At 30.2% G+C, this 60948-nt stretch overlaps 5 protein-coding genes across 6 annotated transcripts; 2 read left to right on the top strand and 3 right to left on the bottom strand.

The window, feature by feature from the left end:
- The first annotated feature begins 12121 nt into the window (after positions 1–12121).
- On the top strand, positions 12122–12896 carry LOC114184178 (non-specific lipid-transfer protein 1-like). The gene is made up of 2 exons (XM_028071447.1): positions 12122–12540; positions 12656–12896. Exons 1-2 carry the CDS (start codon positions 12203–12205, stop codon positions 12666–12668), a joined length of 351 nt encoding a protein of 116 aa, XP_027927248.1. The 5' UTR covers positions 12122–12202; the 3' UTR covers positions 12669–12896.
- Positions 12897–17289: 4393 nt separating this feature from the next.
- Positions 17290–18017, bottom strand: LOC114186062 (non-specific lipid-transfer protein 1-like). The gene is made up of 2 exons (XM_028074065.1): positions 17554–18017; positions 17290–17459 (listed from the first exon to the last, which is right to left on the bottom strand). The coding sequence occupies exons 1-2, from the start codon at positions 17889–17891 to the stop codon at positions 17447–17449; spliced, it is 351 nt and encodes a 116-aa protein (XP_027929866.1). The 5' UTR covers positions 17892–18017; the 3' UTR covers positions 17290–17446.
- A 1658-nt stretch (positions 18018–19675) lies between these two features.
- LOC114186087 (non-specific lipid-transfer protein 1-like) lies at positions 19676–20487 on the top strand. The gene is made up of 2 exons (XM_028074105.1): positions 19676–20138; positions 20233–20487. Exons 1-2 carry the CDS (start codon positions 19801–19803, stop codon positions 20243–20245), a joined length of 351 nt encoding a protein of 116 aa, XP_027929906.1. The 5' UTR covers positions 19676–19800; the 3' UTR covers positions 20246–20487.
- A 10719-nt stretch (positions 20488–31206) lies between these two features.
- LOC114186031 (transcription factor SCREAM2-like) lies at positions 31207–32833 on the bottom strand. The gene is made up of 4 exons (XM_028074029.1): positions 32626–32833; positions 32381–32512; positions 32036–32206; positions 31207–31458 (listed from the first exon to the last, which is right to left on the bottom strand). The coding sequence occupies exons 1-4, from the start codon at positions 32701–32703 to the stop codon at positions 31384–31386; spliced, it is 456 nt and encodes a 151-aa protein (XP_027929830.1). The 5' UTR covers positions 32704–32833; the 3' UTR covers positions 31207–31383.
- A 14332-nt stretch (positions 32834–47165) lies between these two features.
- Positions 47166–50085, bottom strand: LOC114184049 (PAN domain-containing protein At5g03700). Of its 2 annotated transcripts, none has more exons than XM_028071284.1 (2): positions 49280–50085; positions 47166–48449 (listed from the first exon to the last, which is right to left on the bottom strand). In XM_028071284.1, exons 1-2 carry the CDS (start codon positions 49688–49690, stop codon positions 47451–47453), a joined length of 1410 nt encoding a protein of 469 aa, XP_027927085.1. In that variant the 5' UTR covers positions 49691–50085; the 3' UTR covers positions 47166–47450. The 2 variants fall into 2 exon arrangements, with proteins under 2 accessions (XP_027927085.1, XP_027927084.1); XM_028071283.1 differs by having other exon boundaries at positions 47166–48458.
- Between the last annotated feature and the right edge of the window lie 10863 nt (positions 50086–60948).

Genomic DNA, 60948 nt, shown 5'->3' on the forward strand with positions numbered 1-60948 from the left:
TATTATTTTTAGTCAGATGTGAGACTTTCAACACACCCTCTCACGCCCCGAGATATATACATATCGTGCGTGAAACTATAAATTAATGGGTGGTCCATTAGCGGTCCCATAACTAGTGAAACAGAATGTCCAAGAAATCTTGCTATGATAGACTCTTTTTTTTAACAATGGCTCTGATATCATGTTAGAAGTGAAGTTTAAGTCTAACTCAACCTCACAAAATCGACTTGAAAGGTGAGGTTTGCACCTCACTTATTATCTCTAGTCGAGGTGGAACTTTCAACCAAGATCAGTAGTATTATATATAAATCATAGGAACACTGCCATTTGCTATTTCACTTTATATAGACGAATGCTTATGAATATAAAAAAAGAGAAAACTTGTCAATTTAAAAAATCTAAGGTTTTAAAATTGTTATTTCGTTTCATATCAATGACAAAATCTACCATGACCTTTTATAGTCAAACTCATTAAACACCCTATGAAAGCAGATTTTTTATACATATAGTTAAGGGTTAAATATATTTTTGGTTCCTTAATTTATAACAAAAATTGGAATTAGTCCTTCTTCGAAACTTTGATCCAATATAGTCGCATAACTTTAGAAATGCGTGAATTTAGTTATTCAAACCAAATTTTATTAAGTTTATTTGACGTTTCAAATGTGTTTTATAATAGTATTTGAGTTAAAATTGTAGCAAAAATGTTTAACATTGAAACATGTTTCAAACTGTGTAAATAACTCAAATACTATCATAAAATGCATTTGAAAATGTCAAATAAATTTAACAAAATTTGGTTAAAAAGATTAAATCCCCACATTTTTAAAGATGAGACACTAAATTAGTCTAAAGTTTCGAAGAAAAATTAATTTCAATTTTTACTAAAATTTGAGATATTAAATTCAATCATTCTATTATTAAATTTTGTATTTTTATTTTGAAAATATAGGTTCAATTTTCATTATTTCAACATGCTGCTTAAGTACGATCTCTTACATGACATCTTATCTCCAAAAATGATTCTTTGCAAATCAAGCGATGAGGCGATCCTTTTGGTCCCAATCATTTGAATATTGTTGGTTACTTTAAGAACCAACCAATTAAGTCAAAGTTTAGATTAATTTTTACAATTTAACTTTATCTTGTGTATAAATTAATTCATAAAAAATAATTTTTAAATGATATATAAATTATTTTAATTTTTTAAAAAGGATATTTTACATTATTTGAAAATGGAAAATTGATAAATACCTCAGATATGATGGGCGGATGATTACAGAGAGTCAATCAAGAGGATAATAATATTTATGAATATTATTCGTTCAAATGTTGAATGAAGAATATATGAATTAATTTAAACATCTATATCTTAAAATTAGTTATGAAATATATATATATATATATATATATATATATATTATATTTATTTTTGTTTCAAATCATTAAAATATCTGAGTTAATTTTGTTAGAAATGAGAAAGTTAACTTGAGTTATAAATAAGGGAACAAAAGCCCCACAATAAAAGGTGTTGTCTTTGGTAATTCTTCTTTTTAATTTATCTCGTAATAAAATTGTAATAGTAATATGACAATTTTTTTTTTTTTTAAGTTTGAAGGAGACAAAACTTGTTTTATTGTGATAAAAACCTAACAACATTTAAGATTGAAAAAATATGTTGATATAAATAGAGGGATCGGACAAGCATTTTTTTGTTGTGGTAAAAACATGAAGTAAAATTGAACTCAATACCCATGAAAGAGACGGTTACGAGTGAAAGTATAGTTGATCACATTAAATAAAATTGAAAAAGTAAAAGTTGAGTGACAGATAAAAAAAAAAAGTCACAAATATTTAGTCTTAGTATTTTACGGTGTTAATTTTATATGAATTGATTCATGTCTCATTATTATATGTTATATTTTGTGATTTATATAGTTATAATTTTTTTTACTATAATTTGACATTTAAAAACATATATCCTATTAATTATTTTTTACATTTATTTTTTGATAAAATAATTATTTAATAAATATTTGAGTATGTGTTAATACAGTTATTATCTAATAAAGATGATAATAAAATAAAAACTTCACATCCTGTAAGGATGATGATCGATTGATAACCCTAAAAAATTTTACTTCTTGTTGACAAAAGAGTTTATTACTTCTTTTATTAAACAATATAATCTATATTTTAATTCAATATCTTATTTTAATATTTTATTATTAAAGACGGCGTAGTGTAGGTGTTTTTTAAATGACGATATCAAAAATAATTTTTTTCAAGTACTGAAAATAAGACTAGGTCGAGATTTTTTGGAGTACGATGAAATATGTCCTTATTTTCAACCCTATTAACCAAAAACTTTTGGGTGTTGTATTATATCAATTATGGATTTAGTTTATGGTGGGAGTTTATTATTCCAAACTGGACTCCATTTTCATTTTGTATTTTTAGTTCTAATACGAGCCCATTCGTTATGATGAACCATGTTCTCCAACACAAAAAACTTTAAATGATGGGACTTTGTTGTCTTTATCCCAAATACATGCACCAACTATTATATGTTTCCTCATGCAGCTTCTTACTGCACCTCTATAATTTCCTCTGCACCCACATACATTTTAAAATGTTATAATTTTTTATAAATTAATTTATGGAGAAATTAATTTCAATTTTTTATCTTATTTTTCTTCTTAGAAGGAATTTCTTTTATCGACAAAAGAATATTATATGTTTATAAACTGAATATATAAGATGATGGTTTAATATAACCCTTTTACAAAACATGTAAACAAGAATACAAAAATGTTTATTTCTCGTCGTAACTCATGTTCTTGATCATGTGAGGTTTTTGTTTTTGATCAATCTTAGTGATTTTTTTTTTTTTGCAAAAAAATATATTAATAGTGGAGCACTTGGGATGCTTTAACTATTTTATGAAGAATATATACACTGCATATCAAAAAACAATCAAATAACATTATCTACCAAAATCTTACTAATCTCCCTATAAATTTCCAAAAAAAACTTTATTCAATGCTCTATCAATATGGAATGAATTCATAAAATTATTAATTCACTCGTTACAGTTGTATTTTACTTTCTAACACAATATATTAACCCCTCACAACTTTCGTTCGCACACTATATATACATATAAGGATAAAAATGTCCATGAATCCCTTAATAAACAACTCCTACACCAGCTCTCCATGCAGATATATCACCAAAACTCAATATGTACACGTGAACTCAATTGTAGAATGTGGTTACTAAAGCCGCACCTACAAGAAAAAAACCAATCACTTTATACTTTTAAAGTCTAGACCATATATCCAAGAGTCCTTTACAATTATCCTTGTATTGGACAGAGAATTAGGGAACGAAAAATTGAAATTTGTATTTTTATGTTTTAATCATGTCCTAACTCTCTCACTTAGATCATACTAAATATCTCTTCGAGTAATGGCTTGTATTGGACAGAAAATTAGAGAATGAAAAATTGAAATTTGTACTTTTATGTTTCACCCATGTCGTAACTCTCATTTGGATCATACTAAATATCTCTTTAGACAATGATGGATCTTGATTATAAATTTTGGAGAGACAAAAATAATGTATTCAAGATTTATGTGTTCCAAATAGTTAATATGAAACTTCTTACTTGCACATGTAATTGTTTGGATATTAGGAAATGATTCCTCTAATTCAACAATTGGATTTTTAGTATCATGCTTCAATAGGATCCTTTTCTCATTTCTAAAAATTGAATATATTCTTTTATTCTTCATCGATATATATATTTAAAAGAAAAGTTTAAAAATAAAAAATAATTTATCAAAATCTAATAAAAATTTGAGAGACATAGATACTAAAGAACAAATCTATGATAATCAAGTCACAATTAAAAATGCTTATGAGAAAATATAGTATGGATGACAAATAAATTCTTCCTCGTGGGTATTGCCCAAACCCATCCCGTTTTGATGGAAAATCCCTGCATTGATTAGGTATGAGAAATACCACACATTTTTAATTGGGGATGAGGATGTACATATGAGAAATGAGACCAGAAAAAATAAGTTTGTGTCTAACTTTTTGTTTTTTTTTTCGGTATTAAAATAAAACATGTGAGAAGAAAGATAATTATAATATCTATAAACTCAAATGACAATGAGAAAACATACAAAATATCTTAATAAATTCGTTTGTTCTATATTGTATTTAATTTTATGTTTTATTATTTATTAACATTAAATGTTATATTTTTTAAAGGAAATAAAAATCTACCTAACTTAATTTCCATCGATATAATATATACTATATAATGTAAAAAAATTAAAAAGTTGACTTAAATACACATTTGGTTCATATTTTCGTTGTCTTTGTTCAATTTAGTTTTCATTTTCGTTTTGCATTTAATTAGGTCCTCATTTCATCGAATTTTGGTCAATTTGGTCCTTTTTACTAACCATACTTAAATAATTAGTGTTTTTAAACAACACATGTCACGCTTTTGATTTTTTAAATTTTTATTAAATTTCAAAAAAATTGGTCATGTGTCACGTAACAATTGTGACACATGTCAATGTTAGTGCCACATGTCAGTTTGTGATTGTATTATTTCTTTTTGTTCAATTTATTCTCTATATTAGTTATTGTTGTTCAATTCAGTTTCTACATTAATTATTTTTTATTCACTTTAGTCGGAGTAGTCTTTTTTCAAGATGGAACAATTTTATCCCTTTTAAATTGGAACCAAATTAATTTTTTTATAAATATTATATATTTATTTTTAAAATTGACATCATTATTAATTATTTTTGAAATTTAATTATAAATTGAATATAATTCTTAGATTCAATTATTTAAAATATTAAAATATAATTATTAAATGTTTAGAAAAATATATTAACATTTGTAAAATTGACATTTAAATTTAAAATGTTTAATATTTTATTTTTGTCTTTTAGATATTAAAATCTAAAATGTTTTACATTTAAATGTTAATTTTATAAATATTAGTATACTTTCTAAAAATATTTGTAATATTTTTAAATGTCAATTTTGAAAGTATTAGTATTTTAGAATATAAATACTAGAAGAAAACGTTTAATAATTATATTCTAATAATATTTTAAATAATTGGATTCTATTTAACAATTAAATCGAAGAATTATATTTAATTTATAATTAAATTTCAAAAATAATTAATAGAAATGTCAATTTTAGAAAAAATATCAGTATAATATTTATAAAAGATATTAAATTTGGTATCAATTTGAAAGGGACAAAATTGATTCATTTGAACCAAAATTGGAACTAAAATGCAAAGAAAAATAATAAAAATAGAGACTGAATTGAATAAAAATAACGAATATAAGAACTAAATTAAACAAAAAGAAATATCACAGTCACAAACTGACATGTTACACGGGCATAGGCACACGACACAATTATGACTTGACACGAGGATAACTTTTTTAAAATTAAAAAAAATAATAAAAAAATAAAAAATCATTAAAACTTTAAGAGATTTTAAAAAGTTGAAAAAAAAAACAGGAGCTGATACATGACATGCACTCTTCAAAAACATTAATTATTTAAACACCGTTAGTAAAAAAGATCAAATTGACCAAAATTTGATGAAAATGAAGACCTAATTGAATATAAAACGAAAATAAGAACCAAATTGAAGAAACACAACGGAAATAGGGATCAAATTTGTATTTAAGCCTAAAAAATTTAGGGGGGCCATGACCCTCTTCATACACAACTAAGATCCGTCTTTGTCTTCATAGTCTGGTACTTCATTCCTAAAAACAATATGATTCATATGGTTCGATAGGATCCACAGTACCTTTGATAGCATATTCCATTAAAGTAAAATATGCTTTTTATACCGGTTAAAAAGGCTTTTTATACCGGTTCTAGCATCGGTATAGATGCAGGCGTTATAGAATGTTTGATCTTTCTATATCGGTTCCATAACAAGTATAAAAAAATTATTTTTGTACCATTTCTAAAACCGATATAGAAAGTCCTCTTGGAAAGGGAAAGTTATGTAAAAAAAAATGACTTACTATACCGATTATAGTTTCAACCAGTATAAAAAATTACACATTTTACACAAAGTATGGCCTCAACCGGTATAAAAAGTGATTTTTTATTTTTTTTTTTATGAAAAATCCGTTTATGCTTCCTACCACATACCAAACCTGTATATAATTACCCAAAACATCCAAAAAACAAATCTCATTCAATCTAATATTTACATGAAATAGAATCTAATGTTTATATGAAATATAATACTACTCCAAACCGAATTACTTTATAAGTCATAAAACACCTAACATCATCTTATATAAACACTTAAAAGAAACGAAACCCACTGCTCACGAACTTCCTTTAAGACTCCTTGATCCATTGGAGATGTGTCATTGAAAATCTACACTATGAATAGTTGAGTCAACAATCTTTTAGTGATAAATACTTAAGATGTGATTTATAAATTGTACATATTTCCATATCCCAAGAGTCAACAATGTTTGCGGTTGACGTGAGCACTACAAGTTAAATTCATATAATATCATATTGCCTTAGAATCATGAGTAGTATTCTCTTATTGATTTTTTTCACTACCTGCACTAACTTTTAATCAATATGCATTATGTATGTTTCATTTCAAGTTTTTACTAGACCTTGTTTTACTAATAAGATGTTGCTTGTGTTGAAATTCCTAAATGTTATTCTATGATTCCTTCTAATATAGACTTTCCTATATATTTTGCAGCTTGGGCATGGTTGAGAAATGAAAAGAATCCCATCCTTTAGATATCTCCATTTACAAGTTCATCAAGAATAACAGAACCATGACCACTCTTTGGAACATATATGGAATAACAACATGCATTTCTATAACCATGACTTTTGAAATATTTTGAGGAGACAAAAACCAAGTTATTTATTAAAGGAGTTGGCTTAGGTTTGTATAAATTATTGATTTCCATATGAATTATTGTATAAACCTGAAATAAATATTGTAGAGCACCAAATACTTATTGGTAATGAGTAACCTACCCTAAAATCTTTACAAAAACAACCTAACCTAGCAAAAATTGGAAAAATGGAAACATCAAACATAGCAAAAGCAGCATACCCAACAAATAATAGGAGAATAGTGATAGTGCTTGGATGTGACAACAATGGAGGTGCAAAACACGAACGTGAACATAGGAGATCAACTCCAATGGAGGAGCGAACGCAAATGATGAAGGAAAGGAGAATGGAGAAGATGATGACAGAACGATGATCAGCGAATGCGAACAGCGAACAACGAACCACAACCCAAACGACAAACACGAACAGATCTCAGCAGCAACAAGCGAACATTGGACGGACACGATGAGACCCAATGTGGGAAGTAAATGGAAAAGAGAAAAAAAGGAAAGTCTTGAGAAACAAACACACTGTGAAACGTGAAACATGACTGAGAAGTGGGAAGGGTAAGAGAAAAATCGAATATTCTATACCTATTATACTTATAGAAAGTCTTATTTAATATTATAAAAGTAGGGATGGCAATGCGGGCCGGCCCGGCCCGTTTAGGCTCGGTCCGCATAAGGCCCGCACATCGCGGGCTGGCCCGCCCCGCCCGCACAATTTATGTGGGTTGCAATCACTGGCCCACCTCGCACTTGGCCTCGGGCCCATGGGCTGGCCCACTTTTTTTAATTTTTTTTAAAAATTTTTTATGATAAAACTTTCAATATTTATAAATTAGGAAACTTTAAGAAGTTCACAAAATTAAGTAAAGACTTTAGGGAGTTGGATAATAAATTGATAATTAAACATTTTCATCATATTCATATTCATACTATGACATACACAATGTATTCTTTAAATCTTAGCACATTAAAAAATACATAATACTTGTCTTTTTCAGTTAAACAAAAATTTGAAACGTTAATGCAAGAGTCCATAAAAAAGTAATTAATATACACAAGTGCAAGTTTTTTTTTTTGTTTTAATGGGGGCTTACAGGCCGGTCCGCACGGGTTGCGGGCTTATGTGGGTCGGGCCACTGCAGGCCTGCGGGCTCACTATCCTAGCGTGCCCCGCATTTTTTTTGCGGGCCGGCCCGACGGGCCAGACCTGATTGCCACCCCTATTTAAAAGTGTCACTTAATCACTTTTTATACCTATTTTAGGCCCAACAGGATTAAAAGAACTCATATTATTCATAAAATTATTATGGTCTCTCTTTTTTATACCTAATGAATTTGAATAGGTATAATATATAGGTATAAAAAACTAATTTTGCACTAGTGTTACCTTTGTTGTTTAGCTCAAGTAGATGGAAATCTTCAAAATGTGTTTGAACGTGATTATGGTTTACCCCCAAATTTCTCGTTCATTTATAACACATATTTTATATTTTGGTAGTCACTTTGAAGGTAAACAATACAAAAAGATTCGTAACTCATGGGTAAAATCCATGACAAATACTAAATGGAGATCTATAATGGATACCCACAAGTGATATGTACGATATTTAATTACTCGTTCGTTGATGGGATTGGTGGTATCCAACCCACATATCTTGCTATCCGCTTATAATTATCTCTTTTTTATATTATTTCTTCGATAATTATTTTGAGTGAGTTTTATTTTAGTATTTTTGTTAAAAATCAATTTATTAAAATAAAGTTACTAGTGAAAGAAATATTAATTATTGAATAATTATTTAAAGTTTGACTTCATATATTTATATTTATTTTACACCTATAAATTGTTTTTATAAATTTTAATTTTTTAAAATTTATATATTAGTGGAACTCATTCAATTTGCATTACATTAATATTTTAGTGAGTAATTTGATTTGAATTACATTTTAAATCAATTTTTATTTAATTTTATTTTTTAAATATTCATTTTAAATATTTTTATTTAAATTTTAAAAAATAAAATATTAAAATATCTTATACCTATGAGTATCCACAAGTATAAATTCATGGATATTTTTTATAAAGATATTCGAAGTAATCGGCGAATAAAAGAGTTAATTTTATTAGATAGAAGAGGTTGTGGATAAACATTATCCATATCCAACTTGAACTATTATTATCTCTAATTATAAGATTTCTCTTTTAATTTTTGTAAAGTGCTTATTTTTTTCATTAATATAGGAAATTTAGTTATGTACCTAATCGATACTATTTCGGTGCGGAACTAGACAATCTCAAGAACCCTCTGTGTCGAATCTCCTCCTGATCCTCCTTGGGCTCCTCCTGGATCTCCCTGCCGTCTACACTCTGGGGTTGGAGATACCTACAGGCACTCCGTCGCTCAAGTCAGAAAATGATCGATATGAGGTGTAATTGGTTAATGAGAAAAGCATACCTTTACCTGTTCATTAGACCTTAATTTATACTAATTTCTTAATGGACCTATTATTATTATTTGTGGGTCGTTTGTATTCGAGGATCGATTCTTTCCCTTTTCGACTGAGGTTGCACGCATCAGTTCTTTCCTTATTGGCTGAGATTGTTCGTCTGTGTCTTTGTTAAAGATCAGCTCTTGCCATTCTGATATTTGTCCGTCTGTACTTTTGTCAAAGATCAACTCCTTCCTTTTTGGGGTTTGGCCGTCTGTACTTCTCAAATATCAACTCCTTCCTTTTTGGAGTTTGCCCGTATGTACTTCGTCAAATATCAACTCCTTCCTTTTTGGCTGAGATTGCGCGCTGCTCCTCTGTACCTCTGCGCCATAATTACATGTTCAATCTGCCATTCCCTTGGGCCGGGATATACTGGCCAAGAGGACCGAAATGTACCCGACCATCACACTTATTGGACTTTCAGCGTCGCGCTGGATCGAAGCCCCCGCGATTGGACCAGAGGATGAGGGTTCTCTTACCTTGGCCGGGATCATCCGGCCATTTTCCCCTTACTGGAACAAGTTCTATGAAAATATTAAATCATGTTCACAAAATTATGTATAAAAAAGAGTTGGGTTTTTCCCAATAAATTATAATGAATTCATTTATTGAAAATGAAGTCTTTTTTACTGTAACCCGTTTCAAGTGTACTCCTTGTAAGTGATCAATTTACACTTGTTTAAAATAGGTACTAAATGTAAGGGGTTTGGTAACCGTCTCCATCAAATTTTATGAAAAATTATTAAGAGAAAGGTAAAATTACTTTCTATCGTATTATAAATAGTAAATTACTTTTAACAATTTGGTTTCATATTTTATTTGAAAGTTTCGTCTTTTTGATGAAAAACATACTTTTTAAACAATTTTCATTTGTAATTTTTAATTAATTTTTTCACAAATAAAAAAAATATTAAATAAAATACGTAAGAGTTTTTTTTTCTCAACTTATTTACTTAAAATGAAAAATACATTTTATTTTAATTTTTAAATCATTAGTTTAAATTATTTTTTTAATCTAGATTATTTAGAGTACAAAAGACTGCCGAAATACGAGTAAGTAAAAAAAAATCAATGAATTAAGAAAGGAGAATATCTCCACTATGCTCATTTTGGTTGATGTTATCGTACTCAAAATCCAACTAAACAAATAAAAAAAATACAATAAACTTTATTTAAAATGATAAAAAGTCTTTTATTTTATTTACGGTTTTTCTGCACTTTTAATTTTAAATTGAAATTCAAATTAAAAATCAAACTAAATAATAATACTATATATTTAAAGTTAATTAGAAAAACATATAGGATCATGTCACTTAAAATGATTTATTTTATTATAATATATTTATATTTCTTAAAATACAATAACAAATTTCTTTTTAATTTTTAATCATAAGATTGTATAAGGTATTTATAAGTATACTATGTATAAATACTATATTAATTATAAAAGAAATTTATATTTCATTATTTAATACCTTTGTATTCACTAGTGTAAAATAAGCTTTTTATACCGGTTAAAAAAGGTTTTTTATACCGATTTCAGTATCGGTATAAATGCAGGCAGTATAGAAAGTTTGATCTTTCTATATCGGTTATATAACAGGTATAAAAAAATTTATTTTTTATACCATTTCTAAAACCGGTATAGAAAGTCCTCTTAGAAAAGAAAAGTTATGTAAGAAGAAACGACTTACTATACCGATTATAGTTCCAACCAGTATAAAAAATTACACATTTTACACCAAGTATGACCTCAACCGGTATAAAAAGTGATTTTTTTATTTTTTGATGAAAAATTTGTTTATGATTCCTACCACATACCAAACCTGTATATAATTACCCAAAACATCCAGAAAACAAATCTCATTCAATCTAATATTTACATGAAATAGAATCTAATATATTATAAAATGATTAATAATTTTTTTACTAATAGATATTCTATAAGTTTTTTTTCTAAAAATGTTCAAGAAATTTATAATAAGAAAAGTTGAAAAAATCGATACACAATTAACTATTTAAATTCTTTAGTTTAACTGTTATTTAGTAAAAAACAAAATTTAATCTAACCACAAAAATTGATAACAGAGAAACCGATTTTGAAAAGAGAAACAGAAAGATGAAAAATAGTTTCAATAAGTAAGTGTATAAAAAAGAACTTTTCACACTTCGAAATATAGAAATACATATATAAAGTGTGCATAATCTATTAAGTATCAATTATGTTTCTAACATTATATTATATATATTTTATATACATAATGAATCATAAAATAATAATATTTCTCTTTTTTCTTCATCTGACCAAACATACGCAGTAAATAGTTGGGTAGGTTTGATCCATTTGCGTGCCTCCGCTGACACACCATGGGATTGTGAAAAGAACAGTTATTGCAACCTACTTTTACTAACCTCCTTTTACTTTGGACCACTGATTCTTGACACGTGTACCAACACTTCACCTCTTCACATTAATTAGTCATGCGAATAATTGAATTTATCGTTCAAACATCATGCCACGTATTCAACAACAATATCACATGAATCACAGAAGCACATGGTCATTGAAATGAGCCCACCAACCAAAATCATCTCATTGCAATTCTCATAATGCACCATCTTCCTCTTCATATTCTCCCTCACTCAACTATATAAACACCACACCACACCACTTCTCTTCACCACCCACAACACTTTTCACTTCTCTCCCTTTCTAGAGAAAACGTTGTTTCTGTTTCTGTTTCTGTTCTGCGACCATGGCCAGCGTGAAGGTTGCATGCATGGTCGTAATGTGCATGGCTGTGGTGAGTGCACCTATGGTGGCGCAGGCCGTTACATGCGGCCAAGTGACAACGAGTCTGGCACCGTGCCTTGGTTACTTGATGAATGGTGGAGCGGCCGCACCGGAGTGCTGTACCGGAGTGAAGAACATTCTGGGCGCCGCCGGCACCGCCGCCGACAAACAAACCGTGTGCAACTGTCTCAAAGATGCTGCTGGTAAGTATAACATCAACGAACAGTATGCTCAGGCACTCCCTGGCGTCTGCAAGGTCAATGTCCCTTACAATATCAGCCGCTCCACCAACTGTGCAGAGTACGTTCAATCTATCTATGCATCACTAACAGTTTCTCAAAATCTTGACTTAAAAACCAACACGCTTAAACGTATATTTAATAACCATGTGTTTGTTTTTGTAATATTGGTGCAGCATCAGGTTCTGAACGAGCAAGTAGCTTTGGTGATTTCATACTGAGGCAGCATTATCAGAATAAGAGAAAGCGAGTGTGACTGTAGGGCTCCACTTATGCGAGCCTCTTAGTTTCTCAGCTTCTGTTATCATAGTCTTTGGTGTTGGGTGCGATTATTTAATGTAACTTAGTCGATTGTTGCATGTAATAACACGTATTTGATATAGTAATTCCATCCATTATTGTTGCGTACCGTGTTAAGTCATGTCTATTTTTAGGGCTAAAGGTTCATTAAATAAACAAAAATATAGCTTCACACCTAAAAAAAAACTTATTTTTAAAATTCAGTTTAATAATATTATAACGTGTATTAATGCTATGGTACTTATGTGTATAAAAACAAGAGTCACTGTGTATAAAGTAATGATCAGTCTTATATAACAGGACAAACTATCAACGAAAACATTGAAAAAACAAGCTACACATGATTCAGAAGCCCAAACTAGTTATTGTACAATTTGTTTTTCATGTTTAATAATTTTTTGTTTTTTTGCTGCCAGAGCACTATTTCCAAATAAAAATAAACAGAGCTTTATAAATTACCTTGATAACACGTTTTTTTTTTTTTCAAGAATTCGATTTCCGGAGAGTAGCATTTCTGACTTTCAATTTGTCATCCCTTTTATTGAAAATCAGTCGAATTCGGTTTCCTGAGATGGACGATTTTTAAATTTTTGTTTTGGTTTTAATTTTAATTAAAAATAATATATTTTAAATAAAGTAATATAATATTTTAAGATGGGGAACAATAATGTATTAATATTTGTAGTGTTTTGTAAAATCTCGGAAGATAAAAAAAAGTTATATGTATGTGAGATGAAATGATTTTTATATTTATGGCTGGATTTTGTAAAATTTAATTTTTTAAATTTTCTTTTAGTTATATTTTTATATTAAGAATATTTATTAATATTTAATTATTAAAAATTAATAATAAGATGAAATGTGTATTTTGGAATGGATGAATGTATATTTATAAGATCAACGTATATACTTTGGAATTAATTATTTAAAAATATCGAAAATGTTAGTTATTAATAGATATGATGATAAAAAGAGTAAAGGAATTACTTAATGTTAGTTGTGAAGAAGTTTTAAGTTTTTTTTTTTTCATTTTAAAAATTTTATGAAAAAAATTATATTTTAAATGCTTTTTTTTTTGTTTCATTTTTCATTTATAAATAAGGATAGTGGTAATATATTTAGAAGTTGTGGAGTTGGTTAATACAAGAAGTAGAGATGATTTTTGTTGAGGAGATGAATGTTTTCAATTCCTTTAATGTCTTTTGTAATTTTCAAAATGAGGTTACTATGAGCCATATGTAGAGGATTATTAGAAGTCCTTTGTTGGGACCATGAGATCTAGAGTTAGATCATTTTGTTGTACCATATCCCTCTCCAATTTGTTGAAGAAGGATCTTCTGTCATTTTCTTAATGAATGATGAAGATGTTCAACATGATTCATTTGCATTCACTGTTAGTCCCAATGGAGAGCATGTTTTTTTATATTAATTTCATTAGAGTTGAGAAGCGAGACTATATGTCAGGCTTTGGGATGTTGTGTAATTACATCAATGTAATATTGTTTTAATGGAATGTTATAAGTATTTTATGTTTATTTATATAAAAAAAATCGTCAAATGAAGAGTGAAAATTAAGATATGATAATGAATTTTGCACCCTTATTCTTGGTGTTTTGGATCACATAAAAATATCTTAACCAATGTTTTTTGACGTATTTTTTCCACTTAACACAATAGAATAAGTTCAAAAACCATAAAATGCAAGTTAAATGTTGTAAAACTTAGCTAAAAATAGCATCAATAACCTTAATAAAGGGTGAAAATTAAGACACAACTATGAAAGTCTATAACTATATGTTTGATGGAGCTAAGACATGAACAATATTGACCACCATATCTACGAAAACTCCCAATTTTAACAAAATCTAGCCATCAGAAGGAACACAAAAGATCGATCCAGATAATCTAGAATTAAAGATGGACATAAGAGTAGGAAGGCATCTACAAAAATGTTAGTACCTTTAAATACCAGGACGCACAATAAATGATTGTCCTCACAACTCTGGAATTAGATGGTTCATATGTCATCGTTAACTATTAAACTTTTGTATTCTTTTTCGTCCATTCAATAAAACTTCTATTCAATTCTACCTTTTCAATTTAATTAGATTTGTACAAATACTTTAATATTCAAAATTTTAATACCACTCTTTTATAATAAAAAAACACTACTTTATTCTTAACAATTAATTTCCTACACAACTAACCACCATTTTTGCTAACATTCCTTAATTTTTAATTGTTTTAAATTTTTTCACAAATTGAAAATAAAAAATCTATAAGTATATGGTTAAGTAATTCCTATGTTTTAACTTTTTAATTTCTTTCATATTCAAAATTTATTAAATATACTTATACATTTATTTCTTATTTCTTTCATATTTGAATTTTATTTCTTTCGTATACTTACACATTTTCCATTTCTTAAATTCTTCTTTTTATCTCCTATTGTTTAATAATTGAAAAATAAAAAATAATTTTAAAAGTATAATTTAGCAAAATCCAACCATAAAAATAAATATTTCTTCATTTTGAAAGCATGAAACCTTTTTTTCCCCTCCTGATTTTTTTTTCAAATTTAAAATGCAAAAAAAAAAATAATAATTCAGAATTTGATTCTCGGAAAATCGAATCTTAACTTATATTTCGGCCAAACCATGCTACAACAAGGTCAAAATTAAGCTACCGGACTGAAATCTAATCTAAAACAAAACCCGTGCTATGTTATATGTTATATATGTTATACTCTGTGCCATCACGTAATTAAAAAAGCAAAGTCTGCTACTGCAGAAAAAAAAAATCTTGTTTTTGCATATAAAAAAAACGTATAATGTGCAGAGAAAACCAAGGTGTTTGGCTAAAACAATTAAACAAATTGCTGAAAAAGTAAATGAGAATAAAATGAGACTGTTAAGTTGTTTTGGTTTTAAAAACAATGCCAACTAAGTTATATCTTTTATTTATTGAAAAAAAAAATCATAAATTTCCACATGATTAGAGGAGACTATGCACGCTTCAACATTAAAGAAGCCATGTGCATCTTAGTTGGGTTCTTCCTCACTTGGCACTTGTCTAAATATTTGGTTGTTTAACATGCGTGCCAATTTATGGTCCTAAAACATCCATTATCGGTGTCAAACAAGTCTTTTTAGCCGGAAACATTGTAATAAGAATCGTTTGATGAATTTAGTTCTGATATCAATTGTTGGATCGAGTGCTTATCATTTGGTCAAAAATATAATTGTTAGTCAGGACGTAACTTTTTCTACTTAAAAACGTATGAGTTCAAACACCATGATTCGATTGTGACTCAGCTCATCCAGCCTCCTTCACAGGACAATTGTTGTTACCCGTAACAATACTTAGATCAATCGTATTTTAATATGATTGCACCAATTTTTAAATATCCCTGATCTTTATTTTTTTAGGAAGTGCCATTAGTACAACAATTTTATTCATCTATCTTTGAACATTTTATGAATAGATTCCAAATGTTCTCTAGCTTATTTTGGTGTTTTTAAGTATATTTTTCATAAGCTTAAATTTCTTTGAAGAACTGTTGAATCTTGTTATAGAGTCAAGATTGGTTAAATAATAACTTTAATACATTATTTCACTACTGTAATTGATTTGGAAAAATTCAGTCATATTTTAATTCACCCATTTGCATGGCTGCATTAGTTGCATCAGTTTCTTTTTTGCTATTTTCATCATTTATATCTGTTGTTGTGTATCTGATTTTAATTATTTTGGATGGAAGGGGCCAATTTTAGTAATTTGCTTTTCAATTAAAAATTTCTTTCCGTTCTCTATTCTATGAATATCTAATTACTAATTATTCAGTAATAAGTATGGCTAATTAGCTTATTTGTCATCGTTCACCTCTCTTTATTGAAAATTATTTGTAACTAAATATTTTTACCTTTTTCTCTTAATTTAGCTATTGAAAATTAATTTAATTTAATTTAATTTTTTTTCCATCAGCTACTAAACACTATTCATATCTTATTCAAATTATATTTGCAACCGAATTACCAATCAAATAATTTTTTTAAGTTTAACAAATTTCTTGTCAATTAGTAACAGAAAAATTAGTTACTATCTGCAATCGAAGTATCAACTTTTTTTTAGTTTAAAAATTGTATGATTCATTAGTTACCGGAAAACTATAGTCTCTATATGCAACCGACTTAATAATTGATTTTTTTTTTAATTTAAAAAATTTGATTCAATAGCTAATTGAAAAATTAGTTACTGTACATTTTTATTTCTGCAACTAATTGGCCATCATAATTATAGATGACCAAATTCTTAGTAATTGATATTAAAAAAGGAGTGATTCTTCATTAATCGAAAGTTTGAAGAAGGGAAAAAACTGTTCATATGAACATCTCTATTTTAAGAAAAAGCTGTTTAATTGTTAGATATATAAAACTTCATAACCAAAACATTTTAGATTTTAAAATTTTTATTGGTGATAAAACATAACCATCCATCACACCCAGGAAAATAAATGACTAGAGAGTCTCATGAAACACAAAGTAATACAAGACCAGGCTCGACAATCACACACACACACATGTTCTCTTATTTTCATAATAAGGGTTACAGTGATGCCTCCTGGCTATAGATCCCATGGCAGAAATAAGAGAAGCGAAGAAATCCTTTCAGAACCTGATGCTGCACCATTACAAAAACAAAGGCATAAAGTTAAAAAATTGTGAGCATGTATAATTTATACGATAAGAAGAAGAAGAAGAGGAGAAGAAGATACTTTTGGCAGTTGGTGGAGCGGCTGATCTTGTAAGAAACGGTGACGCCGCAGAAAGTAGGGAGCGCCTGAGCGTAATCGTCATTGATGCCGAAGTTATTAGCAGCTTCCTTAAGACAGTTGCAGACGGTTTGTTTTTCAGAGGTTGTTCCAGCTGCTCCCAGAATGCTCCTAACTCCTCCACAGCACGAATCTGGAACCTCTCCACCATTCCTCAGGTATGATAGACACGGTGCCATGTATGTTGTCACTTCGCTGCATGAAATGCCATGCACCATCATCGGTGCACCCACCATACCCATGCACATCACAATCATGCATGCTACCTTCAAGCTCGCCATTGTATTCCAACACAATAGGGAAAGATGACACTGCAATGTGTGTATGTGTTGTGCTGTTTTGTTGTATTGAGGTCGTGTTTTTATACACGCGTTGTGACTCAATTACAAGTTTCAATTTAAATTTGAGTCCAAGATATATAAATATAACTGTATTTTTAACTAATACTTAATTATTTGTAGAGATCTTTTCATGAATTTATAGAAATTGATGGGGATTTATAGTGGTGGGTGTGGTTAAAGAGTTTGGTATTACTTAACATGCAACCACTTCTTCTGTCACTTCCTTCTGCCTTGTTGTTACATAGTTGGCCACTTTATTGCACGGCTGCTTTGTTCATGAAAATGATTTTAAACTTTGGAGTTTTGTGTTTGCCAATCCCTGCTTGCCAACATTTGTTCCATATAAGGAGTTGGTGGAGGCCATGCTTAACTTTATGGATAACTTTAGAAATTAATGAACTGTTTGGCTGGAAATTTTGAAGGATTTTACTTTTTAAATGAATTTAGAATTCCATTTACTTTTCTTAAAATGTTTGAAATTTTATAGAAAACTTTTATAAGAAAATAAAAAAGATTTAAATAATACCTAAATAGATTTAAATAATACCTAAAGTCTAATATTTGGATGTTTTCAAATCATCTAAGGTTGAAGTTGAAAATAAAATCAACTATTATGTAAAACCCTCTTTTTCTGCCCTAAAATTTAAAGGGTCTAACCCTATCTGTTGGGCCTAAGAGTTGGTCCATAAGAGTTCTCTGTTAGGGTCGTAGTCCATGTTTTACTTCGTTTCTTGGGAATTCATTTTATGTACTATTCGGCAAAAGCCTAGTATAAATTAATTTGTGCGTATGAGAATGTCTAGCTCAAATAAGGCCTTATAAGCCAAATGAAAAGTAACTCAACTCCATAAAACTAAGCATATACTTTATTCATTATTTGGAAATAACAAAGGCTTTAAATTTTATGATCCCAAATTAAAGACAATTTTTTATATGGGAACTGTCACATTCTTTAAGAATATTGATTTTGGGGAAAGTTAAAGACTTTGTCTTAGAGAAAGAATTGGTAACATGTTCAAAACTAATTCATACAATTGTTTTTATAAAACAATTCATAACCTACACAAAATATTCTCACATAAGATAATTTGATCATTCATGAAGAATAAAATCAAGATTAAATTCAAGATCCTCAAGAAATTATGATTCATGTGCCTTTGCAAAATAAGAGAAGTATTATTCTAGATTATTACATTATTTCTCTATGAACATAAGTAAAATAATAGAATTCATCGGTAAATAATGTTGTATCTCAAATTGAAATTATGAACATATATTTCACTTTAGGTATTATTTGAATTTTTTTTATTTTGTTATAAAAGTTTTGTATAAAATTTCAAGCATTTTTAAGAAAAATAAATGGAATTCTAAATTCATTTAACAATTAAACTCCTTCCAAAAAGATGTCGAGAAAGTTAACCAAGGCCTCCACACCAACGCCTTATGTATGGAAGAAATGGTGGGACGGAAGGATGGGCAAACACAAAACTCCAAAGTTTAAAATCATTTTCATGAAGAAAGCAGCCGTGCAATAAAGTGGCCAACTCTATAACAACAAGGCAGAAGGAAGTGACAGAAGAAGTGGTTGCATGTTAAGTAATACCAAACTCTTTAACCACACCCACCACTATAAATCCCCATCAATTTCTATAAATTCATGAAAAGATCTCTACAAATAATTAAGTATTAGTTAAAAATACAGTTATATTTATATATCTTGGACTCAAATTTAAATTGAAACTTGTAATTGAGTCACAACGCGTGTATAAAAACACGACCTCAATACAACAAAACAGCACAACACATACACACATTGCAGTGTCATCTTTCCCTATTGTGTTGGAATACAATGGCGAGCTTGAAGGTAGCATGCATGATTGTGATGTGCATGGGTATGGTGGGTGCACCGATGATGGTGCATGGCATTTCATGCAGCGAAGTGACAACATACATGGCACCGTGTCTATCATACCTGAGGAATGGTGGAGAGGTTCCAGATTCGTGCTGTGGAGGAGTTAGGAGCATTCTGGGAGCAGCTGGAACAACCTCTGAAAAACAAACCGTCTGCAACTGTCTTAAGGAAGCTGCTAATAACTTCGGCATCAATGACGATTACGCTCAGGCGCTCCCTACTTTCTGCGGCGTCACCGTTTCTTACAAGATCAGCCGCTCCACCAACTGCCAAAAGTATCTTCTTCTCCTCTTCTTCTTCTTCTTATCGTATAAATTATACATGCTCACAATTTTTTAACTTTATGCCTTTGTTTTTGTAATGGTGCAGCATCAGGTTCTGAAAGGATTTCTTCGCTTCTCTTATTTCTGCCATGGGATCTATAGCCAGGAGGCATCACTGTAACCCTTATTATGAAAATAAGAGAACATGTGTGTGTGTGTGATTGTCGAGCCTGGTCTTGTATTACTTTGTGTTTCATGAGACTTTGTAGTCTGTCCTTTTCTTGGGTGTGATGGATGTTGTTCTTTTTAATCAGCAATAAGAATTGAAAAAACAAAAACCTACTTGTAAAAATCTTTCTTACCTTTGGAACAATATTCATCCACAATGTTTTAAATAAATAAATAAATCATAATTTAATAATATACACAGCAATAAATAGTAAAGTAATAAAATTTTCCCTCAATGATCTTGTAAATGTTTTTGGAGAAGAAACAAATGTTTTTAACATCTAATTTTAGTGATCAAAAATTGTTAATCATCATAATAATCAGTTTAAAAATCAATTTATTTAATGAATAAAAAATTATTGATTACTAAAATAATTATTATTATGAATAAAAAATTATAATTGGTCGCTAAATTGATTTTTAATTAATTAGAGATTAATTTAAAAACTAATTTCTTTTATAGTAAAAATCTTGGTAACTAATATTTAGTAACCAATTTCTTTGAATACAACTAAAACCTTGGTAACAAAAATAATTTCTCTCATCTTAAAACTTTAAATTAATAATTCAACCATAGAAGAGGAAGAACCCTTCTAAATTTTGTTGTCCATAAATTAATTTGATCCGATGGTGAACAAAATTATAATCCTAATTACAATGGTAGATATGTGAAAATCAAAAATTTGCTCTCTGCTGGATATGTGAAAATGACAATTATTTTTTCTCCAAAAAAATGACCTTTTAGCAATTAAATTTTGACAACTTTATTTTACAACATGGATATGGCATTTCTTAAGTGATTATCCATTTTTTTCATTTTTTCATTTTTCTATATTTTAAAATCACTTAAAAAATGACACATCAAGTTGTAAAAAAAAGTCGTCAAAATTTAATAGTCAAAATATCATTATCCCTTTCTTCCTTGTCAATCAAGTCATATTTTCTTTTGGAATAGACTTCTTCGTTATCTTATTTGGTTTTTTATAAATTTTACATCACGACTTCTTATACAATTTCTTCTAAGTAGAACTTCCTCTAAGTAGAGTTGGATAACCTCTAACCAAATTTATTCTTACCATGTCCAATACATTGTTTTTACTATGCATCCAATTTGATTTTTTTTTTTTTTTATAAATGGGTGTATACAATGCAGAGTATTTTTATTTTTCATAAATGGGTGTATAACTCTTTACGTGTCTATATAAAATAAACTCATATTTAATTATTTATAAAATTTCATCTCTAGGACTTTTATATTTGAAAAATAATATGAAATTTAAATTAAAAATTAATATTTATTTTCACATTGATATTTTCTTCTCTTGGAAGAGATACAAATATTTATTTAGGTAGCATTAAGACCCGTTAAAAAGTCAGCCTAACCGATGGCAGCACGAAACAATTTTTTGGGCTAGCATGGGAGTCCATATAACTGGACCTGAACATGTCTCACTGAATTTTAAACCATTGATATTCCATAAAAAAAAATTACTGATAGATATTTATTATTATATCTACTAATTTTGACCATGAGTAATACTATTTTTTTATTGTAAAAATATATTTTTATCGAGTTATGTATTTAATTTTTTAAATTCATCAATAATTCTTTTAAATTTATTTTGTGGGTGCGTGTTGAATTTTCGAATTAGTGGTTCAATATTAGTTGGAATTTATTATAAACTAAATAAATTTAAATTAAAGTTCACTAAATATATGAATAAGACGCACAAATAGAGGTGTCAATTTGGCCCAGCCCACAGGGTTTGGCCCTGGCCCATGTGGGCTAGGGTCAAAAAAGCTCACATTAAAAAAAAGCCCCCAACAAAGAAACCCACAGGGCCAAAAACCCTACAAAAGTCCTGTGGGCCAGGGCCAACCCATGGGCTTTCATCTTCCACATGAAAAATATATTATTTTTTAAAATATATTACTATCTGTGGGACAGGCCCAACGAATCGGACAAGCACGACGACCCGAATAGGTCTAACGACTCGGACCTGCCCGACGACCTCGACAAGAACGACGACTCGAACGGGCCCAATGACCCAAACGGGCCCGACGACCCAGACGGGCCCGAATACATGAGAAACCTGACAACACGGATGGGTCCAACGACATGGAAGGGCCCTAAGACCGGACGAGCTCGATGACCTGGACGGGCCCAATGACCCGGACAGGCCCGACAAACCTAACAGGCCCTATGACCCAAACAAGCCTGATGACCCGAACGGGCCTGATGACCTGTATGGACCCGACGACCCGGACTGGTCTTACAACCCAGACGGGCCTGGCGACCCAGATGGGACCGACGACACAGACATGCCCAACAACCCAGACGAGCCCGACGAGCTAGATGGGCCCAACAAGTCGGATAGGCCTAACGACTAAGACGGGCCATACGACCTAGACGAGCCCGATAACCCGGACAGGCTCAACAACTCGGACGGGACAAACGATATGAACAGGCCCGAAGACACATATGGGCCCGACAATCCGAACGAGCCCAATGATCCAAACAGGCCCAAAGACCCCAACGGGCCCGACAACCTGTATGGACCTGATGACCCAAACAGGCCCTACGACCCAGACGGGCCCTACGATCCAGACAGGCCCTACGACCCGAAGGGCCCGAAGACACGTACGGGGCCGACAACCCAGACGGACCCGACAACCAGGACGGGCCCGATGACCTGGATGAGCCCGACGACCCGAACGAGTCCGACTATCCGAACGGGCTCGACACCCAGACGGGCCCAATGAACCGAACGGTCTCGATGAGCCAGACGGACCCGACGACCCGGACGGCACCGACGACCCAAATGGGCTCAACGACCTAGACAGGCCCGATGATCCAAAGATGTCCAACGACTCGAACGAGCCCGACAACCCGAACAGGTCGTCAAGCCCATCCGAGTTGTCGAGCGTGTTCGAGTCGTCGAGCCCGTTCAGGTCGTCGGGCTTGTTCGGGTCGTCGAGCCCGTTCGGGTCGTCTGGCACGTTCGAGTCGTCGGGCCCATCTGGGTCGTCTGGCTTGTTGGGTCGTCAGGCCCGTTCGGATTGTTGGGCCCATTTGGCTCGTTGGGCCCGTTCGGGTCGTCGGGCCCGTCTGGGTTGTTGGGCCCATCGAGGTCGTCGAGCCTGTTCTGGTCGTCGGGCCCGTTCGGGTCGTCTGGCACGTCTGGCACGTCTGGGTCGTCAGGCCCGTTTGGCTCGTTGGGCCCGTTCGGGTCGTCGGGCCCGTTTTGTTCGTCGGGTCCATACGAGTCGTCGGCCCGTTCGGGTCATTGGGCCTGTCTGGATCATTGGGCCTGTTTGAATCATTGGGCCCGTTTGGGTTGTCGTCCCGTTTAGATCGTTGGGCTCGTCTAGGTCGTAGGGCCCAGTTGGCTCGTCTGGCCCGTCCAGGTTTTCGGGCCCGTTTGGGTCGTCGGGCCCGTCCGTGTTGTCTGGCATGTTCGGGTTGTCAGGCCCGTCCTGGTCGTCGGGCCCATCTTGGTCGTCTAGCCCGTCTGGGTTTTTGGGCTCGTCCGTGTTGTTTAGCATGTCCGGGTTGTCAAGCCTGTCCTGGTCGTCGGACTCATCTTGGTTGTCGGGTCTGTCCTTGTCATTGGGCCTGTCCTAGTCATTGGGCTCGTCCGAGTTATCGAGCCCGTCCGGGTCATCGGGCCTGTTTGGGTCGCTCAACTTAATCTTTGACTCTGACTTAATGTAGTATTATTTGGGGGGCTAACCCATCTTAGCCCTAGCCCTAACCCACTAGAGAGGGGGCTTTGGGGGCCGGGGCTTTTTTTTGGCCCCCTCATTTGGGGCCCCCCTAAAAGGGGGCTTTATGAAGAGTGGGTCAGGATTGACCCATGGGCTAGGGGCCAAATTGACACCTCTACGCACAAACTTGGTGATTTGTAAAAATACAATATAAAACACATTTTTTCTATAAAATTAAATGAAATATAGATAAGAAATGTAAACGTTGTCGATAGTTCAAATATTTAGTGTTTATCCCTCAAATGTATATAATAACATTTAATGAGTTTTTTCATTATACAGATTATTAAACTTAAACATGCAAAGATTTATATCATTTATAGGGTTAAATATGTTTTTGGTCCCTTAACTTTCAGTGAATTTTGGAATTAGTCCATTTTGAAACTTTGGACCAATTTAGTCCTTCATTTTTCGGAATACGTGGATTTAGTCCTTTTAATCAAATTTTGTTAGGTTTATTTGATATTTCGTACGCATTTTAGGATTGTATTTGAGTTGTTTATACTGTTTGACACATTTTTACTTTAATGTTAAGTCAAATACTATTGTGAAACGCGCTTGAAATGTCAAATAAACTTTACAAAATTTGATTAAAAGGACTAAATCCACGTATTTCAAAAGATGAAGGACTAAATTGGTTCAAAGTTTCAAAATGGACTAATTCCAAAATTCACTGAAAGTTAAGGGACCAAAAACATATTTAAACCTCATTTATATTATGAATTAGTGAGAAAAGTTGAACTGACAACATTCACCTTTCTTTCTAAATTTTTAATAGGGATTGAACTCTCGATTTTTTTTCTTCTTTTTCCTTTTATCATCTAACTGACATGTTAAAGTAAGCCAACCTAGCTCACACGGGTTGGTTCACCACGAGCCGGGTTGAAAATGAGTGAATCCAACCCAGCTCATTTTATGGTGAGTCAGAAATTTTGTAACCCGGCTCAACCCACCACAAGTTGGTGGGTTGGCTCACCAACCCACCTAAAAAAATTATTTATTTATTTAGTATTCAAATATTTAAATAAATTTTTAAGTAACCCATGAGATGACAATCATAGTAAAATCAAGAACCAATGTTTTGATCATGCTCACCACCAATATGTGAAGAATTATTTCCAAGAAAGTATCCATATAGTCTAAGAAAGCATGACTAATATTACAAATTTTTTGTCATGTTATTCAAAAAAATATAAATAAAAAACTATACATTTTTTTCATGCTAATTTAGAAAAAAAAATGTTTATAAGACACTTACTTGAGTAATTTACTATAAAGATTATAGTTAAAGATTAAAGTATCAACATATATAACTTGACAATCAAATTAATTAAATATTCAAACTATTCAAATATAATTAAGCAACATTCAAGCATTTAAAAATATGAAATTGTGAATAAATATAATAGGAGTAGTAAATAATTATTAAAAAAAAATTAAAAAAATTGTAAAAATATGTTGATGAGTTAAGTGGGCCAACCCACCTTCAACCCGGCTCGAACCCGTTTAACCCGTGGGTTAAGTGAGCTGGGTTAAGTTCAACTCACTTTTGAAAAAGTTGAATTTTTCTCAACCTAACCCGACTCGAACTCGTGGTGAGCCGGGTTGACTCACAGGTTGAAACTCATTTTGACATCTCTACATCTAACTACTGCCTAACTAAGTCACTTTATCACTTATACAAAGATCTATAAATATTCCACCTAACTAAGTCATAGATACTTATTAACAACTTTCCTTAGTTTCTAATTTCATTTTTATTTTCTCTTTTATTCAAATGTTATCTTCCTCTTCTAGAATTAATAACTGAAATTATAAGTAAACAATTTTTTTTAATATTAATTAATCAAAATAGTGTATATTAAAAATTATTAGGTTAAATTATGACTTTGGTTTCCATGATCGTAGCAACATATGGATTTGGTACCTTTATTTTTTTTATCTCAATTTGGTTTCTATTTTGGAAAATTTGATGCAATCAATTCCGTTAGTGGTACAATAACAATGTTAAAGGGGTGTCACATGTCAGTTCTTGAATTTTTTGAAATTTTTTAATTTTTTTTGAATGTTTTTTATTTTTAAAAGAATTAAAAATTTGCCACATATCAAGCTGACGCCGCAACATGTGACAGTGACAGTGTTGAGGAGTAGTGACAGTGCCACATGTGTCACTATTATGTCAGGTCTCATTTTCTCATACTCAATTTGGTTTCTATATTTTAATTTGTCTCAATTTAGTCTTAATTTTTGTAAAAATTGTACAATTTCATCTTTATCCTTACTAAAACAAAAATTAATTTTTATATAAATATTATAGAAACATTTTTATTAAATTTGATATTTTTATTCAAATTGATATTTTTAATATATATTTTTAACAAAACTAAGTTTATTTAAATTTGTGTTTCACATTCAACTTTACTTAAATTTGATTTCAAATTTCAAATTTATTTAGCATTATTTTAAATTGTCTATTACCATTATTTTCTAAATTTTCTATCACCATTAATTTATTTACCATTATTTCAAATTGAGAATAAGGGAATGACACTTGGCATAATAGTGACATGTGGCACTGACACTACCACATCACATTGTTACTGTCATAACGTCAACTTGACAAGTGACAAATTTTTTAATTTTATTCAAAATAAAAAAAAATAATCAAAAAATCAAAGAATTGACACGTGACATTCTTTTTAACGTTATTATTGTACCACTAACAAAACGAACTTGATTTCATCGAATTTTCTAAAATAGAGACTAAATTAAGATAAAAAAAATAAAGGAACTAAATTGATATACTTACTTAACAAAAGAGGGGATATTGATAGAATAAATGTATAACTTGAATATTTCATTTAAGAAAATAAATTTTTATTTTTGTCCATTGCAGTTTATCATAGACTTTACAATAAAATAACTCCAAATGTAATAGTGAAGAATTTAATAAAATTTATAAGAAAGTATAGGTATGAAAAGACATTATTAGACTCGGGCAAGCCAACCTTAACACTACACAAAATCAAATATTAAGAATAATGGGTCAAGCTCATCTAAATTGACGCAAATTAACTAATAAATAAAAAATAATATCATTAAACATTAAGTGAGTCAAATTGAAGTTACAAAATAAATTTGTATTGATATAAGTGTCAATTTAGTGGACGCTAAGTACAAGAAATAAATAAAAATAATAATAAAAATGTTAATAATAGAATGGGATAAATATATTCTGAACGAACACAAATTAACTATTAAATAAAAAATAACAGCATTAAACATTATATGGACCAAGTTGACGCTAAAAATAACTTTAGGACAATGATACTTTAACCTACTTTTTTTGACACATTTTTAATCCATCACTTCAATCATCATTAGATCATCACATCACATCACTAAAAAGAATAAAAAAAGATGATCTAATGGTGATTAAAGCAATGGATTAAAAGTGGGTCAAAAAAAGTGGGTTAAAATATCATTTTCCATAACTTTATATCAATATAAGTTTCGGCCTAGCTGACGCTAAGAAGAAGAAATAAATAAAAAATAAAAATATTAATGATAAAGTAGGTCGAACACACTATAAACGAACACTAATTGACCAATAAACAAATAATAATAACATCAAACATTGGGCGGCTCAACTCTACAATTTATTCTATTAATAGAAGCGTCAATCTATCCAAGTAGAAGAAATAAATAAAAAAAATAAAAATATTAATGATGGAGTGAGCCCTATTTTAAATGAGAGCAAATTAACCCATAAACAAAAAGTAATAATATTAAATATTGTGTGGATCAAACAAACCTTAAGATATATATGTTATGAATTTATGTGTATTAGTAGGATCAAATCGGAACTATAGATTAATTTTGATCTAATGGTCCAAATTTTGAACCACAAATTTATATATGGATTGAACTCTCTTCATTACCTAAGTTGCATTGCAGCAAAAGATGATAAGTTGCATTACCTAATTAATTTTTATTTCTAAAATTGATTATTACTTAGACATTTTTTTACTGATTAACTTGATTGTTGACTAATGCATGCTCATTCAACGATAAAAGCTTTTAATGTATATATTATTATGTCTATATCATTATATAAAAGAATTTTCTCTTTTTCTTACATATCTTGTTTCAATTTTATTTTCTAGATATAATTGTTTTTTTTTAAACTAAAATAATTATTTTACCAATTTTATCCATTATGAGAAGTAGATGATTTTCGGAAGAAATCAAAGAATCTATTAAGAATCCTCTAAGAGCTACTCCAATAGTGGATCTTGACCAACCAACATTATTAGGGTAGTCAAAATAATACATCCAAAATTTATATATTTAATTACTGTCACTAATACAATAAAAATGAATAGATAATTTAGTATAATAATAACTAAAAAAGAAATCACACATATCTAAAAGATTGTTAAAAGAAAATTAATTAAACCACACTTAAAATCCAATTATAAAAAACACACATGTACAATACTTTTTTTCTATGTTCATAAAAAAAATAATATACAAGAGGCTCATTAAATAAACGAATAAACTAATATTTCATTATTAAATTAGACAAGAGATAATTACCTTCATTATTTCCTCGAGAATAGAAGATCATAATTGAGAGATGGCAGTAAAAATAGTAGATCTTTTTCTCTTCAGAAACAAAAGAAAATAGGTGAGAATGAAATATGAGAATAATTTGTGTGAAACTCAAGACATATAATGGAACCACAATTAAAATCCGATTATAAAAAAACACACAGTATAATATTTTTTCTTTTATGTTCATAAAATAAAAAATTAATATAAAAGAGGCTCATTAAATAAATTATTAAACTAATATTTTACTATCAATTGAGACGAAAAAATTACCTTCTTCTTTACTTCCTCGAGAATAGAAGAGAATAGAAGAGAAATAAGAGCAAAAATAATAGATTTTTTTCATTTATTTTGAGATTTATTTCATCTCTATTTCATGCTTGAACGCTTTTGAATCGAAATATATATTTTAAGAAATGAATGATTTATTTATTCAATCAATAATTAATCTGAATTTGAAGTAGGATAAGGAATTTGATTTTTTAATTGATTCTATGGGTTTAGTGACCTTCTTTTGAATATAATACATTACAACAAAAGATACTCTATTAGTAACCAATTTTAGTGACAAAAAATTGTTAATCTAGTGACAAATTTAGATAACAATTTACAAAATAAAAAATTATTGGTTATTAAAATAATCATTATTATAAATGAGAAAAATATAATTAGTCACTAAATTGATCACTAATTAATTAGAGACCAATTTAGTAACTAAGTGATAGCAAAAACCTAGGTAGTTAATATTTAGTGACTAATTTCCTTTAGTAGCTAAAATCATGAAATCATGTAACTAATTTAAAAAACCAATTTAGTGACCAATTATAATTTTTTATTCATAATAATGACTATTTTAGTAACCAATAATTTTTTACTTTGTCAATTAGTATCTAAATTAGTGATTATAGTGACTAACAACTTTTAGTTATTAAAATTGGTTACTAATGAGACATTTTCTTGTATTATTTTTCTTGATTTGACTATATTTTAAAATTTAATTATTTTTAAACTAAAATAATTATTTATAATACAAATAATTACTTACAAAATAAATAATAATTATAAATTATAAATATTATTTATTTTAATTTTTATAATAATAATAATAATTTTATTATTTGTATCTATTATAAAAATAATAATAACACATATGTTTCTTAGTATTATATAGAAATAATAAATTCGTTTAATGCAGATTGTTTATGCAAGCACACTTGGTGACAAATACTATTTTACATATTTTACATGTTATTTTTAATATATATTTATATATTTATTATTTATTGAAATATAATAAATTGAAACAGTCTTGGGGTAATTTTTTATTTATTATGTTAAAAATTAAAAAAAAACGGTTATTTAAAAATACATATCTCTTAAAATTATTGTTTAATATTTGTATAATTTCAGAAGAAATGGGATAATAATTGAATAATAAATATGAAAGCGAAAAACTAAGAAAGTTACTAAAAAGTCCTTCGGACACACTTGCAATATTAAAAAATAAATATTATTAAATGACAAGTGAATACATATGTCGACATATATATCAAATAATGATAGACAGGACAACATATTATAATTAACATTACGAAGGAATAACCTAATTAAAATGCGAATAATTCTGACTTTTTCTCCACCTCGTTTGTTGTTTTTAATAAATATTAAACCATATAAACAAATGTGTTAAAAATGCATTAAACATAATGGTTAACAGTTTTTTTCCGATAATTTTCAACCAATGAGTTATTGAAAAAGAAATATAGAAAACATGTAAATCACATTTCCCAATTTAAAAATATACTCACTACCAGTTTCTCTCACATTCTTCCATACACAACTGTAATAAAACACAAAAATATTTTTTCTTTATTCTTTTTAACATTTAGTTTATACACAATAATTATTTGGTATTCAAAATCAATCTTAAATCTACATATTTATTATAAAAGTTAAAAAATCATATATGATATATATAATTAGATAATAATACAAAATGATTTTATATTTTACTCTGATTAAATTCGTAATAATTATTGTACTCAACATAATAAACAAAAATAAAAATAAAAATATTTTTAAATAATTTGTATTCATTAAATATATTAATCATCATGCTTAATAATTAACAAAACTGTTATAATTTAATCATATATTGCTAGGTTTCTACTCCATAGATGTTTTTTCACTAATATAGCTATATGCTTGCTTAATTATTATAATTAAATGCATAACAATCATCTCTTGTGTGTCATTTGCATATTTTTGTCCATTTTTCTTCCCCACCCACTGAATTCCAAAATACTACTATATATACGTGTGTGTTTGTGTTATATATATATATATATATATATATATATATATATATATATATATATATATATATATATATATATATATATATATATATATATATATATAAAGTTGGACGATGCATGTCCATTCATTCATTTCCCACTATCCAAGAAGATGTTGATAAGCCATATCAATACGTAAGGATCATTGAAGAGGTACCTCGTGAGGTTTTGGCAGAACATGAAATCACCAATTCTTTGAGTTCATGTGCAAATTTTAAAGGTTAAACAAGACAAAAACGGTACTTCATTTTTTTTGTTTCGTTTTTTTCTAATCCGTGTGCTTTCATTAATTACTCCTCCTTCTTCATTGCTCGCAACACTGCTTGCTTTACCATTTGCGCGTCAACACTGTCGTTCTTGTGACTCTGCAAAACAAGTTCTTGTCATAAATTTTCACTATTAATTCTTGCTTGCATCATATTTTATTTACTATAAACATTATCCCCTTTTCATATTATCCAACTATTGCACCTCTACACTTTGTTCCCATATACACTCCATGCAACAACAAAAGAGGTAGAATAACTATATATAGCGAACCCATTTAAGGTTTTTTAACTTCTGGTTTTTAGAGAAAAACTAATAAATGACTATGAGGTGTATAGCAAATAGGGTAAAAAATTTCTGTCTCAATGAATCGATATCAATCACACATCATTAAGTACAACGTTTGTTTTTCTTCAAAACTTGTGTGGTTCCATTCAGGTATCTAATTTATGTTACTTTGGCGCCTCAGAACCATGAAAAAATTCTTACCAAAACTTTACAACTATACTCCAGTTGTTTCTAATTTCTATGAATGTATATGTTTGGATTGTTTGTATAAGAGACTATAAAGTCAGAAGCTGATACATAATAGTTTCGGAACTGATGTATAACACATACTAATTAGGTGAAAATTAAAGAGAAAGTTTTATGATATTTATGTATTTTTTTTCTTACTTCTCTTCCCACGGCTTCTAGCTGGAAACTGTCTTCACAAGAAACCCTAGCATCAAGCACATCAAGGCCAAGTTCTTCGAAGGCTTCAAGTACGGACACGAGCATACCAGGGCTATTCTTCTCCAAAAGCACATTAATGAGGAAACCCTTTTCTAGGGTTTTCACAGTTACCTGCAAAAATACCATTTTCACAAGATTCATCAGTATTGAACCCTATATCTCTTTTCCAACTTAAATCGAATTAATTATTGAATGTTTAGTATAAGATCTGTATTAATTTCGACCCAGAAATTCATAAGAATCAACGAACAACAAACTAAATGCAGCAACAAGATCAATAAGCACCGCAGGTAGTTCATGAATTTGAGAGTTTGAAGATGATTCCGTGATCCCCAGCTCCGAGTTCAGTCCCTCCACTTTTTGTTTCAACTCCTCTATGTATTTTGAGGCATCTACAATGATTGAAGCTTTGTTCAGCTGCCAAAAGTTAACAGAGAAACCATTATTTAGGTCAAATCTTTTAAAAGCTTTGATTCAATAACAAGATGAATCAGAAGCTGTGATTAATTCATCAAAATATAAGAAATTACTGCAGTGGAGTTCGTGACATCGCGAAGTTGTTGCAAAGTCTGTTCCAGAGACGCTCTTGTTTTGTCCCTAGAAGCCATGCTTATCAGTTTTGTGCAGTTGTTGTTTCGATTTTGATTTTGCTTTTCTCTCCTTTTGTTTTCTCTGCCCTTCCTTCTCCATCTGTCTGCTTCGACATGTTTTCCTTTTTTATAGAATTGGCTGAGCTATTAAAAAATATGTGCAATATGTCGTTTGTTTGCATGACGAGTACCTAAATATTCCCCACACCCAATTATGCTTTTACCAAATTGACCTCGCCATTTTCAGATACCTGTATGTAAATAATTTGGGTGAAGCACGACAAATTTGATAAGAAATAAATAATCATAAATGGTAACCATGTAATCATAAAGATAGTTAAATTATTAGGTAAATACACAGTACTATTATAAAAATATATAATAGTCATTCTTCTTAATCATTCATGTATATTATTCAAATTTATAGTTATTAATTTCATCATAACCAAGCGTTTCTCTTGATAATTTTATCGTGTACATTTATGTTGTCCTACCATTTAAGGAATTTTACATAGATTAAACATATTTAATCTTATTTAAACATATTTATTAAGATAAAATCTTATTTTGTTAAACCTACATAATAAGCTCCGTTTTAACTTCTTTAGATAGAGAGTAAGCATGTTATTAGACACAAACACCAATCTGATTAAGAAAAAAAGTAACTGATAACTTATTAATAATATTCCATATCCATGCAGAAATGCCATTATTTTATTGAAGATTAAAACATTAAATAATTTAAAATTGTTGAATTGTTTATCAACTCGATTTTTATGTGGAGCTATTGAGTATATTAAAAGAGATATAATCAAATATAAGCTTTTATCTTTCCCCGTGACATGCTATCATTTCCTTTTTTATGATTAAGCTTCTTATATGAATTTTGTTGAATTGTCTCTGTTCTGGATCTTGGATATAATGATCTATAATAGTAAAAATTGGAAGTGCCGATCCCAAGAAAATTGCGAGTGGTTGTCATATATATTCCCCAGATTCTTTTTTATTTTCCTATCTTCCTTTCGAATCACGTGATAAAACATCCTTCATGTACTTAATTTTACTGTATATAGCATCCTTTTCTACATTAATTTAACTTGTCAAAGCGCGTTGCAACTTTATAAATAATGCACATTAACTAATGACAGGTAAAGAGCACCTTATGCATGTGATTTAGTGTTCAATTTATACAGAAAAATACATCAGAAAGACAGTGTAATTTTTTTAATACATAGTAATTAATCCTCCTAGCAGTTGTAATAATTATGAAAATTGATGTGAAGGGTATTTCAGTGAAAAATTAGTGAGAAAAATGAGTATATTTTTGTAGAGAAAGAGATATGAATGGAGTCCCGTGAGTGAAGTGCTTGAAAGAATTGACTTCGGATGGTAATTATGATTGAATGGAATCATTTTGAAGTTTTTGAAGGGTTTATATTCTGGTACACCCAATAAATTCCATATTATTTAAGAGTCGAGATCAAGTGAAGTTTAAATACTCCTACTTTATTTCATCATCTGAGATACCTTTTAAGAATAAAGACAAACTGTGACAAAACTCAAAATGGACAACACTTCAAAAATGCGATGATTGTTTCTAAGGACGAACTTAGATCGGAATTGTCTTATATGAATCACAAACACCACAAAACAAAAACATTCATTCTCTTCTTTTACTTCCTTTCACGTGTGCATGCTTCGTTCATATATACCTCTCGTGACTCCGACGGAGCCCCCAGGTCCCTCTTCCATGTGCTCTACCCTTCGCTAGGGCTCTATCAAAAAAAAGTCTTCTAACATTCCATTAATTAGGGTCCAAAATATACGTTCTCATATTTTCTAATTATATAATTATTAAAAAGATGAATAAGTTTTTAACTCTTTAATTTAGGCCTTCGAAACTGGATAATCAGTACAAATTTTGTCGTTCCTAAATGGATAAAGATGGGTAGATAGATTGACGTTGAATTATTTAGTTTTATTATTCAGACTTATTTTTCATCCATACGTGTATTAATTTGGAATGAGGTTTGTGTTCTTTATCTTTAAGACACATAACTCACCTGGGACATGTGTCAAGATCTCACCACACTTCTTCTTCCATGACGATTTCAAAGCTTTATGGAATATTTCTACCATATATAAATATTTCTACCATATTTCTACCCTAAATTGCAAACATATGAAAATCCCATTGGAGTATCTTGGAATGCCAATTGGAGGGAACTCAAGGCTTAAACAATTTTGGCAACCTATGATTGAGAAGGTTAATAGCCGTTTATCTAATTGGAAAGACAAACTTATTAGTATGGCTGATCGGGTATGCTTAATTAAATCTGTCTTATCCGCGTTACAACTATATTAGTTGTCTTTTTATAAAATGCCAACATGTGTGAGCAATAAACTCGTAAATTTCCAAAGAAACTTCCTCTGGGGATGGGGCTCAAAAGATAGGAAAATAGCGTGGGTTAAATGGAAAAACATCTACAAACAAAAGGAGGTAGGGGGACTGGGCTTAAGAGACATCCATAATTTTAATGTTGCACTCCTAGCAAAATGGAAATGGAGGTTAGGCACGGAGGACAATGGCTTATGGAAACAGGTCTTAGAATCTAAATATGGATCATGGAAAAACCTCAATGACCCCATCACGTTAAGGTTTGCGTCAAGGTGGTGGAAAGACATCCACAAGGTATGCGGAAGCACAACGCGAGGACTCTGGTTTGATAATAGCGTTCAGTGGGTGGTAGGAGAAGGGAAAATAGTGAAGTTTTGGGAAGATAAATGGGTAGGGGAAGAAACACTTAAAGCTAGGTTTCCCAGACTATACTTGATATCAGAGTGTAAAGATAGAGTTATTGGGGAGGTCGATCATTGGGAGGATAATATTTGGTTGTGGGACCTAACCTGGAGGAGATCTAGATTCGATTGGGAGACAATTGTGGAGGAACAACTCCTCTCTATTATTAGCAGCCAACGATTCTGCAAGGGCCACCCTGATACATGGAAATGGAAAGGAGTTGAGATGGGGAATTCTCGGTAAAGGCTGCTTACAAAAACGCTGTAGGAAACTGTTGAAGAAGAAGTGATAAAAGAATTCAAAATGCTACGGAACACAAGGGTAATTCCAAAGGCTCAAATGTTAGGTTGGAGGGTACTCTTGGATAAATTACCAACTAAGACCAATCTATTAGTGAGAGGAGTCCAATTACAACATAGCCTTTGTGAATTGTGTCACGCACACGAAGAGAATGCAGAATATTTGTTCTTCTCATGTAAGGTGTCCCAAATGGTGTGGAATATGTGTGATAGATGGTTGGGGGTGAGTACCGTGCATCACGTCAAAGCTAAGGCTAACTTTCAACACTTTCACCTATATGATCTTAATAGTAGACAAAATTTAGTATGGAAAGGGATGTGGCTAGCTATAATTGGGGAAATTTGGAAACATAGAAACGGGGTAATTTTTAATCATAGGAAAGTAGACCCAAGAGAAATTTTTGACCAAGCACAAGTAGCGGCTTGGGTATGAATGAAACATAAGGTTCCAGCAATGATGTTTTCATATAGCGATTGGTACCTATCCCCACATACATGTTTAAAATTTTTGTGATTCGATAATTGTGTGTTCAGTGTGATAGGTAAGCAAACTTGAAGGGGAACCGTAAAGATGAGGTGTACATGTGCAAAGGCAAAAGTAACCAAGATGCAAGATTCAACATGTCATATCTAGCACTTTTGCAATCAATTATCATACACCATAAGACGGATGCCGCATCACTACATCAGGAAGGATTTAGTCTTCATATTTGGGTTAACTGCTTGGATGGAGGTGCACACTAGGGTCATTGCCTTTGTCTATCAACAACACTTATACGTACAGAGGCCTTATATATTGATGTATATAAACTGATGGCGTGCGGTTCGGCCAACTGGGTTGTTTCTCTTCGCCTATTCCATAATATCTGCCACCACGAACAAATTTAAGGTAGAGAAACATGTACATCTACAAGTTTAGGAGACATACACATTGATATTACTCCATGCTGCTGAATCTCCAAAGTTATTTCACGTGGGTTTGGTTTTGGAACAATTTTTTGTTTGGTGGAGCTATGATGCCAACCTAGTGCATCAATGTGTGCAAAATGTTTTGTTAAAGGATTAGAGCACCCCTCAAGTGTTCTCTTTAATTTAATTTTATTTTTTACTGATAAAAAAAAAATAAAGAAGAAACTTAGAGAACTACGGTAAACTCTATATAACTTTGTGTATAGTTTGGCATAAGAGTATGTTATTACCTATGATCAGATTTTGGGATTACCAATAAACTCAACTATGACTTCTGTGCACAAAGACACATACATTGTTTATGAAAGAAAATTTTGTCTTTGCATTGTAGAGTAATAATTATTTACATTTCCGTTTCGTAATTCCAAAAAACATCTAAAATATAATTGACACCAATGTACTAATGATAATTAATCGTTGGAGTTGCATGGAAAATCCACTCATTCACCTCCAATACTATTGGCATATTTATTAAAATTAATATCAATTAAGTTGATATTAATTTTATTTATTTTAATTTATTTTATTAAACATATAAATCTCTCAATCCAGATTCTGATTTCTTTGTTGAATTTTCTTGTATTGTATTCTCTTAAGGATTAAAAACACATTATTTTAATATTTTAAATCTAGTTTTAATATATTTTAAAATTTTAAAATTAATGACCATCAATGTATTTTGAAGATACAACAAAGAAAAAATTAATATAGAATCCAAACTCTGATCCATATATAGAAATATCTAATTGTTTACAAAGAATTACAATTATACCCAATTTGTCTTTAAAATCTTCTTTACCAAAGAGTTCCTATAGTGAACAAGGAAGTCTTCCTAAGGTTTTTCGTACATGTGCAAAATCGAATTCAGATTTACAAAATGTGCATTCTGATTTCTATTGTCAAAGAATAGATTGTTCCATCCAATTATTTTTAATATTTATTAGTTAATACTAGTCTTATTTATTTTAATAGTTGATTGTAACATAAATATTTATTTATTAAAATAAAAAATTTACATTTTCTTAACTTTTTTTTAAATTAACTTTTTGTATCACGTTAGAATTAGTTTAACCAACTTTATTAGTATTCAGTATTAAACTGACTTTTTAATGTTGACTTTGTTTATTAAAAAATTAAAAATAATATTTTGCATCATATTAGACTCAAATTAAATAACTCTAGTAATGCTGAAATTTGATCAATTCTAATATTTAGAATTTTTTTTCTTATAAGTAATGAAGTCACTTGCATGTTGTGTAATAATGCCCAATAAAAGAGAAAGAGAAAATATAATAAAAGAATAATATAATAATATAATAAAATAACATTATAATTTGTTTTTTAAAGAGGGAGATAAGGATAGAAAGGTGGAAAGACTTGTGCTTCATGTGTTCATCTTCTTTCAACTTAGACTCTCACCACCGAAATAGAAGTTCATCCTTCACTTAAGTACTCTTGAAAATGTATAACCTAATCTTCTTCTGACTGGTATAACTTTTGTCATAAATTTAACTTCTCTGATCACTAACTCTTCTTCAATTTTATAAAAAAGTCATTTATTTATATGTAACACAGAAAATTGAAACACGTCCAAAAATACTAATTTCACTGTAGTATTTTTTTAATAGTTAAAAAAATGAACCATAGTGAGAACCAAGGTTCAATTTTGATAAACATTGTATACAAAAAAAAGAGACATTCATGCAAAGTCATGATTGAGTTCCCCAAAAAGTCACTGTCACAAATAAAATTGCAAACTTTAGTAAACAAACCTTAACGATGAAACCAATAGGACAAAGTATTTCCCATCATATGCCCATCACTAAAGAAGAAGATTTGTCAAAAAGAACCACCAAACCACCACTATTTTGTCACCAGAGATAAAACCCTACGTTGAAAGAGTGTTTTAGCGTCTTTTTTGCATTGAAAATGATGAGAGAACCTATGGATATGAATATAAGAACAAATTTACGTCGGACCACTTAAGGGCCAACGTAAACGAGATAATTTACGTGGAGTTGTTTAATGTTCAACGCAAATTATGTAGTTTATGTCGACTCTTATAACTAATTCAACGTAAAACTGTTTTACTTATTTATAAAAATGTAATCATTCATTTTTTATGACTATTGTTTTTACTTTAGATGTAAATAAGGTGACATTAAAGGAAATTTTTGTGTTAGTATCCTTTTATGCTTTACAATCTTGACATTTTCTTGAGGATCTTGGGATTTACATACCCTTTTTACATATCCCAATTGATTGTATTTGTGGCATTTTACATTTGGCTTCCACCAACACTTGTTGGATTGATGATTATTTTTCTTTCAATAGCAATAAGATGTACAAACCTATGTGTTATTATAGTTGCTCCTTTTGTTGTTCTTGACTACAAGAGTATTCTCTTCAGTATGAAGTAAAACAGCCTAAACTACATGATCTTCTCTCATTAATCTTCAATACTTTTGTGCTTGCAAGGTATGTATTACTTTTGTCAAAGTAATTGTAGACAAATCTTTTTGTATTTTCTAACGAAACAATAGATGTTTAATATTTCTCTGGCACCGTTTCCAGAATTTTCTCAACGAGTCTAGAATCTGGAATATTTTTTTCCAACGATTTTATCTTGTTATCAATAACAATTTCTTTTAGTATTCCTTAATTACCATGAATATAAATCAACATACTTTGTATGTTGTTTCTCATTTAGGCCACCCATTACATTATTACTAGAATAACAAAAAAATAGTCTAAACAAATATGTAAAACTGTTCACAACTTGTTATATTCCCATTTAGATCCAATCAACCCAATGTATTACTTTTTATGTACATCGATTATTTGTTCATATTGCCAGAAATTTATGATAACATACTTGTACCTATTATATTTATACTTGAGAACGTTTACACTCATATATTCTGGATTAATAATTTCTTAACAAGAGTCGTAAAAATCGTTGAGAACTAAAACAAATCAAATATATAACGAGAGTAGAACATCACAAGAAAGAGGTTTGAAGTGTAAAAATTTTGTGCAAAAAATTCAAATTTTCGAGACCATGTTCGGTTAGATGGTATTGATGAAACCTTATCAAACATAAATACTAAATGGACATAGCACTTGACAATAGACAATGAAGTAGCACATTATGTAGGAAGATAGTTTGTAATCTGTTATGAAGAATTATAAATATTATTGTCAAGATCAAAATATATATAGGAAAAGAGTATTCAGATTGCAAACGTAAGGTATTATTTTATAGGATAATCTGTTTAAGAAACCATGTACATAATTTTATATATAATTTTATATATAGGTTGAAACACTCCAAATATTCTCATATAAATATATCTTTATACTTTGCTGATAAAAAAATTCTTAAATGTTTTAGAATTGTATTGATTTTACATTTTCCTTGTGTTTAGGTTGATTAGTTCATCATTGTTCTACTAAATTTCTATTTAATAAAAATAGAATCCCAGATCTTGGATATATACACCATATCCGAGGTACGGGAAGATTGCTTTTGGAATTTTCTTTTTGATCCATGTCTTTAACTATGCTAACCCAAAAAAGTTTCCTCTCCTTTCCAAATGCATCAGTAGTTAACGTAAATAATTAAATAGTTTACAATTGGAACTTTATTTCGTGACTACCCTTTCCTCCCTTTCTATTTATTCATTTTTACAACAGGAAAAAAATTATTGTATATACGATCATTGCAGCCTTTTCTTTAAGTGTAAAATCTACTCGCAAGGAATTAGAGTACAGAAAAGAAATTATAAAGTGAATCTGCATTTTGTTTTTGCTATGACAACTGTGACAGAAGTATAATAGAGTTGAAGAGGCAGCTGAGAGAGATTGAGAAGCCTGAAGAGACAATATCATTGTACATGTGTGTGCATGCCGATGAAAGAGACTTTCCAAACACCTAGCTTATATTAAAACAAAGTCTTAAGTGCTAATTGGAAGTCACAGGGTCTACTCTACAGTTATATGTCACACAACTACATATATATGTGTCCATACATATATAGCAATAATATTTGAAAAAATATAGTTACATCATATTTTATGTTCACCTTTCTTTTTATTATACAAATGTCTTTTTCCATTCACACACACAATGGTTTCCCTGTTATGTGTTGGGTTATGTTTCCTATTGAGAGTTATAGTTATTGAGAGATTGTGGTTATATATATGATAGTGTTATTTGAATCTTTATTCTTATATAGTGTTTAATTTTGTCTATTCTATCTAATGTGAAACTTTTGACTTACACTTTGACTATTCACAACACTATGATGGTTTTGGTTCTCTTGTGCATGTAAGACCAACACCATTACCCAAGAATTCTAATGGAATAACTCTTACACCATGTTTTCTTGGATCAATGTATTTTCATTGTTTATATATAACTTGCAAACACTTCTCAGCAAATTCAGGAGAAATGAAAACAAAACAAAATACTAATACAAAACACTAGCTATACAATTTTTTAAAACAAAATACTAATTCATTAATGTCTGCCCATTCATATTTTGACTCTATATATGCATTTGTTCAGTTTTCTTACATTTACGTTAAAAATTTGTCCAAATATTACAAAAATGAACAAGTCAATAAAATATTATTGGTCATGGTGTGGACTTACGACAATTTCAAAAACAAAGCTGTAAGAATTTCAAACAATTTTTTCATCATGAAATTCTGAAAAATTGAAGTCGTGACGACTTCGGTATTAATATTTTGTACTGAAATCATCATAACTTTTGATAACTTCAATCTCTCAAAAATTCATAAAGAAGTTATGTGAAGTGCTCGCAATTTTGCTTTAGAAATCGTCATGAGTTCACATGACTTACTTCAAAACCATTAATATTTTTTACTTGGTCATTTCCATAATATTTGGACAAATTTGTCTCATATATGTAAAAAGAAAACCATTTGTTCATTTAAAGAAAAGTAGAAAACTGCAATTTCAGCTGCTATTTAGTTAGCATCTAACTTTTTTTTTCTTAGTAAAAGTCAGCCCTACACTAGTGACCTCTGAACTTTGATAACTTGAATGATTAATAATATATGTTCACTTATTTTAGATGAATGTTTTGTCTGAGAAAGACAATGCTATAGTGTGTTTTAGGTGAATCAAATCTGTGTTGAGGTGGATGAAGCTGATATATCTAAATCGCATAATTGACTATAACAGAGAAACATGGACCGAAGTGCTTCAATATATATAGTTTGATGGTTTGATTTGATGAAGTTTTATTTCATATATAATGTTTCAAAGATCATAAGAATTTGTGTTTAACTTAGGATCTGCGAATGGTGGTTGACATCGAGAAGCGAGTTAATTAGCTAGATACCAAAATAGGAAATACCACCGCTTTATGAAAATGTGATGTGAGAGTTGTAAGTGACGTTGAGGTTCACGGGCTAGGTTGTAGTTACGTAACACAACAACTTATTCTATACACTTATTTGGGTTGTCGAAAATTCCATGATCACATCGTACAAAACCTATTTTGTCTCTTTTTCTCACATGTTCAATCCAGCCAGCAATACCTACACATAGAAACAACCAAAGTGCATCAAAGGAAAGACAATAGGATCATTTGTACAAAGACATCAACTTTTTTTTTATCATTTGGATTGCACAGGACACCCATAATAATGAGTGGTAAAAGCACCTTGAAACTTTAAACCATCTTTTATTTTTGGAATCAAAGAAAGGTAAATTAAAAAGATAAGAGAAAGCAACCCTTCAAGGCATTGGTTCAAGAACGACAATGATGTTCAATCAGTAGTGCAACCTCCTTAAAAATTGGCAACCTCTTATAGCTTCAAAAGCTTTTTGTGTGTGTGTGTGTTTTTTTTTCCTGATAGAAACAAGAATGATGAGTAAGCAGATTATAATGGCTTTGAAAAATAATGAAGTCGTCCTATCGAAGTGCATTTCCCCATGAAAGTTGGAGATCAACTATTCTTTGACCATCTATAGTTTATTCAGGAAGGGATTTTCTCATGTTGTGAATCTTAAACTATATAATTAACAAACCTTGATATCAGATATCTCACATCAAATTTTATATAAGTAGAGAAGAGAATTTTTTTATAAAGTAGCACCGTTTTTAATAAAAAATTTCTATAGGTAGCGTATTATTTATCCAAATAGTATTGTTTATGGTTAATGATTTAAAATTTATAACATTTTAAATTGTTTAATAGTGATACAATTATTTGATGATAAAAATTTAAAATTTAAGTTATAATTTAAATTTTTTATTCAAATTGTAAATTTGAATTTATTTGTTTCCAAATAATTTCAATTTTAAAATGAATGTTAAATATCATTTATTAAAATGATAATAAAATTCAGAAACTTAAATTAAAAAATAAAATTTATAAAAATGATATTTAACTAATATTATTTAATAATTTATATAAAATTTATAAAAAATACAATTTTCATAATTTTAATTTTAAAATGATATGCCAAAAAGAACGTTTTTTTTTTTTGTATGTGTGAAGTAAAATAGAAGAAGAGAAAATGTTTTGTTGGAATTTATTGTTAAGTGACGTGGATAGCAGCATGTGAAATGAAGAATGAGTAATTGCTACAGTAGCGTTTACTCTGGAACATGTTTTAGATTTGGCATTGACATTCAGTTGGAATCACATGTCTATTTAATTTGGATGCAATCAAACAAACAAGTTTCATCAGGATCTTCAGTTTTACTGTTTAGTTTGCATCATACATTATTTGTTTGATGAATTTAAAAGGTTTGCTAATGTAACCTCACACTAATTTGCGAATTTGTTCTTCACAAACATTCACATCTAGATGATTGTCAAAGGATAAAAAAAAAGAAAGGATTTGTTCTGATTCCGATCCAAATTCGCCTGACGGTCATCATTAAAAATGGTCATCATGTTTTCGAGATATTATTTATTTTGAAATGTTTAAATTCTCTTACGGTTTTGTTATTAAAAGACGCCTTGAGAAGTAGAGAAAGATAAAAATATTTAAATTTTACTTAACCTCGACTCCTAACTAATATAAGACTTATTAGGTAAACCAGAACAAATTTATTTACATAGATAACAAGAAGATAAATAAATTTGAAATTTTAAAACATAACCAATTATATGTTTAAACATATATATCATAATCGATTACACATTTCATATAATTAATTATATAAAACATATTATGGTTAATATAATTGATTATAGCTCATATACTACAAAAACATAGTTCTAAAAATTCTAAAAATATTTCATGAGCTTACTTGTAGTTGTTGAGGTTTACAGAAATATTGCAACCGTGACTTCTTAATTTAGTATCATCTTTCTTTTTCCACTTATAGCTTTCTGCAATACAACACCACCCATCAAACAACCACGAGCACAACTATGCATGATAAAGTGATTTTGGTTTGTTACATGTTAAAAAAGTGATTTTTGATCTCATTTTCCCTGGAACTAACACATATTAGTATCACTAAAATGCATTTTAATTAAATTGGCGTAATTGACAGCAAAAATTATGGTCCACACAACTGTAGCTGGCAGTGTTGTAACTGTAGGGTGGGACCATCAAACATTCATAACATGCCATGAATAGATCACAACGTGACTTGTCAAACACTGTCTTCTACTACACCCCTGTTCAAATCTTTATCTTCTGCAACTAGCTTCTGATAACTCCACTGTCACTGCTTCAAATTTTATTTATTTTTCTCTCTCTATTTTCTCCTCCTTCTGTTTAAGGCACTGTCTGAGAAGAACCATGATGATAATTGCCATATATTACTATTTCTGTAATATGAATGTCATAATTGAGTCTGCTTTCTATAACTCCCATCACTGTAGACAGGGATTACTATGAGAGTACACAGTACCACCTTATGTTTTGACTTTTTTTAATTAACATTTTTTCACTAACATAGACTTCAAAATTAAATCTTTCATCTGTATTTGTCGGAAGTCGCAGTATATAAATGTAGCTTTGTAAGCTCGAGTTTAAATTAATGTCTACTTTTAATATAGTATCACATTCGTGGTTACAATAATTTTACAATAATTTTAGTGAAATTTATTATTTTATTCGTCGGACTAGTAATAGTAGATTATCCATTAATTTTCAGTTTTATACATGAAATATATGTCTCAACGTAAAGGAATATGTTAGAATTCTCACGTCGACTAAAAATAAAACCAATTAATTTGTAATATACATATGTAATAAACCTTATTTTATAAGCTAGTTTTGTAAGGTTGAGTTAACCTTCAAATTTATTTTTACTGGTATTATGTAACATGATCTAACAAAATACATATTTAACATGAATAGGAGAATAGACTGGTTCTTCTAGGTGGCAACTGCACCATTAACTTTTCTTTGAACCACCAACCAGAGATCTTACGATTGTATCATCAGTATGGGTGAAGCTAATAATTTAGTTGAGGCATAAATAAGATGTTATTCATATGTAGCAAAAGGTTGGTGAAGTAGTTTTTGTGTTAGATGGGAAACGTAAATACATACTCATTACTTTTTTCTTTGGTTGATTACTTGGTTCTTAAGATTTTCTTAACTTGTTAGTATAGTAATATAGTTTACCAAAGAAGAGTTCACATTGAGAGCCTTTTTTGGCTATTGATTCACCTAATGTATGTAAACTTTGAATAGCTGTTAATGTGGCTCTGTTGCTTTTAATCATCTCTTCATTATCTCATCAAATTTATGATGCTTTACCATTTTAAGGCTACCTTGGGACACTATCTTACTATGAGGCCATAACTTGTATTCAGCAAATATTTTCCCCTACGATATAATTTTATTTATGATGCTGTTTTTGTGCTTTATAACCTCGGAAAAGAGATAATACCAATGCAATCTCTTTCTTATGAGCATTACAAATTAATATTCGATTACAACTATCATTGTGGTTGCAAAAACTGTAAATATTTCGATTACTAATTCACACACATAATACTCCCATAATATATATATATATATATATATATATATATATATATATATATATATATATTGTAATACTTAACGCTTATTCCTCTGAATATAATCTTTGGCATTAACCCTAATTGATCCAGCATTGGCTAGGTGGCCCACTATCCGGATTATTGCAGAGCAATTATAAGATTATTTCTTTCTCCACCCATTGGTTTCTTTATGCACCCCTATTGAATGTTTGAAAAATCTAAACTGTTTATAGTCCAGAATTTTGGATTACGAAATTTGGAAACGTGTTATGAATTATAAAATCAAAAATATAATTTTGGATCTGACAGATCGTTCAATCTATGAATTTATTCTAAATTATATAATCTAGAAATATATTATATTCTAAAATTATTTATTTTGAATTATTGAATTTAAAAATATATTTCAGATATTTTAAATTATATAATTAGAATAATATTTTAAATTGTATAATGTCAAATATGTTTCCAAATTTCCATAATCCAAATACATGTTTTGGATCAAAAAAAAGAATCCAAAAACAAGTTTTGGATTGTACAATTAGAACTATGTTTTCGAATCACATAATTTAGAATACATTTTTAAATTAAAAAATATATTTTGAATTATACAATCTATAATACAGGTACAGGTTATATAATACAAAATATATTTTAAGTTTTAAATTATATATTCCAAAATAAATTTCTAAATTATGCAATTTAAAATATTTTTTATCATAAACAATGTGCACTTTTCCTACACAGGTGAAGGAAGAAAGTATGGGCATTCTAAAATAAATCACGCAATTATAAAAAGATTAAGTGGTGGATTGGCATTGTATTTTGAGGATATGATCATAAATTTTCAACTTTACCATAAAGTAACATCACTGAATATATCGGTCTTTGGACTACAAAGTAAACATAAAGTACCACGTCTTAACATACAGAGGAAAGATTTCCCATTTTTTCAATTTTATTCAAAATTCTATAAATATAACTTATAAGAATGCAATTACAATATCTCAATATCAGAGTTGGTTTTCTCATAAGAAAAGTTAATTGTTGGGTGTCATATGCATTCGGTCTGGTACGAATCCAAATTTTTTACTGATTTTTTTTTCAGAAATTAAAAATACATTATACTGGTATTTTAAATATTTCTTTAATATATTTTAAAATATTAAAATTAGTGATAATATATTATGAAAGTACAATAAAAAACAATACATAAAAAATCACTAGAGAATCCAAATTCGTTCGGTATATAGAAAAACAGAGCATTAACCATTATTGTCCCGTTTTAGCTATGGTGTTTCCTTTCTAGACATTTCTAATCTAATAGCCCTTTCTCAGTTGAATGTACAGAACCATAGAGTAAGCATTGCAGTGATATTAGTAGATAGAGTTTGCAATGCTTTCAATGCACCATACAGGTATGCTCACATAGTCAGAGATATTAAACACTAGTTTTGGACTACAGAAATTGAGGTTCCAAAAGTTCACAAATATGCAACATTTTGTCCTCCTCATAAAAAAAAGTCCAATTTACTTGGATAATCTGTCATGTCATTCTCCTGAAATCAACCAAAATTGTGTTTACATGTTTCAATGAATGATGTTTCTCTACTTGTGTTTTGTTTTTGTTTTTTTCACAAATGAACTGAGAAATAAAACCTGGGCCATGCTTTGCTCAAAAGCTACCTAGTACTGGTCTGAGAATGCAAGCTATGACTTCTCCTTCTAACCAACCAGTAACCAAACCCTCCAACAAGAAGTAGAATAATGAATACATCAACCCCTCCAGCCACAACCAGCACCCATCTTTTCACGTTATGCCTCTCATGATTTCTACCAGTTCCCTTTGGGACCTTAACCATGTAACTAAAACCAGTGCCTTTATCTACCTGTTTCAGACCCAGCACTAGTTTGTAAAGATAACATTCTTCTGTATCTGTGCTTGTGCTTGCTTTTCCAAAATATAAAGCAGCAGCACATTTACAGTCCTGTAAACACAAATCTGCACATTCTTTTTTGCTAACATTCACCATTTTAGTTACATTTTTAAGCACACTACTTATGTTATCAAGTTCTAGCATTTCTGCCTCCTTGTCATTGCAAAACCCTCCTGAAATTTGGCCACTGCAATCAGCACCACCCTTGTTTTCATTTGTCAAAAGCTGAATACAATAACAGGAGTTGGAGAATGTACATACCCCATAAGGTCTGCAAGAAATTGGAAGATCACATGTGCTGTTAAGTGCTTGAAAAGATGCCTCAAACTTACCTTTCTCAGGTGAATAGTAATAGAGGCCAAAGTTTCCTGTGTCATTGTTCAGTGCTAGAAATCTTAGTGGTTGAACCCCTTTTGATTGAATCTGTGCTATTTTCTTGTACTTGACATCAAACAACACCAACCCTTTTGAACTCAGCTTAACATATGTAATACTTCTATTCATGGATGGCTGAAAACCCCAGTAAGAATACCTCAACTTACCATAGTTCAAATACATAGCAACCTTCTTCTCCTCAATTTCAAAAGAGTAGTAGAACAAACTTGAGTTGCTTTGGGGAGATGTTAATCGAGTTGCTATATCAAGTTGCTGACCCCAGAGCATAACATCCGTTGGAAAATTGAAACTTTGCCACTTTATGTTGTTCACTGCATCTACAAGCACTAGATTGCCTGATCTCAGTATCTGCAATCTCTGCCAAGAATTTATTCAGTGCAACAAATCATGCGTTAGACTTCATGTAATTCAGCTTAATGATGCATGCACTAACAGTGTAAAGGACATTTACAATTTCATTCCATCACATGACATTGTCTATGATGAATTTATTGACTGTCACAGTAAATGTCCTTAGACTTGATGATACCAGCAATTAGCTCTGATTTGTGGATTACAGTACACTTATGCCACTCATTGATTAATTTATTTGGGTTGTGAGAATTATTTGAATTGATAATCTATCTAAATAGCATGTTCCAGTCGCTAAATCTATGCCTTCTTACATAGAGAAAGAACAATGTAGCACAGGACATGACACAAACACATAGTAACACGTGTATGGTCTCCAAAATGTAGGACACGATCAATGTATCATATCATTATCTATTTACATATTCAAAATCATCTTTAAACATATTATTCAAATTTAATAATTTAAACACATTATCCACTAATTAAGAAATGAATCTAATCTATATATTTCATATCCAAAAAGCGGAAAATAATATCATATAGAATTTGTTTCTTCTTTTATATAGTTATAATAAAAGTTTATATAACAAGTTTACATGTTTTTTAAGAAATTATCCTATTTGTAATTATTAACATTGTGTTAATTCATGTCAAAAGCTTATAAGTGAGAAAAAAAATATCTTTCAAATCTAACATCTAACAATTTGATAAGTGTATCCTAGGAACTAACCATTCACGAGGTGTATCCAAGCTTCATTGATAAAAAAAAAAACTAAGATTGAACTGGCAGCATTGCCTTGGTATGTAAAGTGTAACAGTTATACCTTGACCCCTTGTCCAGAAGTCCCAGTCTTCCATCCCACTCTGTCTTTTGGACCTTTCAACCTTAAATCTCCATCCATGGTGAGCTCTAGCAAGCATTTCTCAGTGATGTAAAACCTGGAGTAATGGCCAGAATCCCAAACTTTCACATTCCCAAGGAAAACTTCCAATGAGCATGAGTATTTCCCATTGATGGCCTCAATGCTCAATGCCACTCTGAAATTTGGTGCTGTCTGATTGGTCTCCACCAGAAAAGCCCTCCCTTTGAAGTCCATTTCATACTCCGCCGGAACTGCCACCATGAGCTGGTAGCCAACACCAACACCGGACTCAGAAAAGGCATAATTGAAGAAGAAAACAGGGAGGAGGAGGAGAAGGAAAGGGAAAAGCTTCATGAGTGAAGAAAACAGCATCAAGTTTTCCTTTTTCACTTTTGGGAATAGTTTTTGATTGTTTTGGGAGTTGGGTTTGGAGTGTGGTGGTGTGTTGAGGCCAGAATTGATGAGAGGGAGTGAAGGAAAAGGTAAACATGATTACTGAAACTCTGCAAGACCCACCTCATACCCCCCACTTCCAAAAAGGATTTCACCTTTCATATTGCTCCTTGCCTTAAACAATTACTACTAATGAATCCACCATGTGGTGGGGTTGCTCATCACAAAAATTGGGGAATTTTTGATTTTCTATTCTCTTCCACAAAAACTGTTCTTCAGCTTTATGAACTTAGAAAACCATAAAGCAACGCACCACTTTGATGGCTGAACACTGACTTTCCCATGTGAGAGTTTTCTTCACTTCTGAGTAAATAACGGTATTCCTCAACGTTTTTCTTTTGATTACAATTTATAAATTCATATTTGAACAAGGGAAAAATCATTACTTTGAGAATAAAAATACGTTTAGGTTTTAACCATGATAAAAATCGTTACTTTCTAACATATAAAACAATGAGCATTGATGAATCTGATGCCGAATTATGCAAAACGGACTAATATTTAATAATTATGGAGTTAATATTAATTTATTACCTCTGCCTAACTTTCTTTAGCTTGCCACCTAATTATTGTTGTCATGTCTTTAAAAAAAGCTTCTTTCTATACCAGTTTTAATGTAACCGGTAAAGTTTTCTACAAGTATGATAACATAGAGTGATGCTATGTATCATAGAAATGGTAAATATAGTTATAAAATTGACTGATCTTAGCTAGCATTTACTAAAATTAAAAAGAAATTAATGAATTAATTAAAATCATAATAAATTGCGAATACCACATTTAATTGATTTTTTTTTCAAAGGAGTTTACTATTGGACACTAATGAATAATGTCCTTATTTTCTTATACTTTAATATTGTTGGATGATAAAAGTTTTTAAAAAAGGGTTAAAAAGTTTAGGTGAATAATTATGGCATAGAAATAAAATTTGTTAGCATTGATATGGGGTTGAGTTTTTGTTTAGAAAATAAAGTGAGTGGGTTATGTTATGTTGAATTGACTTTGAGCATGCGTGAGAAGGATATTGATGTGGGACCCGACCCGTTTATTTCTGTTGGTTCAATTGAGTGGCACTGTTACATGTTTCCGAAGTGCGCGTGGAAAGTGTCATGTGAGGTTTTGATTGGTCTTATGAATTTGGTTCTGTCCTCAGCACTTGACACGTGGATGAAACCCCTTTGAGCCACGTGTACCACTTCTGCTTCTGCTGACACTGCTCTTACGGTTGGATGACATGTTGGCTTCCAACTTCCAAAATCCTCTGTTATCCTCTTTTATGTTTGTTCTATGAAAGAGCTTTGTACAAGGTTGCTTTGAAAATTGTTTCCAACATTTATGGTATTTTTTTTTCAATAAATCAAAATTAATTATATTTATTAAAAATATTTAATAGATACAATTTCTTACTAACCTTAGTTTAAATGTAAGAGACGGAAGAGATATCATGTATTAAACTTTATTAAAAGTAAAACATGTATGTTTCAGGTAATCTATAACAATAAATGAAGACATTATGATTTATAAAAGATATTCATTTGCATGCTGTAAATTTTGTTTTACTTTTAATTATTTAAAATTATACATAATAAAAAAAATTAAATATGTTTTTTTCTCTTAATTTTTAGTAAAATTTGAAATTATTTCTTTTTCAAAACTTTACAATTCATATATAATTATGATATATTTAAAACATTAAATAAACTTAATAAAAATATAATTAAAAAAATTAAATTCATACATTTATATTGACAAAGAATTAATTAATCTGAAAAAAAATTCTAAATTTTACTAAAAATTAAAAATTAAAGGATAAAAACATATTTAATTCTAATAAAAATAAGTATTCATCAACTAAAAAAAGGAATGGACATACTTAACAACTTACAATGATTATCTCTTTAGGTAATTAGTTGTTTTTTATATATTTTACATAATTACTATTATTATTTTCTTTTAAAATATTGAAGCAGTAATTACCTCATTTTCACCTGTATAAATAATAAGAATAGAGGATTGTGGAAAACACTTTTTAGGAAAATAAATTTTGTAAATTTATATTCCTGCTGTGTGTAGTTCCCACTAAGCACCGGTTGTTTAGGTAAGCACCAGTACTTGTGGTTTTGTTTTTTTTTTTTTATTAAAAGTGATATTTATAATATAAAATAAACTTCAATATATTAAATTTAACGTTATACAATACACTTACCGTTAAATGAGAAAAAAAAAACAATAATCATTATATAGTAATTATGAATGCTATATATCTTAACGTTGAAAACTTTATCTTTCAATTTTCAAATTTTTAACATGTTTTTATATTTCAATACTTATATAAAATACTTCAAAAGCATTTTGGAACGAGTTTATTATCACTTTCTCTTTTCTTCTTCCTCTGCAGTAACAGGGATCCGACAGCAACAGCAGTGTAGCGAAAGATAGTTTAATCTTTTTATATTAGGTTGGGTGGAGTTAGTAATTGGCGGCCGAGGTAGTAATAACCTAATTTTTTATATTCAACCCATGGCTATGGCTTAATATTTTCTGGAGCCCGTCATATGTGGCCCTATAGTTCAACTTTCATTGCCAATTAGCCCAGCAATAGCTTTGAGCACACAAAAGCCCATCTGACCCAATATAAAAGTATTTCAGACCAACCCAATAAAATCAATAAAAAAATCGTTAGACATGCCAAAATTTTAGCCCAACCCAACTAAAATTTGATTAGAATCGCACCAATTCTTTATTGAGCCGAAGAGCCTCCTAAGGCCCATTAAAAGTAGGGGATTTCTTTTTACCCCTCATGTTTTCCACATTCACTTAATAAATAATAAAAATTCTATTCCACCCTTATTATGAAAGGTTTGCACATCCTAAAATAGGGTTTTAGATCTAGAAGTCACTTTCCAATTTTTGAATCTGAAACAACTTTTGAATTGTACATTTGAGAATTGATTTCTAGACCTTTCTAATTATCAAATTAATCAAACAAAAAAAAAAATCGACACACATTATTAATTTATTGTATCGTAACCAAAAAGTTATTTATAGAAATCAACTCTAAAAAGACATTTTTAGTTATTTTCTTACTAAAGAAAGATCACGAAAGAGAATTAGAATTCATAATTCCCATTAAGAGATTTTGTTAACCATCTCTCTCATTTGTAATAATATATATATATATATATATATATATATATATATATATGAAACAATTTATTCTGACCAAGAAACTTACTAAGAGACCAAGAGTATTTGTAACTTGAAGTCATTTCCATTAATCTTTTTATGCCAGATTCAAATTAAAATAAGATTTTTATAAATAAACTATGGAAATTGTCCTTATAAATTATCCTGTAATGGAAGCCATATGTCAAATTACATACAGTAAACACTTTGTTTTTGTGGTTTATGTTCTGTATTTTATATGTTCAATTATAATTTCATTATGGAATGTCTATACATTGATCCATAATGGTTTTAGATAGAGATGTGTCATATGCAAGCTTAACGTGTAAAACCCTCTTTTTATTTCTGCCCTAATTTAAAAAGGGTTGTCCCAAATTAGTTGGACCTAGGGCTGACTCATAGGGTGTCCAAAGCCCCTAAGGCAGCCTAACCCCTCTCATTCTGCCACACTTTGCAAAGACAATGCTCTTACTAGGGATGGCAATGGGTTGGGTCGGGCACGGATAGTATGATACTCGTACCCGACCCGCTAAAAAAATCCGCCCGTTACCCGCCCGTTTACTCGTCGGGTATCTGCTTAAAAAATACCCGCGGGTACCCGTGAATACCCGATACCCACAAATATTTAAAAAAATATGTATTTTATAAATTTTTTAATATAAAATTATAAAAATAAAATATAAATTAAATTAAATTATAATTATAATTATAATTATAATTATAATTAAATTTGACATAATAAAATATACTGTTACTTCTAATTTTAATTAAATTTAACTTAATAAAATATAAATTTAATTTTAATTTTAATTTTTTGCGGGTAACGGGTACCCGCGGGTACGGATAGTATGATACCCGTACCCGACCCGTTTATAACCGGGTATTAAAATACCGCTACCCGCTACCCGCGGGTAGTAACTATCCGTCACGGATTTTATCCGCCGATATCTGCGGGCACGGGTATTTTTGTCATCCCTAGCTCTTACCCTCTTTCCCTTCTAACAGAAGCTCTGCTAGGGTTTGGACATTTCCCTCTTCGAGCTCACTCAACTCCATTGTTTCTGCTCACGTAAGTAATTTTCCCCGTGTCTTCTTTGTTTTCAGCTTTGTAGTCTTGAGTCTAACTAGGGTTCACCTTGGTAACTCATTTTGAATGGTTCCACTGTTTTCCAGCTCCCTAAATTGTTCTTGGAGTTGTTGTACTCACTACCGTGGTGTCAGAATCCTCTGCTAAACCCTTTCCAGGTAAGGGAAGCTAGGGTTTCACGTTATTTCTATTTTATACGAATAATATTTTGTGAAATATGAGAAGAGATTGGAGAAAACGTTAGTTTTTGGTATATTTATAAGTTAGGGGTTCAAATGTTCATGAAACTGGGCGAGTGCCTTTGGTCGCTGGGCGACTGTGTGTTTTTCTGATATACGCAGTTTTAGTAAAATTGAATTTTCCGACTCATTAACCGTTGGATTGAGCTCAAATTTTGACATTTGGTTCATAACATGCTATGTTATGATTTGACCAGTTGGATCGTCGATTAGATGTCTGTAGCTTGAGAAATGTGTCACGCATTACTGCAATGATTTTGGTTTTGTGATAATAAATTTTCTTAGGAATTTTGGTGTAAGAATTATGGTTGTGGGTTGTGCTTGATTGTATGGAATTGCAGGTACTTAAATGTTGGCGCACATTTATTTGGGATGAATACTATTTTGTGATATATGTATGTCTTGGTATGCATTTATAAAGTATGAGATGAATGAATTTGCATGAGTGATGTGATTCATGGATTGTGAATGATGAACTTGGATAAATCTTGGCATGCGATTTCAATGAAATGTTTGGTTTATGATGTACCTTATATAATGCATGAGACCTACGAAATGATGTGCATGATATAAGCTGTGATTACAAATTGGATTGATATGATTGTATGATCTCGGCATGTGAAACAAATGAGATTGTTGGTGTTAAAGTATCATGGTATTGGCATGAGATGGAATTCACAACTATGGTTTGAGAATGATGGACGGGTATGATTTACCGGGAAAATGAAAGAGGAGAAACAATAAAGAGCTGGTGTGATATGTAAATGTGTATGCATGTTAATTCCTCTTGATTTATTGAGCATGATTGGTCCGTGTCAGTGCGTAATTCCTTGGGATCTCTAGGTGAGATCTTTGGGGTCGTGCTTCAGTGGTCGGAACGTAATTCCATGGCCCCTGATAGTGGATGTCCATGGTGGTGCCCCATCTGTATAACTTGGTAAGGATTCAAGGTAAGGATTGTATCCTGACGCTCTAAGGGGTCAGTTAGTCTCACTTAGAGCGGACTGAATCCTGTGGTGAGAGTAGCAGGAGGCCTGAAATTCATTAAGGGCTAACTTTGTGGTGAGGAAATTGATTCATTATAACACTTATAACCCTTTATTGTTTAAATGCCTTGTATGTTATTCTTCTACTCTTGCGATGATCATCAACTTATTGATGGGAGCAGAGGCGAGAGGTACTCGTGGCCAACAGAGGGGAGAAGATTCCGCTGCATAGTCCACCTGGACTGGACCCGATGTTTTATTTTATTGGGCTTTTCTTAGGGCTACGGCCCATGTACTCGTTTGACTTATGATCTCTTTATATTCCTTTTGACTTTATAACTGGTTTTCTTGTGGCACCGCAGTGTGCCTTATGTTGTAAGGAGTTGGGTTTAAACTCCAGGACTACACTATTATGCTATCTCGTGCGACGTTTTCGTTAATTATGTTTGTTAATTTAATGGGACGTTACATAACACGCAAGTAAATTTTTATGATTAGATGAGTTCATAACAACTTTTAAAAAAGAAAAATATGAAAAAAATAATCTTTTTAATAAATTAAAATTAATTAGAACATGAAGTTACAAACTAAACTAATTTAAGTGGATGGTGAGATAAGTAAAGTGTAAATAAAAATTATATAAACTAAGGATTGAATTTGAATTTTGAATAGTAATAATAGATTCAACATTCAATGAATTAATAACTTGTGTCACTACAAAAATTATAATTGTAAGGGTGTTATATGTAGTGTTATATGTGATGTTTCCAAGGATTTTAACCTCTGCGAAGTATGTTCTTTGTGATTTATCACTTTCCTGGAAGAACCAGAATCGTTAACAAATTAATTAGGGTTCTCAATAACCCCTAAAACTATGAAACTTGCTTTTTATGAAACCCCACATACCACACACAAAGAGAATGAGAGCTTGGAAAATTCTGAATCAAATTGAAATGGAAGCACAAGAAAAGAGTTCAGCATTCACAACACCACAAAGATATGTCATTTTAACTTTGTCCCTAACATCGCAGAGACAGAAAATGAATAAAAGATATGAAATGAGGTTTTTTAAAATGAAGAAGGTTATTTGACATCATTTGACGATCATTTTACAACTTCTGTAAAGTTAAAATAATTTTAACAAAGACTTTTGTATTTTTAGAAGCAAAAGAAAGTGAATAGTATTAAAGGATAGTGTCAAATGATAGTAAGAAAAATGTGATGTCAAAATATCAGTGTCCATTAATAAATTACTAGTAAAATTAAATATTTTTGTAGTGTGTTTAGCTTCATAACCATCTATATTTAATGTAGAAATATTAATGCATAACTATGTTCTCAAAATCAAACATATCAAATTATACTAAAAAAATTTAATGAATTAGATTTTACTCCATTCCATTAATATGTGATATTTTTTAATATAATAAGCTCGTTCATATAGGTATTATATGAACTCGTCCCTATTTTAAAGGAGAAGACTTCTATTAATTTAGGTACTAATATGAGTATAAGTAATACCCGATTTTTTTTAATTGAGTATGAGGACACGTATGGGTATATGGATATTCATTCATTCCCCATCATCATACACGCCCTAATACTTATCTCGTCCTTATCACGTCCCCTTTTAAAGTACTAAAGTACCCACAATTTAGATAACCTATATATATATATATATATATATATATATATATATATATATATATATATATATATATACTTTTCGTAGATTTTAGTTTTATAACCTTATTTTTCTTTCACTACATATTTTTTCTTCCTCTCTTCTAATAATTTAGCTTGTTCCTTATCACAAAATTTATTCACATCTTTAAGGTACTTCTCCTCTTTTTATAACCTTGTGCGGTTATCTTTACATTTGAATATTTGTATTCATTTTTAATATTTGTATTTACCCTCATTTTCACATTAGAATGTTTGACTCAATTTCAAGTGTTTAATCGAATAAATCATTTATTTACTAGGCAAGATAAAAAAACTTTTTTTTTATTCTCTTTCATCCTTAATTGTTGTTTCATTTGAAGATTTTTTCTTTTATATAAAATAATTTTCATTACCTCTTAACACTCCACTAGTTTGGTATCTGAAAAGTTCTCTTACAATACAAGAAAACTCTTAAATAGTGACAAAAAATATGTTTAGAGACCAATTTTCAAGCTCGGGAAACCAATTTTTTTTGTAGCTAAGACCTTGGTAGTTAATGTTAGTGACAAATTTAGAAATCAATTCATAATAGAAACTATTAGTTACCAATTTGGAGTGCAATTCTAATTTTTTGAAACTATTTTAGTTACAATTAATTTTTAGTTTATAAATTGGTATCTAAAATTGGTCATTATTAAAAAAATTTCTTGTAGTATTAGATCTCAAACGTACTTTCCATTTTATTATACCATTATATATATATATATATATATATATATATAATATTATTTTTTTCAATGGTGATCAAATTGTTTATAAAACACATATTTGATAATTCTTAATTTTTTCACTTTTTTTTTCTCATGTAAAATATTCTTTTGATGAGTTCTTATATAACTAATTTTATTTTTTTAACATGTTAACATAAGTGTAAATTTATTATCGCAATTGTATAAGGCATTTTATTTACTATAATATTATTTAGGGTCCAACCGGACCCGACAGGTTTGCCCGTCAACCTATCCAAAATGGGAGGTTTTGGGGTTGAAAATTTCAACTTGTTAGCCCGCTCTTTACTCGGTCAATCTAGCTCGTAAATTTGATGGGCCAAAATGCGGATCAGTTCGGCTGGTTGGCCCTTTTTTAAAATTAAAAATTAAAATATAAATAATTTAAAAAAATAAATTTTGTATATTTTATTTTATAAAGGTATAAATATATAACAATATTGTAATTTAAGTTATTAATACTTACAAATCAAGTTTTAATTATTAGTTATAATAGAGTAATTTAATATATAAATAGAATTAATAATTATTTTAATTTATTTAATTAAAATCTTTAACTAATAAATTAAAAGTTTAGAAAATATTTTATATGATTGAATATGTTTTTAATATTCATTTATATGTATATATAATCAATTTAAAAAATTGAAAACAAACTAAAAAAATTAAAAATTAAAAAGAACTTACGGGCCAGCCCAGTCTGGGTCGTCAATCTATCCTGTGCAGGACGAGTTATCGCTAGTGATCCGTTTTTGTCTGACAGATCAGCCTGAGCTGACTTATTTTTGACGAGCCAATGATATATCGGGTCGGACTAGTCCGTTTTGTCATCCCTAATATTACCATAATTTTTTTTTATCATCATCAACATATGTTAAAGTACTAGTTCTAAAGATGAAATACCCATGTTAAATTTCAATTATTATTAGTTTAATCTTTGTTATTTGTATGATTTCCTTGGTGTATTATAATTTTTATAAATATATAAAAAATATTCATTATAATTTAGAGAAAGTAAATAAAGAGACATTTAAAATATTTTCTTTAATATTTTTAAAAGATGATCTTTGATGTTATGAAATTTGTTTCATTAACGTTTATAAAATTAATAATATTTTAATTGTCATGAAATTTTATTTTTGAGATATATCTAATTATAATTTTTTTCTAATTGATATATTAAAAACAGGTATATAAGGTAAGTAATAACGAAACTCGTTCTCGCGTTTCATTCATACTAGGAAGCAGTTTTTCACATCATCAGGCTGAATCAAACATGAAATTTTGTTTGTTGAAAAAGATGCTTATTATTAAATTCCAAATAAGATTATACATACAAACAATTCCCTCGCATATAAAATTAGCAATCATATATGCATTGAGTGGCCACATCTATCTTGTCCGAATGCAACGTCGCTTAGCCACAAAACTCGCACTTAAGCTGTTGCATTCTGTGGCTGAAGTCATTTATTCTCTCTCTCACACACACATTTGTTATTTTTCCACTCAATAATAAAAAGAAACAATTGGGAGTTTCAATTTCTAAACCCTAATAAAGAATATCCAAGGAGTGATACGTCCCAAATCACACTTTCTTTTCTCACAATTACGTGTAACCACGTACATTATATTATATATATGAATGCTGCTTGGTGAATCGATTCTGAACTAACTTCAAAGTGAAGAATCTGTAGCTGCTGCGTCATAACGTAACGTTTTGGTTACATTCATTTACCATCAGGAATCTAATTTAATAACCTAAGATAAGCTAAGAAATTGAAGCCTCGTCAGCAAGGGATTTGATTGGTGTTGGAAAGATAAGATTCTGTGTTCTTGCTAGCCTTTTAATAATTCTCTATCATCTATACTACTCACTCTTTCTTTATTTAGCATAGTTATCATTCATATGCAGCTGTTTTTTATGTTGTTGTATATAACCATGGAAATTGAATTATGAAGTCCCTTTAATAATGTTTCGTGTTTTTCCTCAATATATAATAACCCATGACTTTTCTTATCCAATATATCAGATTACATTTTTAATTTACATATTATTAAACTTATTGTAAATATCACAGACCGTCAAGACTCAATTATAACCCAAAGGAATATATATTCATAGCTCAATTTATAACCTCACATCACTATATTCATAGCTCGTGTAGAATGGTTGTACGATAAAAATTAAAATGATTTTTAGTATAAACCATCTATAAGTTTAAAATAATGTTAAAATGATATAAAAAAATTAAACCATAAAACATATAAATCAATTTTTATAAAAGTTTAACTTTGATATATTTTTATATCTTTTAAATAATTAACTAATTATACAAGCTGATAAGAAATCATGAAAAGAAAAAGTTCATACAACTAAGAAAACTCATTTCTTATCAATTTTGTTTTGAAAATTTTTTTGTAGGAAATTGTAAGATCCCTTTTTTTTCTATTTTACACTCTGTCCTAAAGAGGGGTTGGGCCTGACCTTTTCGAGGGCCCAAGACCAGCCCACTTTGGACCCCCAAGACCCCCTCACAGTCCCTCACTCTTCATTCTGTCTCATTTTATAGAAAACAGTCCCCCTCCCTCAACCAACTCTTGAGCAGCAGCTCTGCTAGAGCACAACTAGAGCGTTCCTCGGAGCTAGTCTAAACTCCTCTCCAAGTAAGTAAAACACTTGAGCTTTGTATTTGTCCCATTCCTTTTTGCTTAGTGTGTTGGTCCAACTTGGGGTTGCTCTAATAGTTTTTTTTTTTGTGTACCCCGGATACGTTACAACTTCTTAATCTATCATGGTGTTGTGTGAGCTGCTGTTAGGGCTCTCGTTTCCTTTAGCCCTCTTTTTCTCATGTAAGGGAAGCTAGGGTTTCACTTTTTTTTAAGTTGTTTTGTTTGTTCCTATTTTGTTTTGCTGAGTTTGATTAGTGTTTTGTGGAATATAAGTCAAGATCGGGTGTATTTTCAAATTAGGGGTTTAGATATTCATGAAACTATGATATTTGACGTTATTTCTCGTAATCTGGAAGCGTCGGGTGGTCACTGGGCGAGTGATTGGTCGCTGGGCGACTGTGTCATTTTTCTGATATGCGCAGTTTTAGTAAAATTGACTTTCCTAACTCATTTACCGTTGGATTGAGCTCAAATTTGGACATTTGGTCCATAACATGCTATTTTGTGGTTTGACCGGTTGGATTGTCGGTTAGATGTCTGTAGCTTGAGAAATGTG

The sequence above is a fragment of the Vigna unguiculata genome, chromosome 5, assembly GCF_004118075.2.
Source record: "Vigna unguiculata cultivar IT97K-499-35 chromosome 5, ASM411807v1, whole genome shotgun sequence".
NCBI classification, from domain to species: Eukaryota; Viridiplantae; Streptophyta; class Magnoliopsida; order Fabales; family Fabaceae; genus Vigna; species Vigna unguiculata.

Excerpts from the sequence above, each read along its gene's own strand:
- LOC114186087 (XM_028074105.1), top strand. The coding sequence starts at position 19,801 with ATGGCGAGCTTGAAGGTAGCATGCATGATTGTGATGTGCATGGGTATG.
- LOC114184049 (XM_028071283.1), bottom strand. The coding sequence starts at position 49,690 with ATGCTGTTTTCTTCACTCATGAAGCTTTTCCCTTTCCTTCTCCTCCTC. Across the intron at positions 48,459-49,279 it reads CTTCTGGACAAGGGGTCAAG|AGATTGCAGATACTGAGATC; the intron begins GTATAACTGTTA and ends AATTCTTGGCAG.
- LOC114186062 (XM_028074065.1), bottom strand. The coding sequence starts at position 17,891 with ATGGCGAGCTTGAAGGTAGCATGCATGATTGTGATGTGCATGGGTATG.
- LOC114186031 (XM_028074029.1), bottom strand. The coding sequence starts at position 32,703 with ATGGCTTCTAGGGACAAAACAAGAGCGTCTCTGGAACAGACTTTGCAA. Across the intron at positions 32,207-32,380 it reads AAATTCATGAACTACCTGCG|GTAACTGTGAAAACCCTAGA; the intron begins GTGCTTATTGAT and ends GTATTTTTGCAG. Across the intron at positions 31,459-32,035 it reads TAGAAGCCGTGGGAAGAGAA|AGTCACAAGAACGACAGTGT; the intron begins GTAAGAAAAAAA and ends CTTGTTTTGCAG.
- LOC114184178 (XM_028071447.1), top strand. The coding sequence starts at position 12,203 with ATGGCCAGCGTGAAGGTTGCATGCATGGTCGTAATGTGCATGGCTGTG.